Source organism: Salmo salar, chromosome 04, assembly GCF_965601325.2.
Source record: "Salmo salar chromosome 04, fSalSal1, whole genome shotgun sequence".
Taxonomy (NCBI): domain Eukaryota; kingdom Metazoa; phylum Chordata; class Actinopteri; order Salmoniformes; family Salmonidae; genus Salmo; species Salmo salar.
The window spans coordinates 88942880-89014968 of record NC_138294.1 but is presented as its reverse complement, the minus strand read 5'-3'; the positions used below and the strand labels follow the sequence as shown (position 1 = coordinate 89014968).

General features: G+C 44.6%; 1 protein-coding gene across 11 annotated transcripts; it reads right to left on the bottom strand.

Moving 5' to 3' along the window:
- Positions 1-27886: 27886 nt before the first annotated feature.
- On the bottom strand, positions 27887-50049 carry macroh2a1 (macroH2A.1 histone). Of its 11 annotated transcripts, none has more exons than XR_014392225.1 (10): positions 49792-50049; positions 47846-48040; positions 46536-46642; positions 46067-46261; positions 43228-43338; positions 35674-35773; positions 35134-35224; positions 33573-33662; positions 29363-29537; positions 28718-28861 (listed from the first exon to the last, which is right to left on the bottom strand). XR_014392225.1 is itself a non-coding variant. In XM_014198265.3 (9 exons), the coding sequence occupies exons 2-9, from the start codon at positions 48015-48017 to the stop codon at positions 28696-28698; spliced, it is 1116 nt and encodes a 371-aa protein (XP_014053740.1). In that variant the 5' UTR covers positions 48018-48040; positions 49792-50048; the 3' UTR covers positions 27887-28695. The 11 variants fall into 11 exon arrangements, 7 of the variants coding, with proteins under 7 accessions (XP_014053740.1, XP_082830912.1, XP_082830911.1 ...); XR_001328551.3 differs by lacking the exon at positions 49792-50049 and adding an exon at positions 48603-48771 and having other exon boundaries at positions 43228-43335; XM_014198265.3 differs by lacking the exon at positions 35134-35224 and having other exon boundaries at positions 27887-28861; positions 49792-50048.
- Between the last annotated feature and the right edge of the window lie 22040 nt (positions 50050-72089).

Below are 72089 nucleotides of genomic sequence, written 5' to 3'. Positions count from 1 at the left end.
CTAGACTACCTACCCCCCCTACACTCTAACCACTAGACTACCTACCACCCCTACACTCTAACCACTAGACTACCTACCCCCCTACACTCTAACCACTAGACTACCTACCCCCCTACACTCTAACCACTAGGCTACCTACCCCCCCCATACACTCTAACCACTAGACTACCTACCCCCCCTACACTCTAACCACTAGACTACCTACCCCCCCTACACTCTAACCACTAGGCTACCTGCCCCCCCTACACTCTAACCACTAGACTAGCCCCCCCCTACACTCTAACCACTAGGCTACCTGCCCCCCCACCCTCTAACCACTAGACTACCTACCCCCCCTACACTCTAACCACTAGGCTACCTACCCCCCCTACACTCTAACCACTAGGCTACCTACCCCCCCTACACTCTAACCACTAGACTACCTGCCCCCCCCTACACTCTAACCACTAGGCTACCTACCACCCCTACACTCTAACCCTACACTGTAACCACTAGGCTACCTACCACCCCTACACTCTAACCCTACACTGTAACCACTAGACTACCTACCCCCCCTACACTCTAACCACTAGACTACCTACCCCCCCAACGCTCTAACCACTAGGCTACCACCCCCCTACACTCTAACCACTAGGCTACCTACCCCCCCCCCCCTACACTCTAACCACTAGACTACCTACCCCCCTACACTCTAACCACTAGGCTACCTACCCCCCCTACACTCTAACCACTAGGCTACCTACCCCTCCTACACTCTAACCACTAGACTACCTGCCCCCCCTACACTCTAACCACTAGACTACCCCCCCCCCTACACTCTAACCACTAGGCTACCTACCCCCCCCCCCCCATACACTCTAACCACTAGACTACCTACCCCCCCTACACTCTAACCACTAGGCTACCTACCCCCCCTACACTCTAACCACTAGGCTACCTACCCCCCCTACACTCTAACCACTAGACTACCTGCCCCCCCTACACTCTAACCACTAGACTACCCCCCCCTACACTCTAACCACTAGGCTACCTGCCCCCCCACCCTCTAACCACTAGACTACCTGCCCCCCCTACACTCTAACCACTAGGCTACCTACCCCCTACACTCTAACCACTAGACTATCTACACTCTAACCACTAGACTACCTACCCCCCTACACTCTAACCACTAGGCTACCTACCCCCCCCCCCCCCCTACACTCTAACCACTAGACTACCTACCCCCCCTACACTCTAACCACTCGGCTACCTACCCCCCCTACACTCTAACCACTAGGCTACCTACCCCCCCTACACTCTAACCACTAGACTACCTGCCCCCCCCCCACCCTCTAACCACTAGACTACCTGCCCCCCCTACACTCTAACCACTAGGCTACCTGCCCCCCCTACACTCTAACCACTAGACTACCCCCCCTACACTCTAACCACTAGGCTACCTGCCCCCCCACCCTCTAACCACTAGACTACCTACCCCCCCTACACTCTAACCACTAGGCTATCTACCCCCCCTACACTCTAACCACTAGGCTACCTACCCCCCCTACACTCTAACCACTAGACTACCTGCCCCCCCCCTACACTCTAACCACTAGGCTACCTACCACCCCTACACTCTAACCCTACACTGTAACCACTAGACTACCTACCCCCCCTACACTCTAACCACTAGGCTACCTACCCCCCCCCCCCCTACACTCTAACCACTAGACTACCTACCCCCCCTACACTCTAACCACTCGGCTACCTACCCCCCCTACACTCTAACCACTAGGCTACCTACCCCCCTACACTCTAACCACTAGACTACCTGCCCCCCCCCACCCTCTAACCACTAGACTACCTGCCCCCCCTACACTCTAACCACTAGGCTACCTGCCCCCCCTACACTCTAACCACTAGACTACCCCCCCTACACTCTAACCACTAGGCTACCTGCCCCCCCCACCCTCTAACCACTAGACTACCTACCCCCCCTACACTCTAACCACTAGGCTACCTACCCCCCCTACACTCTAACCACTAGGCTACCTACCCCCCCTACACTCTAACCACTAGACTACCTGCCCCCCCCTACACTCTAACCACTAGGCTACCTACCACCCCTACACTCTAACCCTACACTGTAACCACTAGACTACCTACCCCCCCTACACTCTAACCACTAGACTACCTACCCCCCCCCCCCTACACTCTAACCACTGGACTAGCTGACCCCCCCTACACTCTAACCACTAGACTAGCTACCCCCCCTACACTCTAACCACTAGACTACCTACCCCCCCCCCCCCTACACTCTAACCACTAGACTTCCTGCCCCCCCCTACACTCTAACCACTAGGCTACCTACCCCCCCTACACTCTAACCACTAGACTACCTACCCCCCCCCCCCTACACTCTAACCACTAGACTTCCTGCCCCCCCCTACACTCTAACCACTAGGCTACCTACCACCCCTACACTCTAACCACTAGGCTACCAACCCCCCCCCCCACCCTACACTCTAACCACTAGACTACCTGCCCCCCCCTACACTCTAACCACTAGACTACCTACCCCCCTACACTCTAACCACTAGACTACCTGCCCCCCCCCCCTACACTCTAACCACTAGGCTACCTACCACCCCTACACTCTAACCCTACACTGTAACCACTAGACTACCTACCCCCCCTACACTCTAACCACTAGACTACCTACCCCCCCTACACTCTAACCACTAGACTAGCTACCCCCCCTACACTCTAACCACTAGACTAGCTACCCCCCCTACACTCTAACCACTAGACTACCTACCCCCCCCCCCCCCCTACACTCTAACCACTAGACTTCCTTCCCCCCCCTACACTCTAACCACTAGGCTACCTACCCCCCCTACACTCTAACCACTAGACTACCTACCCCCCCCCCCTACACTCTAACCACTAGACTTCCTGCCCCCCCCTACACTCTAACCACTAGGCTACCTACCACCCCTACACTCTAACCACTAGGCTACCAACCCCCCCCCCCCCCTACACTCTAACCACTAGACTACCTGCCCCCCCCTACACTCTAACCACTAGACTACCTACCCCCCTACACTCTAACCACTAGACTACCTGCCCCCCCCCCCTACACTCTAACCACTAGGCTACCTACCACCCCTACACTCTAACCACTAGACTACCTACCCCCCTACACTCTAACCACTAGGCTACCTACCCCCCCCCCTACACTCTAACCACTAGGCTACCTACCCCCCCCCCCCCCCACACTGTAACCACTAGACTACCTACCACCTCTACACTCTAACCACTAGACTACCTACCACCTCTACACTCTAACCACTAGACTACCTACCACCTCTACACTCTAACCACTACGCTACCTACCCCCCCCCCCCCCCCCCTGCACTCTAACCACTAGGCTACCTACCCCCCCCCCCCCCCCCTACACTCTAACCACTAGACTACCTACCGCCCCAAAATAAGGACATCATCTAATGTCCTTACAACAAGACCACCTATCACCAAAACCAATTACACTAATGGAGGGAAAGCCTTGCCCTCATCCCAACACTTCCATATATTTCCCTACTTTTCCTTTACCCGAACTGAAATCCCCAACATGTCTTCAGAGGAGTCTTCAGTCAGACAAGATCCATCAGCCCTGTGACAGGCCAGAATCCCCCTAAGCTCCTAATTGCTGTTCATTGTTCTGGTGGACTTTGAACTGTGTTGTAATAAATGACAGCCCTGGCCTGGAGTCTGGGGCCAAGCAGAGAAGCCACCGGGAACTGAGTCTCTGTGGCAACCGGAGAAAAGCCCCAGTTCCTTTTGAAGAAAAGCCCCAGTCCCTTTGTCAGGACTCGTCAGAAAAGGCCCTGGGACCCTTATCCACAGCCCTAACCTACCCTAACGTACCCTTTGATTCAGCCCTACCTCTAACCCCCCCCCCCCCCCCCCCCCCCCCCCCCCCCAGCCCAGCCCAGCCCAGCCCAGCCCAGCCCAGCCCAGCCCAGCCTGGCTCAAGATCAACAGGTTTGATGCACCAGTCTGTCTGTTTGTTCCTCTTTCTGTCTGTGTCTGTCTGTCCGTTTGTTCCTCTGTCTGTCTGTCTGTCTGTCTGCCCTGTCTGTGAAGACAGACCCAGACATAATCTATCTTTTCAGCCCAACGCAGCACTGGCAGCATTTAAGCTATATGATGTCTATCAGATCAGCCTGCACCACACGTCTGTAATCATGGGCGTCAGAACAGACATTTACTGTATGACATGTGTCTGTGTTAAAGGATCAATGGCCCTGTCTTCACCAGGCTTACTTGACAATACATGACTTAAGTGCCATGCAACGTAAAGCCAAGAGACGTGGTTGCTTTATAAAAGGGACTTGGGAGGTACATTTGCTGCTGGGCTTGTGCAGACACAAGCCCTGTTGTTTGTGTGTGTGTGTGTGTGTGTGTGTGTGTGTGTGTGTGTGTGTGTGTGTGTGTGTGTGTGTGTGTGTGTGTGTGTGTGTGTGTGTGTGTGTGTGTGTGTGTGTGTGTGTGTGTGTGTGTGTGTGTGTGTGTGTGTGTGTGCGGTTGCTCAGCACAGTTTATCCCGCTGTACCATGAGGGGGTATGTGTGTAATAAATAAACACTATGATGTAAGAACAGTTCACCCATTATAGGCAGACATGTAAGCAAAATGTGTGCGTTTGCTTGGCTGGACCCTCAGATCACACACATGTTTTATTGAACCTTTATTTAACCAGGCAAGTCCGTTAAGAACAAATTCTTATTTACAATGACGACCTACCCCCGCGTGCCAAACCCGGACAATGCTGGGCCAATTCAAATCAAATCAAAGTTTATTTGTCACAGTGCGTCGAATACAACAGGTGTAGGTAGACCTTGCAGTGAAATGCTTACTTACAGGCTCTAACCAATAGTGCAAAAAAGGTGTTAGGTGAACAATAGGTAAGTAAAGAAATAAAAAAACAGTAAAAAGACAGTGAAAAACAGTAGCGAGGTTATATACAGTAGCGGGACTATATACAGTAGAGAGGCTATATACAGGAGTGAGGCTATAACAGTAGCGAGGCTATAACAGTAGCGAGGCTATATACAGTAGAGAGGCTATAACAGTAGAGATGCTATATACAGTAGTGAGGCTATAACAGTAGCGAGGCTATATACAGTAGAGAGGCTATAACAGTAGAGATGCTATATACAGTAGTGAGGCTATAACAGTAGCGAGGCTATATACAGTAGAGAGGCTATAACATTAGAGAGGCTATATACAGTAGTGAGGCTATAACAGTAGCGAGGCTATATACAGTAGAGAGGCTATAACAGTAGAGATGCTATATACAGTAGTGAGGCTATAACAGTAGAGAGGCTATAACAGTAGAGAGGATATATATACAGGAGAGGCTATATACAGTAGAGAGGCTATAACAGTAGAGAGGCTATAACAGTAGCGAGGCTATAACAGTAGCGAGGCTATAACAGTAGAGAGGCTACATACAGTAGAGAGGCTATAACAGTAGAGAGGCTATATACAGTAGAGAGGCTATATACAGTAGAGAGGCTATAACAGTAGAGAGGATATATACAGGAGAGGCTATAACAGTAGAGAGGATATATACAGGAGAGGCTATATACAGTAGAGAGGCTATAACAGTAGAGAGGCTATAACAGTAGCGAGGCTATAACAGTAGAGAGGCTACATACAGTAGAGAGGCTACATACAGTAGAGAGGCTATAACAGTAGAGAGGCTATATACAGTAGAGAGGCTTTATACAGTAGAGAGGCTATAACAGTAGCGAGGCTATATACAGTAGAGAGGCTATATACAGTAGAGAGGCTATATACAGTAGAGAGGCTATATACAGTAGCGAGGCTACATACAGTAGAGAGGCTACATACAGTAGCGAGGCTATATACAGTAGAGAGGCTATATACAGTAGCGAGGCTACATACAGTAGCGAGGCTACATACAGTAGAGAGGCTATAACAGTAGCGAGGCTATATACAGTAGAGAGGCTATATACAGTAGAGAGGCTATATACAGTAGAGAGGCTATAACAGTAGCGAGGCTATAACAGTAGAGAGGCTACATACAGTAGAGAGGCTATATACAGTAGAGAGGCTATATACAGTAGAGAGGCTATAACAGTAGAGAGGCTATATACAGTAGAGAGGCTATAACAGTAGCGAGGCTATAACAGTAGCGAGGCTATAACAGTAGCGAGGCTATAACAGTAGAGAGGCTACATACAGTAGAGAGGCTATAACAGTAGAGAGGCTATATACAGTAGAGAGGCTATATACAGTAGAGAGGCTATAACAGTAGAGAGGCTATAACAGTAGCGAGGCTATAACAGTAGCGAGGCTACTATACAGTAGCGAGGCTATAACAGTAGACGAGGACTATAACAGTAGCAGAGAGCTACATACAGTAGAGAGGCTATAACAGTAGCGAGGCTATAACAGTAGCGAGTACTACTATACAGTAGAGAGGATATATACAGTAGAGAGGATATATACAGTAGAGAGCAATACAGTAGAGGCTATATACAGTAGAGAGACTATATACAGTAGAGAGGATATATACAGTAGTGAGGCTACATACAGTAGAGAGGCTATAACAGTAGAGAGGCTATAATAGTAGTGAGTCTTTATACAGTAGAGAGGCTATATACAGTAGAGAGGATATATACAGTAGAGAGGCTATATACAGTAGAGAGGCTATATACAGTAGAGAGGCTATAATAGTAGTGAGACTTTATACAGTAGAGAGGCTATATACAGTAGAGAGGATATATACAGTAGTGAGGCTACATACAGTAGAGAGGCTATAACAGTAGAGAGGCTATATACAGTAGAGAGGCTATATACAGTAGAGAGGCTATAACAGTAGCGAGGCTATAACAGTAGAGAGGCTATAACAGTAGCGAGGATATATACAGTAGAGAGGCTACATACAGTAGAGAGGCTATATACAGTAGAGAGGCTATATACAGTAGAGAGGCTATAAACAGTAGAGAGGCTATATGACAGTAGAGAGGCTATAAACAGTAGAGAGGCTATATACAGTAGAGAGGCTATATACAGTAGCGAGGCTATAACAGTAGCGAGGCTACATACAGTAGAGAGGCTATAACAGTAGCGAGGCTATATACAGTAGCGAGGCTACATACAGTAGAGGCTATAACAGTAGCGAGGCTACATACAGTAGCGAGGCTATATACAGTAGCGAGGCTATATACAGTAGCGGGACTATATACAGTAGCGAGGCTATAACAGTAGCGAGGCTATAACAGTAGAGGCTATAACAGTAGCGAGGCTACATACAGTAGCGAGGCTATAACAGTAGAGGCTATAACAGTAGCGAGGCTACATACAGTAGCGAGGCTATATACAATAGCGAGGCTCTAACAGTAGCGAGGCTATATACAGTAGCGAGGCTATAACAGTAGCGAGGCTATATACAATAGCGAGGCTATAAAAAGTAGCGAGGCTACATACAGTAGCGAGGCTATATACAGTAGTGAGGATATAACAGTAGGGAGGCTATATACAGACACCGGTTAGTCAGGCTGATTGAGGTAGTATGTACATGTAGATATGGTTAAAGTGACTATGCATATATGATAAACAGAGAGTAGCAGTAGCGTAAAAGAGGGGTTGGCGGGTGGTGGGCGGCAGGACACAAAGCAGATAGCCGGGTTAGCCAATGTGCGGGAGCACTGGTTGGTCGTGCCAATTGAGGTAGTATGTACATGAATGTATAGTTAAAGTGACTGTGCATATATGATAAACAGAGAGTAGCAGCAGCGTAAAAGAGGGGTTGGGTGGGGGGGCATATAATGCAAATAGTCCGGGTAGCCATTTGATTACCTGTTCAGGAGGCTTATGGCTTTGGGGTAAGAAATGTTGAGAAGCCTTTTTATCCTAGACTTGGCACTCCAGTACCGCTCTTGGCACTCTGTGCCTCGCACAATGGGACTCCCAATCACGGCCGGATGTGATACAGCCTGGATTCAAACCAGGAACTGTAGTGACGCCTCTTGCACTGAGATGCAGTGCCTTAGACCACTGCGCCACTCTGGAGCCCAATATCCCTTAGATAGTACTGTATGGATGTTGTGAATCAAACATCTCCCGTGTGATTCTCAGTCTGATCTCTGGTTCATTCTGAAGGCACAGTTCACCATTGATCCACTGTGTCAAATATATATATAAATATATATATTTTTTTAAAGAAAGGCAGGATTGAGACCACTGTTGATTTAAGATTTAATTTGCCCACTGCGTCACCGAGTCAATCTTTCAACAAATATCCTCAGCATCCTTTTTGGAATCCCTTCATATTGGCTGTGGGTGTATGAGAAGATTGGCTCTGGATAAGCCTCTGAGAATGTTAACTCTTTGCAGGTGCTCCTGTTTCATGAAGTACGTAGTACAGGTCCTATGGGACGTGGTCAAAGTACTGCACTATAATAGAATAAAGTATCATTTGTGATGCGGTTTTCTCATCATCCAGATGGTTCTCCTTACGTTGATACCGGACTCCCATCCATGGATGTTGTATGGAACTTAGTGATGTTGTATGGAGTGTGGTGATGTTGTATGGAGTGTAGTGATGTTGTATGGAGTGTAGTGATGTTGTATGGAACTTAGTGATGTTGTATGGAACTTAGTGATGTTGTATGGAGTGTAGTGATGTTGTATGGAGTGTAGTGATGTTGTATGGAACTTAGTGATGTTGTATGGAACTTAGTGATGTTGTTTGGAGTGTAGTGATGTTGTATGGAACTTAGTGATGTTGTATAGAACTTAGTGATGTTGTATGGAGTGTAGTGATGTTGTATGGAACTTAGTGATGTTGTATGGAGTGTAGTGATGTTGTATGGAGTGTAGTGATGTTGTATGGAGTGTAGTGATGTTGTATGGAGTGTAGTGATGTTGTATGGAACTTAGTGATGTTGTATGGAGTGTGGTGATGTTGTATGGAGTGTAGTGATGTTGTATGGAGTGTAGTGATGTTGTATGGAACTTAGTGATGTTGTATAGAACTTAGTGATGTTGTATGGAGTGTAGTGATGTTGTATGGAACTTAGTGATGTTGTATGGAACTTAGTGATGTTGTATGGAACTTAGTGATGTTGTATGGAGTGTAGTGATGTTGTATGGAGTGTAGTGATGTTGTATGGAACTTAGTGATGTTGTATGGAACTTAGTGATGTTGTATGGAGTGTGGTGATGTTGTATGGAGTGTAGTGATGTTGTATGGAGTGTAGTGATGTTGTATGGAGTGTAGTGATGTTGTATGGAACTTAGTGATGTTGTATGGAACTTAGTGATGTTGTATGGAGTGTAGTGATGTTGTATGGAGTGTAGTGATGTTGTATGGAGTGTAGTGATGTTGTATGGAACTTAGTGATGTTGTATGGAACTTAGTGATGTTGTATGGAACTTAGTGATGTTGTATGGAACTTAGTGATGTTGTATGGAGTGTAGTGATGTTGTATGGAGTGTAGTGATGTTGTATGGAACTTAGTGATGTTGTATGGAACTTAGTGATGTTGTTTGGAGTGTAGTGATGTTGTATGGAACTTAGTGATGTTGTATAGAACTTAGTGATGTTGTATGGAGTGTAGTGATGTTGTATGGAGTGTAGTGATGTTGTATGGAACTTAGTGATGTTGTATGGAACTTAGTGATGTTGTATGGAACTTAGTGATGTTGTATGGAGTGTAGTGATGTTGTATGGAACTTAGTGATGTTGTATAGAACTTAGTGATGTTGTATGGAGTGTAGTGATGTTGTATGGAACTTAGTGATGTTGTATGGAGTGTAGTGATGTTGTATGGAGTGTAGTGATGTTGTATGGAGTGTAGTGATGTTGTATGGAGTGTAGTGATGTTGTATGGAACTTAGTGATGTTGTATGGAGTGTAGTGATGTTGTATGGAGTGTAGTGATGTTGTATGGAGTGTAGTGATGTTGTATGGAGTGTAGTGATGTTGTATGGAACTTAGTGATGTTGTATGGAGTGTAGTGATGTTGTATGGAGTGTAGTGATGTTGTATGGAACTTAGTGATGTTGTATGGAGTGTAGTGATGTTATATGGAGTGTAGTGATGTTGTATGGAGTGTAGTGATGTTGTATAGAACTTAGTGATGTTGTATGGAGTGTAGTGATGTATGGAGTGTAGTGATGTTGTATGGAGTGTAGTGATGTTATATGGAGTGTAGTGATGTTGTATGGAACTTAGTGATGTTGTATGGAACTTAGTGATGTTGTATGGAACTTAGTGATGTTGTATGGAGTGTAGTGATGTTGTATGGAACTTAGTGATGTTGTATGGAACTTAGTGATGTTGTATGGAGTGTATTGATGTTGTATGGAGTGTAGTGATGTTGTATGGAACTTAGTGATGTTGTATGGAGTGTAGTGATGTTGTATGGAGTGTAGTGATGTTGTATGGAGTGTAGTGATGTTGTATGGAACTTAGTGATGTTGTATGGAGTGTAGTGATGTTGTATGGAACTTAGTGATGTTGTATGGAGTGTAGTGATGTTGTATGGAGTGTAGTGATGTTGTATGGAGTGTAGTGATGTTGTATGGAGTGTAGTGATGTTGTATGGAGTGTAGTGACGTTGTATGGAGTGTAGTGATGTTGTATGGAGTGTAGTGATGTTGTATGAAGTGTAGTGATGTTGTATGGAGTGTAGTGATGTTGTATGGAACTTAGTGATGTTGTATGTAGTGTAGTGATGTTGTATGGAGTGTAGTGATGTTGTATGGAGTGTATTGATGTTGTATGGAACTTAGTGATGTTGTATGGAACTTAGTGATGTTGTATGGAGTGTATTGATGTTGTATGGAGTGTAGTGATGTTGTATGGAACTTAGTGATGTTGTATGGAGTGTAGTGATGTTGTATGGAGTGTAGTGATGTTGTATGGAGTGTAGTGATGTTGTATGGAACTTAGTGATGTTGTATGGAGTGTAGTGATGTTGTATGGAACTTAGTGATGTTGTATGGAGTGTAGTGATGTTGTATGGAGTGTAGTGATGTTGTATGGAGTGTAGTGATGTTGTATGGAGTGTAGTGATGTTGTATGGAGTGTAGTGACGTTGTATGGAGTGTAGTGATGTTGTATGGAGTGTAGTGATGTTGTATGAAGTGTAGTGATGTTGTATGGAGTGTAGTGATGTTGTATGGAACTTAGTGATGTTGTATGTAGTGTAGTGATGTTGTATGGAGTGTAGTGATGTTGTATGGAGTGTATTGATGTTGTATGGAACTTAGTGATGTTGTATGGAGTGTAGTGATGTTGTATGGAGTGTAGTGATGTTGTATGGAACTTAGTGATGTTGTATGGAGTGTAGTGATGTTGTATGGAACTTAGTGATGTTGTATGGAGTGTAGTGATGTTGTATAGAACTTAGTGATGTTGTATGGAACTTAGTGATGTTGTATGGAACTTAGTGATGTTGTATGGAGTGTAGTGATGTATGGAGTGTAGTGATGTTGTATGGAGTGTAGTGATGTTATATGGAGTGTAGTGATGTTGTATGGAGTGTAGTGATGTATGGAGTGTAGTGATGTTATATGGAGTGTAGTGATGTTGTATGGAACTTAGTGATGTTGTATGGAGTGTAGTGATGTATGGAGTGTAGTGACGTTGTATGGTGTGTAGTGATGTATGGAGTGTAGTGATGTTGTATGGAGTGTAGTGATGTTGTATGGAACTTAGTGATGTTGTATAGAACTTAGTGATGTTGTATGGAGTGTAGTGATGTTGTATGGAGTGTAGTGATGTTGTATAGAACTTAGTGATGTTGTATGGACTGTATTGATGTTGTATAGAACTTAGTGATGTTGTATGGAGTGTAGTGATGTTGTATGGAGTGTAGTGATGTTGTATAGAACTTAGTGATGTTGTATGGAGTGTAGTGATGTTGTATAGAACTTAGTGATGTTGTATGGAACTTAGTGATGTTGTATGGAGTGTATTGATGTTGTATAGAACTTAGTGATGTTGTATGGAACTTAGTGATGTTGTATAGAACTTAGTGATGTTGTATAGAGCTTAGTGATGTTGTATGGAGTGTAGTGATGTTGTATGGAGTGTAGTGATGTTGTATGGAACTTAGTGATGTTGTATGGAGTGTAGTGATGTTGTATGGAACTTGGTGATGTTGTATGGAGTGTAGTGATGTTGTATGGAACTTAGTGATGTTGTATGGAACTTAGTGATGTTGTATAGAACTTAGTGATGTTGTATAGAAATTAGTGATGTTGTATGGAGTGTAGTGATGTTGTATGGAGTGTAGTGATGTTGTATAGAACTTAGTGATGTTGTATAGAACTTAGTGATGTTGTATGGAACTTAGTGATGTTGTATGGAGTGTATTGATGTTGTATAGAACTTAGTGATGTTGTATAGAACTTAGTGATGTTGTATGGAGTGTAGTGATGTTGTATAGAACTTAGTGATGTTGTATGGAGTGTAGTGATGTTGTATGGAGTGTAGTGATGTTGTATGGAACTTAGTGATGTTGTATGGAGTGTATTGATGTTGTATAGAACTTAGTGATGTTGTATGGAACTTAGTGATGTTGTATGGAGTGTAGTGTTGTTGTATGGAGACCCCCCTACTAGCGTTTAGGTTGTGTGTAGTGCGTAGGCGGTGGCTGACTCCTCTAAGGAAAGGTGAGCTCACAATTAACTCAGGGGCATTCTCTCCCCCCTCTCCTCGGTCCCAGCATACACCTTAAACACAGGCACACAGATACACAGGTATCACCACGCATGGAGATAAATAATTTCATTCACTGACAATGATCCAAGAAGTTCAAGGGTGAGTCCCTTTTCAGTGTGTTCAATAGAAACAGCATATTTGCGGCCTACTTGTGTAAAGGGTGTTCAGCTGTCTGCTTCTTTCCCAGCAAGAGGACTGTTTTTTTTCTCTTCATGCCTACCTTCCATGCTTTGATACCCTTCATTTAGCTTGTCAACAACGATGACACGTGCAATTTATCAGTTCCTCCATATATTGTGTGAGGCGAGTTTTCCAAATCGAACAAGAACAAGCAGGTTTGTTTCGCTCATTTAAACATTTGCTGCTCGATAAAGCATAGCCATTCTTCTGCCTACTGAATATGTCAGCCTTTTGACAGTCAAAATATTATTTTTGAATCTACAAAGGTCGGAATAATCATTTGGTAGTCATAAGGCAGCAGTCCAGACCCCTTCCTGTCAGTCAGAGTACTCTTGTTATTTATCAGCCAGAGTACTCTTGTTATTTATCAGTCAGAGTACTCTTGTTATTTATCAGCCAGAGTACTCTTGTTATTTTATCAGCCAGAGTACTCTTGTTATTTATCAGCCAGAGTACTCTTGTTATTTATCAGCTAGAGTACTCTTGTTATTTATCAGTCAGAGTACTCTTGTTATTTATCAGCCAGAGTACTCTTGTTATTTTATCAGCCAGAGTACTCTTGTTATTTATCAGCCAGAGTACTCTTGTTATTTATCAGCCAGAGTACTCTTGTTATTTATCAGCCAGAGTACTCTTGTTATTTATCAGCCAGAGTACTCTTGTTATTTATCAGCCAGAGTACTCTTGTTATTTATCAGCCAGAGTACTCTTGTTATTTATCAGCCAGAGTACTCTTGTTATTTTATCAGCCAGAGTACTCTTGTTATTTATCAGCCAGAGTACTCTTGTTATTTATCAGTCAGAGTACTCTTGTTATTTATCAGCCAGAGTACTCTTGTTATTTATCAGCCAGAGTACTCTTGTTATTTATCAGCCAGAGTACTCTTGTTATTTATCAGCCAGAGTACTCTTGTTATTTATCAGCCAGAGTACTCTTGTTATTTATCAGCCAGAGTACTCTTGTTATTTATCAGCCAGAGTACTCTTGTTATTTATCAGCCAGAGTACTCTTGTTATTTATCAGCCAGGTACTCTTGTTATTTATCAGCCAGAGTACTCGTGTTATTTATCAGCCAGAGTACTCGTGTTATTTTATCAGCCAGAGTACTCTTGTTATTTATCAGCCAGAGTACTCTTGTTATTTATCAGCCAGAGTACTCGTGTTATTTTATCAGCCAGAGTACTCTTGTTATTTATCAGCCAGAGTACTCGTGTTATTTTATCCCCTGGGTCTCCAAGTGGGACTTATTTCTGCGCTGGTGCATAGATCAGCTCCAAAGGGAGTGACAGAATAACTGTGTCTATCTGTAACTCCATCTCTGGGTGAATGACAATGAGGTTGATAGCGACGGTTTGAACAAATCCTCCCTGTCGGCTGTTGGAATCCTCTCTGGCTCCTTTGCTCTGCTACAGCCATATTGCCCCATGAATCACCTTGAGTTTAATCATCTGCAGATACGAGAGAAGAAGAAACCTCAAGGGCTGGAGTTTATCTGTGGTCCTGACCCTTTGATCTGGCCTATAGATTAACCTCAGAGACAAAGACAGGTTGGAGATAGACCGGTGAGGGTGGGGTGGAGGGGGGGGGGGGGGAGAGCTCAGGAACCACAGCCTAACCCCTAAGACCCTGGCAAGTCCAATAAAAGTCCACTGGTAAACAATTTACTACCCAGCAGTGATACATTACTTGACCCGTCGTGATATTCCCATGAGGTTGAGAGAGGTGCCTGGGCTTTTTCTGTTATTTAGTAGCCAGGTACTACTGAGATCTGCTAAAACAAGCAGGGAGAGCTTTACCTTAGTCATAGGGCAAAGCTCACTAAGGCGGCGTGATGATTAAAATAAATCTCTTTTTAACTATCTTGAGAAAACATTTTTATAGCTATATAAGTTAATGGCTTTTCAGTCTTATCTGGAAAGAGATTCAAATAAACTTCAATAGACATTACACTACCTTCATAAAAAGAAACGCTGGATTTTGAGATCAACGAGTTACTGAGACACAACCCTGGTTGGTGAGATCAATACGGTACTGAGACACAACCCTGGACGGTGAGATCAACGAGTTACTGAGACACAACCCTGGACGGTGAGATCAATACGGTACTGAGACACAACCCTGGACGGTGAGATCAACGAGTTACTGAGACACAACCCTGGACGGTGAGATCAACGAGTTACTGAGACACAACCCTGGACGGTGAGATCAATACGGTACTGAGACACAACCCTGGATGGTGAGATCAACGAGTTACTGAGACACAACCCTGGACGGTGAGATCAATACGGTACTGAGACACAACCCTGGACGGTGAGATCAATACGGTACTGAGACACAACCCTGGATGGTGAGATCAACGAGTTACTGAGACACAACCCTGGACGGTGAGATCAACGAGTTACTGAGACACAACCCTGGACGGTGAGATCAACGAGTTACTGAGACACAACCCTGGACGGTGAGATCAACGAGTTACTGAGACACAACCCTGGACGGTGAGATCAATACGGTACTGAGACACAACCCTGGATGGTGAGATCAACGAGTTACTGAGACACAACCCTGGACGGTGAGATCAATACCGTACTGAGACACAACCCTGGACGGTGAGATCAACGAGTTACTGAGACACAACCCTGGACGGTGAGATCAACGAGTTACTGAGACACAACCCTGGACGGTGAGATCAACGAGTTACTGAGACACAACCCTGGACGGTGAGATCAATACGGTACTGAGACAACCCTGGTTGGTGAGATCAATACGGTACTGAGACACAACCCTGGATGGTGAGATCAACGAGTTACTGAGACACAACCCTGGACGGTGAGATCAATACGGTACTGAGACACAACCCTGGACGGTGAGATCAACGAGTTACTGAGACACAACCCTGGACGGTGAGATCAACGAGTTACTGAGACACAACCCTGGACGGTGAGATCAACGAGTTACTGAGACACAACCCTGGACGGTGAGATCAACGAGTTACTGAGACACAACTCTGGACGGTGAGATCAACGAGTTACTGAGACACAACCCTGGATGGTGAGATCAACGAGTTACTGAGACACAACCCTGGATGGTGAGATCAACGAGTTACTGAGACGCAACCCTGGACGGTGAGATCAACGAGTTACTGAGACACAACCCTGGACGGTGAGATCAATACGGTACTGAGACACAACCCTGGACGGTGAGATCAATACGGTACTGAGACACTACCCTGGATGGTGAGATCAACGAGTTACTGAGACACAACCCTGGACGGTGAGATCAACGAGTTACTGAGACACAACCCTGGATGGTGAGATCAATACGGTACTGAGACACAACCCTGGACGGTGAGATCAACGAGTTACTGAGACACAACCCTGGATGGTGAGATCAACGAGTTACTGAGACGCAACCCTGGACGGTGAGATCAACGAGTTACTGAGACACAACCCTGGACGGTGAGATCAATACGAGTTACTGAGACACAACCCTGGACGGTGAGATCAACTACGCTACTGAGACACTACCCTGGATGGTGAGATCAACGAGTTACTGAGACACAACCCTGGACGGTGAGATCAATACGAGTTACTGAGACACAACCCTGGATGGTGAGATCAACGAGTTACTGAGACACAACCCTGGACGGTGAGATCAACGAGTTACTGAGACACAACCCTGGACGGTGAGATCAATACGGTACTGAGACACTACCCTGGCCACTTAAAGTACTGCTTTATAGATATCACACTACCTTTGGAAAAAAACTTTCGAAGGTGACTCTTAATTACAATTCTTTGCAAAAGGTTGTTTGCTTACTTCAACGATTCCTATAAAAGATTCCTGAGACACAACGATGCCAATGGAATCCAACAAAACACACAAACTAAAAACAAGAGGTATATTGCCAGCTCTGCAACTCCAGAAAGACAGACACTAAATGAGGCCTAGTGTCCCTAATAAACTACGCCTGGGTAGCTTTATCTTCTGCAAATGACCAAACCCTGGATGGTGGCGCAGCGTATGGCCCCCCACCTCTGTTCATGCATTATTCACTGAGTGTGCCGTCGAGACAGACAGGGAGACAACAACACTAACAGTACTGTAACAGACAGACAGGGAGACAGCAACACTAACAGTACTGTAACAGACAGACAGGGAGACAGCAACACTAACAGTACTGTAACAGACAGACAGGGAGACAGCAACACTAACAGTACTGTAACAGAGAGCGAGACAGCACCACTAACAGTACTGTAACAGACAGACAGGGAGACAGCAACACTAACAGTACTGTAACAGACAGGGAGACAGCAACACTAACAGTACTGTAACAGACAGACAGGGAGACAGCAACACTAACAGTACTGTAACAGACAGACAGGGAGACAGCAACACTAACAGTACTGTAACAGACAGACAGGGAGACAGCAACACTAACAGTACTGTAACAGACAGACAGGGAGACAGCACCACTAACAGTACTGTAACAGAGAGGGAGACAGCATCACTAACAGTACTGTAACAGACAGACAGGGAGACAGCACCACTAACAGTACTGTAACAGACAGGGAGACAGCAACACTAACAGTACTGTAACAGAGAGGGAGACAGCAACACTAACAGTACTGTAACAGACAGACAGGGAGACAGCAACACTAACAGTACTGTAACAGACAGGGAGACAGCACCACTAACAGTACTGTAACAGACAGACAGGGAGACAGCAACACTAACAGTACTGTAACAGACAGACAGGGAGACAGCAACACTAACAGTACTGTAACAGAGAGGGAGACAGCAACACTAACAGTACTGTAACAGACAGAAAGGGAGACAGCACCACTAACAGTACTGTAACAGAGAGGGAGACAGCATCACTAACAGTACTGTAACAGACAGACAGGGAGACAGCACCACTAACAGTACTGTAACAGAGAGGGAGACAGCACCACTAACAGTACTGTAACAGAGAGGGAGACAGCAACACTAACAGTACTGTAAAAGACAGACAGGGAGACAGCACCACTAACAGTACTGTAACAGACAGGGAGACAGCAACACTAACAGTACTGTAACAGACAGACAGGGAGACAGCACCAACAACAGTACTGTAACAGACAGACAGGGAGACAGCAACACCAACAGTAGTGTAACAGACAGACGGGGAGACAGCACCACTAACAGTACTGTAACAGACAGACGGGGAGACAGCACCACTAGCAGTACTGTAACAGACAGACAGGGAGACAGCAGCACTAACAGTACTGTAACAGAGAGGGAGACAGCACTCTAACAGCACTGTAACAGACAGACAGGGAGACAGCAGCACTAACAGTACTGTAACAGACAGACAGGGAGACAGCAACACTAACAGTACTGTAACAGACAGGGAGACAGCACCACTAGCAGTACTGTAACAGACAGACAGGGAGACAGCAGCACTAACAGTACTGTAACAGAGAGGGAGACAGCACCACTAACAGTGCTGTAACAGACAGACAGGGAGACAGCACCACTAACAGTACTGTAACAGACAGACAGGGAGACAGCACCACTAACAGTACTGTAACAGACAGAGAGGGAGACAGCACCACTAACAGTACTGTAACAGACAGACAGGGAGACAGCACCAACAACAGTACTGTAACAGACAGACAGGGAGACAGCACCACTAACAGTGCTGTAACAGACAGACAGGGAGACAGCACCACTAACAGTACTGTAACAGACAGACAGGGAGACAGCACCACTAACAGTACTGTAACAGACAGAGAGGGAGACAGCACCACTAACAGTACTGTAACAGACAGACAGGGAGACAGCAACACTAACAGTGCTGTAACAGACAGACAGGGAGACAGCAACACTAACAGTACTGTAACAGACAGACGGGGAGACAGCACCACTAACAGTACTGTAACAGACAGGGAGACAGCAACACTAACAGTACTGTAACAGACAGACAGGGAGACAGCAACACTAACAGTGCTGTAACAGAAAGCCGTAAAGCCATAAAGCCGTTAAGCCGTAAACACGGGCACCCTCATCGATATCATCCTAACCAACTTGCCCTCTAAATACACCTCTGCTGTTTTCAACCAAGATCTCAGCGATCACTGCCTCATTGCCTGCATCCGTAATGGGTCAGCGGTCAAACGACCTCCACTCATCACTGTCAAACGCTCCCTGAAACACTTCAGCGAGCAGGCCTTTCTAATCGACCTGGCCCGGGTATCCTGGAAGGACATTGACCTCGTCCCTTCAGTAGAGGATGCCTGTTTTTTTTTTTTAAATGCCTTCCTCACCATCTTAAATAAGCACGCCCCATTCAAGAAATTTAGAACCAGGAACAGATATAGCCCTTGGTTCTCTCCAGACCTGACTGCCCTTAACCAACACAAAAACATCCTGTGGTGTTCTGCATTAGCATCGAACAGCCCCCGTGATATGCAACTTTTCAGGGAAGTTAGAAACCAATATACACAGGCAGTTAGAAAAGCCAAGGCTAGCTTTTTCAAGCAGAAATTTGCTTCCTGCAACACAAACTCAAAAAAGTTTGGGACACTGTAAAGTCCTTGGAGAATAAGAGCACCTCCTCCCAGCTGCCCACTGCACTGAGGATAGGAAACTGTCACCACCGATAAATCCACTATAATTAAGAATTTCAATAAGCTTTTTTCTACGGCTGGCCATGCTTTCCACCTGGCTACTCCTACCCCGGTCAACAGCACTGCACCCCCCACAGCTACTCGCCCAAGCCTTCCCCATTTCTCCTTCTCCCAAATCCAGTCAGCTGATGTTCTGAAAGAGCTGCAAAATCTGGACCCCTACAAATCAGCCGGGATAGACAATCTGGACCCTTTCTTTCTAAAATTATCTGCCGAAATTGTTGCAACCCCTATTACTAGCCTGTTCAACCTCTCTTTCGTGTCGTCTGAGATTCCCAAAGACTGGAAAGCAGCTGCGGTCATCCCCCTCTTCAAAGGGGGGGACACTCTTGACCCAAACTGCTACAGACCTGTATCTATCCTACCCTGCCTCTCTAAAGTCTTAGAAAGCCAAGTCAACAAACAGATTACCACCGCAGCCGTATTCATTGACCTGGCCAAGGCTTTTGACTCTGTCAATCACCACATCCTCATCGGCAGACTCAACAGCCTTGGTTTCTCAAATGATTGCCTCACCTGGTTCACCAACTACTTCTCTGATAGAGTTCAGTGTGTCAAATCGGAGGGCCTGTTGTCCGGGCCTCTGGCAGTCTATGGGGGTGCCACAGGGTTAAATTCTTGGGCCGACTCTTTTCTCTGTTTACATCAATGATGTCACTCTTGCTGCTGGTGAGTCTCTGATCCACCTCTACGCAGACGATACCATTCTGTATACTTCTGGCCCTTCTTTGGACACTGTGTTAACTACCCTCCAGACGAGCTTCAATGCCATACAACTCTCCTTCCGTGGCCTCCAACTGCTCTTAAATACAAGTAAAACTAAATGCATGCTCTTCAACCGATCGCTGCCTGCACCTGCCCGCCCGTCCAGCATCACTACTCTGGACGGTTCTGACTTAGAATATGTGGACAACTACAAATACCTAGGTGTCTGGTTAGACTGTAAACTCTCCTTCCAGACTCACATCAAACATCTCCAATCCAAAGTTAAATATAGAATTGGCTTCCTATTTCGCAACAAAGCATCTTTCACTCATGCTGCCAAACATACCCTCGTAAAACTGACCATCCCACCGATCCTCGACTTCGGCGATGTCATTTACAAAATAGCCTCCAATACCCTACTCAATAAATTGGATGCAGTCTATCACAGTGCCATCCGTTTTGTCACCAAAGCCCCATATACTACCCACCACTGCGACCTGTGCGCTCTCGTTGGCTGGCCCTCGCTTCATACACGTCGCCACTCCCACTGGCTCCAGGTCATCTACAAGACCCTGCTAGGTAAAGTTCCCCCTTATCTCAGCTCGCTGGTCACCATAGCAGCACCCACCTGCAGCACGCGCTCCAGCAGGTATATCTCTCTGGTCATCCCCAAAGCCAATTCCTCCTTCGGCCGCCTCTCCTTCCAGTTCTCTGCTGCCAATGACTGGAACGAACTACAAAAATCTCTAAAACTGGAAACACTTATCTCCCTCACTAGCTTTAAGCACCAGCTGTCAGAGCAGCTCACATATTACTACACCTGTACATAGCCCATCTATAATTTAGCCCAAACAACTACCACTTCCCCAACTGTATTTATTTATTTATTTATTTTGCTCCTTTGCACCCTATTATTTCTATTTCTACTTTGCACTTTCTTCTACTGCAAATCTACCATTCCAGTGTTTTACTTGCTATATTGTATTTATTTCGCCACCATGGCCTTTGTTGCCTTTACCTCCCTTATCTCACCTCATTTGCTCACTTTGTATATAGACTTATTTTTCTACTATATTATTGACTGTATGTTTGTTTTACTCCATGTGTAACTCTGTGTTGTTGTATGTGTCAAACTGCTTGCTTTATCTTGGCCAGGTTGCAATTGTAAATGAGAACTTGTTCTCAACTTGCCTACCTGGTTAAATAAAGGTGAAATAAATACAATTTAATAAAACAGAGAGGGAGACAGCACCACTAACAGTACTGTAACAGAGAGGGAGACAGCAACACTAGCAGTACTGTAACAGAGAGGGAGACAGCAACACTAGCAGTACTGTAACAGACAGACAGGGAGACAGCACCACTAACAGTACTGTAACAGACAGACAGGGAGACAGCACCACTAACAGTACTGTAACAGAGAGGGAGACAGCACCACTAACAGTACTGTAACAGAGAGGGAGACAGCAACACTAGCAGTACTGTAACAGACAGACAGGAAGACAGCAACACTAACAGTACTGTAACAGAGAGGGAGACAGCACCACTAACAGTATTCTCCCCTAGCATTAAACCGGTGCTGTTATTCTCCACCTAGAATTAAACTTGTGCTGTTATTCTCCCCTAGCGGCGATTCCCCCAGCAAGCTGGTGCTGTTATTCTCCACCTAGAATTAAACTGGTGCTGTTATTCTCCACCTAGAATTAAACTTGTGCTGTTATTCTCCCCTAGCATTAGACTGGTGCTGTTACTCTCCCCTAGCATTAAACCAGTGCTGTTATTCTCCCCTAGCATTAAACCGGTGCTGTTATTCTCCACCTAGCATTAAACTGGTGCTGTTATTCTCCACCTAGAATTAAACCGGTGCTGTTATTCTCCCCTAGCATTAAACCGGTGCTGTTATTCTCCCCTAGCATTAAACTGGTGCTGTTATTCTCCACCTAGCATTAAACTGGTGCTGTTATTCTCCCCTAGCATTAGACTGGTGCTGTTATTCTCCACCTAGCATTAAACTGGTGCTGTTATTCTCCCCTAGCATTAGACTGGTGCTGTTATTCTCCCCTAGCATTAAACCGGTGCTGTTATTCTCCCCTAGCATTAAACTGGTGCTGTTATTCTCCCCTAGCATTAGACTGGTGCTGTTATTCTCCCCTAGCATTAAACTGGTGCTGTTATTCTCCACCTAGCATGAAACTGGTGCTGTTATTCTCCCCTTGCATTAAACCGGTGCTGTTATTCTCCCCTAGCATTAAACCGGTGCTGTTATTCTCCACCTAGCATTAAACTTGTGCTGTTATTCTCCCCTAGCATTAAACCGGTGCTGTTATTCTCCACCTAGCATTAAACTGGTGCTGTTATTCTCCACCTAGAATTAAACCGGTGCTGTTATTCTCCCCTAGCATTAAACCGGTGCTGTTATTCTCCCCTAGCATTAGACTGGTGCTGTTATTCTCCACCTAGCATTAAACCGGTGCTGTTATTCTCCCCTAGCATTAAACCGGTGCTGTTATTCTCCCCTAGCATTAAACTGGTGCTGTTATTCTCCACCTAGCATTAAACTGGTGCTGTTATTCTCCCCTAGCATTAGACTGGTGCTGTTATTCTCCCCTAGCATTAAACTGGTGATGTTATTCTCCCCTAGCATTAAACTGGTGCTGTTATTCTCCCCTAGCATTAAACTGGTGATGTTATTCTCCCCTAGCATTAAACTGGTGCTGTTATTCTCCCCTAGCATTAAACTGGTGCTGTTATTCTCCCCTAGCATTAGACTGGTGCTGTTATTCTCCCCTAGCATTAAACTGGTGCTGTTATTCTCCCCTAGCATTAAACTGGTGCTGTTATTCTCCCCTAGCATTAAACCGGTGCTGTTATTCTCCACCTAGCATTAGACAGTTCTGTAACAGTACTGTAACAGACAGACAGGGAGACAGCAACACTAACAGTACTGTAACAGACAGGGAGACAGCATCACTAACAGTACTGTAACAGAGAGGGAGACAGCAACACCAACAGTACTGTAACAGACAGGGAGACAGCACCACTAACAGTACTGTAACAGACAGACAGGGAGACAGCACCACTAACAGTACTGTAACAGACAGACAGGGAGACAGCACCACTAACAGTACTGTAACAGAGAGGGAGACAGCACCACTAACAGTACTGTAACAGAGAGGGAGACAGCAGACACGTAGACAGGGGGGGTACGTGTAACAGACAGGAGCAGCAACACTGATGTGGAGTGGGGAGTGGGGTTCTCTCCAACACAGGGAACCCAAGTGCTTGTTGTTCTGGAGCAGTTTGTTATTCTCCCAACGCCGCTCTAAAAACACACAGGCCGTGGTCAGCAACATACTAAGATATGCAGTCTAAACACATTTTACAGGGCTGTTATTCTCCCCTAGCATTAGACCGGTGCTGTTCTTCTCCCCTAGCATTAAACTGGTGCTGTTCTTCTCCCCTAGCATTAGACCGGTGCTGTTCTTCTCCCCTAGCATTAAACTGGTGCTGTTCTTCTCCCCTAGCATTAGACCGGTGCTGTTCTTCTCCACCTAGCATTAAACCGGTGCTGTTTTTCTCCCCTAGCATATAGACTGGTGCTGTTCTTCTCCCCTAGCATTAAACTGGTGCTGTTCTTCTCCCCTAGCATTAGACCGGTGCTGTTATTCTCCACCTAGCATTAGACCGGTGCTGTTATTCTCCCCTAGCATTAGACTGGTGCTGTTCTTCTCCCCTAGCATTAAACCGGTGCTGTTCTTCTCCCCTAGCATTAAACTGGTGCTGTTCTTCTCCCCTAGCATTAAACCGGTGCTGTTATTCTCCCCTAGCATTAAACTGGTGCTGTTCTTCTCCCCTAGCATTAAACCGGTGCTGTTATTCTCCCCTAGCATTAAACTGGTGCTGTTATTCTCCCCTAGCATTAAACCGGTGCTGTTATTCTCCCCTAGCATTAAACCGGTGCTGTTATTCTCCCCTAGCATTAAACCGGTGCTGTTATTCTCCACCTAGCATTAAACCAGTGCTGTTATTCTCCCCTAGCATTAAACCAGTGCTGTTATTCTCCCCTAGCATTAGACTGGTGCTGTTATTCTCCCCTAGCATTAGACTGGTGCTGTTATTCTCCCCTAGCATTAGACTGGTGCTGTTATTCTCCCCTAGCATTAAACCGGTGCTGTTATTCTCCCCTAGCATTAAACCGGTGCTGTTATTCTCCCCTAGCATTAAACTGGTGCTGTTATTCTCCCCTAGCATTAAACCGGTGCTGTTATTCTCCCCTAGCATTAGACTGGTGCTGTTATTCTCCACCTAGCATTAAACGGGCGCCCCCGCTCGGGCTGTTATTCTCCCCTAGCATTAAACCAGTGCTTTTATTCTCCCCTTGCATTAAACCAGTGCTGTTATTCTCCCCTAGCATTAAACTGGTGCTGTTATTCTCCACCTAGCATTAAACCGGTGCTGTTATTCTCCCCTAGCATTAAACTGGTGCTGTTATTCTCCCCTTGCATTAAACCGGTGCTGTTATTCTCCCCTAGCATTAAACCGGTGGCTCTCTCTGGGCCTTTTGCACGGTTTAACCAGATTAGGGCTGCATATTCCCAATCTCCTTTTGGTTGGCTGTGGGGTCAGCGTGGGGGAGAGGTTGGCTTTAAACTCCCCAGATGAAGAAAATAAAGCAGTATGCCCCTCCATTGCAGCTGAGGCCTAGCTGGGATTGCATTTAATTTATTCTTGTAAGCCAGGGAATCAGGCCATCAAAACGAACAAAACTATCAGGTTTCCTGTGCTAACGGGTCCACAGTGCGACGTGGCGAAGACTTTGGATCCGCCTTAACCCTTTGCTGGTACTTGGAGACGGGCGGCAACACCCTGGCTTTTCCTTCTAATTCATAGACTGACGCTCAGAGACCGCAGGCCCAGAAACACAAGCAAAACACAGGCAGGCATGGCAGAGTGACAGTTGCTAAGAAGTGCCACTCCCTCCTTCACTGCTTTCGTGTAACTTTCGCTTCGGCCCATCGTATTGGCTGTGGATGGAACTGGAGTTCCCAGTTCCGTGAGTTCCATTGAAGCTTAGTAAAGTCAGTTATGTTCTCAACAGTAGTGAAAGAAGGTACTGTATCTATGTAAGTAGGGCGGCCATATTGGATAGGAAAACTAGTACCACTGCTACTTAGCCACTGACTGTTCTACTTAGCACTACCACTAAAAGGTAGGAATTCCTTTTCAATACATTCATGTGATTGAAGAGTCAGGAAGAACTGGTTCTCCATTCATATTGCCATTTGGCACAGAACAACTCCAAGTCCTTACATGACAGACCACAGGAGACTAAGTCATGACATAGGATCAACTCAGACTTTGCTGCCAGGCGACACAACCTTCGCCGCATTCACTGAATATTCAGCTCTTTTCAAATGACTGACGCTTACATACATTGACAGAAAACAAACCAGTGGAACCCAAACACTTTAGCAGGACGATGAGTAATTAAGATAATCACCAGTGGTTTGAACGGGGCTGGTGTATGCATCTGAGAGAACTACTACATTCCTTTCATGATGAACACTGGCAAGATCATTGATGAACAACTTCTTACCGTCCTTGATCTGCAAGGGACTCTGGGAACACGGCCCTGATCACAGTGTGGAGGACTGGCCCTGTCCTTGATCTTCGCCAGTGTTTGTTTTACTTTATTTCGTTTTTTCCCCTCTCTCTCTCTCTGTGTAATTTTATTCCTCGCAAAGAATACAATTTCATCTGCAAGGGACTCTGGGAACGAGGCCCTGTACAGTGGAGAAGGACTGGCCCCGGCCTTGTACAGATGCTTTGAATTTACGGAGCTTTCCCTGCGAGAGGAGGGGGGGACCTGCGTGTATTTCCTGGGGATTAGTCGTCAGATGGGCGCCCTTCGAGGAGGTCCTGGGTCTCTGCCTCCCTCTCTCGCGCTGGGAAAGTGACCCCCATCTGACTCCTGGTCCTCAGAGCGCCCTGCCAACATAGCCCCAGGATGAGACAGAGGGTCTCTGCACCCACCACCTACACACTACCTAAAATGTTAGTAGGCTACAACAACTATCCCTCCATGTTCGCTCAGTCACAGACAGGTAGACACACACACAGACAGGTAGACACACACACAGACAGGTAGACACACACACAGACAGGTAGACACACACACAGACAGGTAGACACACACACACACACACACACACACTTTCTGATATGATTACATTAGTTACTAGAGAGTATAAACATGTTTTCAATATACTTTATTGGATAGTCCTGTATTCTCATGTTTAGCAATATTAAGAAGGCTTTTCTTCTTCAAGTCATCATTAGAAAGATATGGAAAACTCCAAAACACAGTGCTTACAGCAATTAGTTAGTGCAACGTCCATTCTGATCCACCCATTGTATCAGACACTTCATTTTAGACATCTTAATGAAAAAGAGGTCTTTCCAGCACAAAATGGCTCAGTGAAAGACCTCACTCCTGACGATAGGGAGCCATCTACTGGTGAGAGAGGACTAATTACCTGTGAGCAGAGGGGGGACTAATTGCCTGTGAGCAGAGGGGGGACTAATTGCCTGTGAGCAGAGAGAGGACTAATTGCCTGTGAGCAGACGGGGGACTAATTGCCTGTGAGCAGAGAGAGGACTAATTACCTGTGAGCAGAGAGGGGACTAATTGCCTGTGAGCAGAGAGGGGACTAATTGCCTGTAAGCAGAGGGGGGACTAATTGCCTGTGAGCAGAGAGGGGACTAATTGCCTGTGAGCAGAGAGGGGACTAATTGCCTGTGAGCAGAGAGGGGACTAATTGCCTGTGAGCAGAGAGGGGACTAATTGCCTGTGAGCAGAGCTAATTGCCTGTGAGCAGAGCTAATTGCCTGTGAGCAGAGGGGGGACTAATTGCCTGTGAGCAGAGAGGGGACTAATTGCCTGTGAGCAGAGGGGGGACTAATTGCCTGTGAGCAGAGAGGGGACTAATTGCCTGTGAGCAGAGGGGGGACTAATTGCCTGTGAGCAGAGGGGGGACTAATTGCCTGTGAGCAGAGAGGGGACTAATTGCCTGTGAGCAGAGAGGGGACTAATTGCCTGTGAGCAGAGAGGGGACTAATTGCCTGTGAGCAGAGGGGGGACTAATTGCCTGTGAGCAGAGGGGGGACTAATTGCCTGTGAGCAGAGGGGGGACTAATTGCCTGTGAGCAGAGGGGGGACTAATTGCCTGTGAGCAGAGGGGGGACTAATTGCCTGTGAGCAGAGGGGACTAATTGCCTGTGAGCAGAGAGGGGACTAATTGCCTGTGAGCAGAGAGGGGACTAATTGCCTGTGAGCAGAGAGGGGACTAATTGCCTGTGAGCAGAGAGGGGACTAATTGCATGTGAGCAGAGAGGGGACTAATTGCCTGTAAGCAGAGAGGGGACTAATTGCCTGTGAGCAGAGAGGGGACTAATTACCTGTGAGCAGAGAGGGGACTAATTGCCTGTGAGCAGAGAGGGGACTAATTGCCTGTGAGCAGAGAGGGGACTAATTGCCTGTAAGCAGAGAGGGGACTAATTGCCTGTGAACAAAAGCCTGTACAACTTCTTTCAACTCCTCAAAACAAAAAATGCTACACACTGTCAATAGCTTTATAAGTGAATAAAAACACAAATCACTTTTCTTTTCAAATACGTTTCTTTTAGAGTTGGCAAAGTGAAAATCAGAATAAAAACAAAACATTAAAAAAAAAATAAGGAAAAACCTTGTCACGGTCTAATATTTTACTAAAACATTTCACTCCATCTAGTATATACCACTGATAATACACCATCAACATAAAAAGGTTCTGTTCTCATAAAAAAAAAGACAAATTGAGACAGATCTCACAAAGACCACAGTACTGCAACACTTGGAATGCAACCCTTTCAGTTTTAGCACACAGAACTTAAGAAATAATTACCACATTGAACTTCAGTTTTAGCACAAGGAACTTAAGTACCACCATCCTGATGGACCAGGGCCTTGCTCAGCGGGGTGCAACATTAAGGAAACATTCAACCAGGGCCTTGCTCAGTGGAAACACAACAGAACAGACTGTGTCATGTACAATTAGGGAATCATGTCAGAGAGAAGAAGACAACATTCAGAACGTTTCGGCCCTTCTGAGCGGGACCCCAGGTCTGACGCCACCAGGGACACATTACGATCTGAACTCTCAACTTCAACGATTCATCTCAACAAATAAAACATAACGTAAAACAATTCCTCTCAATATTTCTTTTTTTTTGTGTGTTTTTTTTTTATATATATATTTTTTTACAAAATCACTGGTAAACATCTTTCATTTTTTCTCTCTAAATAAAATTCTAAACAAGCCTGTAGTAATGCAATGGGTGAGGGGGGCCGGGGGCTTAGTTTGTGTCAAGCTTGGCCATTTCCTGCACATAGATCCCTATGCTCTCGCTGTCGAACAGCACGAAGTAGACCGTCTTGATGGAAGAAGACATGGTGTCAACAAAGTAGCTGGATATGGCTTTCAAAATGAGCTGGGCAGCCGTCTGCTTCGGGAAGCCATTCCTGAGGGAACAAATAATAATAATAATTTAATTCACTTTTATAGCGCTTTTCATTACATAAAGAATATCAAAGCACTTTAAAAATCAAGGGAGGGGGGGGAAAGAGACAAGCCATTTTGAAAGATCAGGATAAAACATTTAAAAAAAGGTTAAAAAACTGATTATGATGACAGAAACACGGTGAGAATGTCAGTTGTAAAGATTTTTTTCCCCTCAAGTGAACAAGAGGAATAGGACTGTTAGGACTCGTGGTTAGACATCAGAGCGATACAGTCATTTTCAATACATCACAGCACGCTATATTACATACTACTACGCTAACTTATGCATCATATCTTAATGTGACAACCGTTACTTCCAGCAAAAACAAATTATGTAGCATGCTTTTCCTCCACAAGAAAAGCACCATGGTGATAACCATGTGGATGGATACCACGGGAGACACAAAGGCCTTGGGAGCGTGATGAGGCTTGTTGCTAGGGGACGGGAGGTTGTATAGTACCTTCCACTACCAATCGAAGGGAAGGCCACAGACTTGAGCTTCTTCTCGTCAGCCAGGGCCAGGCAGTTCTTCACGGTCTTATCCAGCAGCTCCTCACACTTGTCCGAACCCCAGCCTGGACTGTTGCAGTGGATCACAAACTTGGCAGGAAGCCCATAGCCAGAAGACAGCACCGCTAACAGTGGAAAGCAGAGAGGCAGAAGAGAGAGAAGAGCGAAAGTGAGACAGAAATTAGCATTAGAGACTTTCTTCCGCATGTGTTGAATCTTCCCCTAAGTGTGAAGACAACTGACAAGACTAATCCAATAATTCCAAAATACTGACATACTGCAAATTCACACTCGTGATACACAAATACATGAGCACAACATTCATGTCAAACGAAAATAGAAGGGGAATGCTCCAATAATTTAACGCTGTTGATAACAGGGAATTAGACGAGAAGGGTTGGAGAAATCACTTCTCCAGAGAGACTGAGCTCTTGGAAGCCACATGAAAGGTGGGCCGCCAGAGAGAGACTCCCCCCCCCCCCCCCCTTAGGGCTGGAGGTAATTGAGTGACTGTTCATCTCTGGAGCACATAGCATCAGGCAAGCCCCCCCCCACACACACACACACACACACAGTAACTCAGCTAAAAGCATGCTGTGAAGTGAAATACACTCCAGTTGGACTTCATTAGGCCTCTCTCTCTGTGAGTGTGTGACTGGCTTAAGACTCAAAGTGAACCCAAAACGTTGATCTCCAGATGAAGGCAGAGAACCAGAGACATGAATTACTGACTGACTGTATAGAGGGGGAGTGAATTACTGACTGACTGTATAGAGGGGGAGTGAATTACTGACTGACTGTATAGACGGGGGAGTGAATGACTGACTGACTGTATAGAGGGGGGAGTGAATTACTGACTGACTGTATAGAGGGGGAGTGAATGACTGACTGACTGTATAGAGGGGGGAGTGAATTACTGACTGACTGTATAGAGGGGGAGTGAATGACTGACTGACTGACTGTATAGAGGGGGAGTGAATTACTGACTGACTGTATAGAGGGGCGAGTGAATTACTGACTGACTGTATAGACGGGGGAGTGAATGACTGACTGACTGTATAGACGGGGGAGTGAATGACTGACTGACTGTATAGACGGGGGAGTGAATGACTGACTGACTGTATAGACGGGGAGTGAATGACTGACTGTATAGAGGGGGAGTGAATTACTGACTGTATAGGTTAATGACTGACTGTATAGAGGGAGAGTGAATGACTGACTGACTGTATAGAGGGGGAGTGAATGACTGACTGACTGTATAGACGGGGGAGTGAATTACTGACTGACTGTATAGACGGGGGAGTGAATTACTGACAGAGACTGTATAGATGGGGGAGTGAATTACTGACAGAGACTGTATAGATGGGGGAGTGAATGACTGACTGACTGTATAGAGGGGGAGTGAATGACTGACTGACTGTATAGAGGGGGAGTGAATTACTGACTGACTGTATAGACGGGGAGTGAATTACTGACTGTATAGACGGGGGAGTGAATTACTGACAGAGACTGTATAGACGGGGAGTGAATTACTGACAGAGACTGTATAGACGGGGAGTGAATTACTGACAGAGACTGTATAGAGGGGGAGTGAATTACTGACAGAGACTGTATAGACGGGGGAGTGAATTACTGACAGAGACTGTATAGACGGGGACTGACTGACTGTATAGAGGGGGAGTGAATGACTGACTGACTGTATAGAGGGAGAGTGAATGACTGACTGACTGTATAGAGGGAGAGTGAATGACTGACTGACTGTATAGAGGGGGAGTGAATGACTGACTGACTGTATAGAGGGGGAGTGAATTACTGACTGACTGTATAGAGGGGGAGTGAATGACTGACTGACTGTATAGAGGGGGAGTGAATGAGTGACTGACTGTATAGAGGGAGAGTGAATGACTGACTGACTGTATAGAGGGAGAGTGAATGACTGACTGACTGTATAGAGGGGGAGTGAATGACTGACTGACTGTATAGAGGGGGAGTGAATTACTGACTGACTGTATAGAGGGGGAGTGAATTGCTGATAGAGACTGTATAGAGGGGGAGTGAATGATGACAGAGACTGTATAGATGGGGGAGTGAATGACTGACTGTATAGAGGGGGAGTGAATGACTGACTGTATAGAGGGGGAGTGAATGACTGACTGTATAGAGGGGGAGTGACTGACTGACTGTATAGAGGGGGAGTGAATGACTGACTGACTGACTGTATAGAGGGGGAGTGAATGACTGACTGACTGTATAGAGGGGGAGTGAATGACTGACTGACTGTATAGAGGGGGAGTGAATGACTGACTGACTGTATAGAGGGGGAGTGAATGACTGACTGACTGTATAGAGGGGGAGTGAATGACTGACTGACTGTATAGAGGGGGAGTGAATGACTGACTGACTGTATAGAGGGGGAGTGAATGACTGACTGACTGTATAGAGGGGGAGTGAATGACTGACTGACTGTATAGAGGGGGAGTGAATGACTGACTGACTGTATAGAGGGGGAGTGAATTACTGACTGACTGTATAGAGGGGGAGTGAATGATGACAGAGACTGTATAGACGGGGGAGTGAATTACTGACTGACTGTATAGAGGGGGAGTGAATTACTGACAGAGACTGTATAGAGGGGGAGTGAATTACTGATAGAGACTGTATAGAGGGGGAGTGAATTACTGACTGACTGTATAGAGGGGGAGTGAATGATGACAGACAGACTGCACCGGGGATTAAAGGGATAATTCACCCAATTCCCAAAATGCCATTGGTTTCCTTACCCTGTAAAGAATCTGTGGACAACAAAGAAAACAGAGGTTTTGAAGTCATTAAAGGGATGTTATGATCACAAAGCTAGATCTTACCTAAACCACAGGCTATTGGGTCAAATGTCTCGACGAATAAGATGCTCATCGGGTTGGTGCAACGTTGATTACAAAATCAGACCATAAAATCTTCATGTAATTAGGTTGTGACGTAGTAACCCTACAGGAGTTTAAGAACATCCCATGCCGTGCAGGTCCAGCCTCGCCTGTTAGCCATCACATGTTCATGGTTTGAGTTGAAACTTCTACCTGTGCTAATCCCATCACTGGACAGTGGACACATGGACAATCATTTCTGAAAGTTTTATAACAAGTGTTTGTCGATTAATCCTGGTAAAGGAAAATACCTACAATAATGATCGTTAGCCACGCACTAGATCACCTGCTGGGTGTCCACGAACGGTTGTGTTTCAACATGTTTAATTGTTGGCGAAATTAAAAGAAAATGAGGGTTGATGTCAGAGGAGATCAAAGCAGAGGGTAGCCATCCTAAGTGTTGGTCTTGCTTTCTCCCTGGGGAGGCAGGTAGCCTAGTGGTTAGAGCGTTGGGTTGCTAGATCGAATCCCCGAGCTGACAAGGTAAAAATCTGTCATTATGCCCCTGAACAAGGCAGTTAACCCACTGTTCCTAGGCCATCATTGAAAATAAGAAAGTGTTCTTAACTGAGTTGCCTAGTTAAATAAATAAAAAATAAATAAAAACCTCCAGGGGTTTTTGCTTTCTCCCTACCTCCAGCCACCTCCAGGGGGCTGGTATCGCTTTGTCCCTACCTCCAGCCACCTCCAGGGGGCTGGTATTGCCTTCTCCCTACCTCCAGCCACCTCCAGGGGACTGGTATTGCTTTCTCCCTACCTCCAGCCACCTCCAGGGGGCTGGTATAGCTTTCTCCCTACCTCCAGCCACCTCCAGGGGGCTGGTATCGCTTTCTCCCTACCTCCAGGGGGCTGGTATCGCTTTCTCCCTACCTCCAGCCACCCCCAGGGGGCTGGTATTGCTTTCTCCCTACCTCCAGCCACCTCCAGGGGGCTGGTATAGCTTTCTCCCTACCTCCAGCCACCCCCAGGGGGATGGTATTGCCTTCTCCCTACCTCCAGCCACCTCCAGGGGTCTGGTATTGCTTTCTCCCTACCTCCAGCCACCTCCAGGGGTCTGGTATTGCTTTCTCCCTACCTCCAGCCACCTCCAGGGGGCTGGTATTGCTTTCTCCCTACCTCCAGCCACCCCCAGGGGGCTGGTATAGCTTTCTCCCTACCTCCAGCCACCCCCAGGGGGCTGGTATTGCTTTCTCCCTACCTCCAGCCACCTCCAGGGGGCTGGTATTGCTTTCTCCCTACCTCCAGCCACCTCCAGGGGACCGTTCTTCTTCCGTAACTCCAACATGGCATCCACAAACTCCTCCCCTCCCTTCTTCTCCAGAGCACCACCTGTAGGGAAACAGTCTGGGGTTTTTATTGTCCTGTTGTTGTTGCTGTGGTGAGTGCAGACAGACAGACATACTGAGGGAGAGGGACGGACAAGCGGACAGACAGCAGACATGCATCTGGGTCTGAGCTGAGTGAGAGCTGTGTGAGAGAGAGGCAAGACTGTTCTTTCATTTGACCTCTCTGAATCTCTTTGCCCACTCACTGTACACCACAGTTCCCGTGTACACTGAGTGGACAAAACATTAAGAACTCGTTCCATGACAGACTGACCAAGTGAAGCCAGGTGGAAGCCATGATCCTTTATTGATGTCCCTTGTTAAATCGAATTCAAAAATCAGTGTAGATGAAGTGGAAGAGACGGGTTAAATAATCATTTTTAAGCCTTGAGACAATTGATTCATGGATTGTGTATGTGTGCTATTCAGAGAGTTAAAAATGGGGCAAGACAAAAGATTGAAGTGCCTTTGAACAGGGGTATGCTAGTGGCTTCCAGGCATATGTGTCAAGAACTGCAATGCTGTTGGGTATCAAGAATGGTCCACCACCTTGACACAACTGTGGGAAGTATTGGAGTCAACATGGGCCAGCATCCCTGTGGAACGCTTTCAACACCTTGTAGTCCATTCCCTGACGAATTGAGGCTGTTATGAGGGCAAAAAGGGGGGATTCACTATTAGGAAGGTGTTCTTAATGTTTTGTACTCTGTGTATAAAGCAACTAAATATTACTACTAGTTATTAAAATAGTCCTTATCTAGCTACTACTACTGTAGTAGGCCTTTCCTTTCCACTTGATCAAATGGTGACATTTTAGACACTTCCTAGGTGTTAAATTTCAGATTTAGCCTTGATTCCATTCTGGTCAGTCCTTAGAGTGGGAAGCGATGCAGGCAGATAAATCAGAGAGGAGAGGAAGTGTAATGTAAGAGTGTTCACAAAAAAACATCCACACAAAACAAATACAGGGAAATACAGGCAGATGTAAGAAAATCCATTTTTGTTGTAAAAGAAAGAAAAAAAAAGAGGAATTGAGGCGTTTTAGAGGTTATGAAAACACAAAGCATTGGTGCATGTTCTTCCAACTTCTCATACAATAGGTGACAACAGAGCCTCTACCAAAAAACACTGACAACATGAAGTTTGCTCTTTTTAAAAGTTATTAGTTACACAGTAATTGGTGGTTCAATAAAAAGGTTTACTTTCATAAAACATAGTATGGTTAAGCAACCAAACTTCAGATCCAGAAACATAAAAACAGACAGACAATCTCTCATATGTTGACGTCAATCTCTTATTGATCAATGCATGTTTTAACACAGGAAAAAGTCTGAATTACATCTAAAAAGTTAGAGAAATTTTGTTCTCAGGGTGAAATTCTAAGAGGAGGAAGAAGATGCATTATGGGATGCTTTGCTACAGGTGTCGGCATGGTAACACGTTGTACCCATGGTGATGAGGGAGGGTTCTATTACCTACTTCACCACCAGTGTAGAGGGTGGAATTGGTCGGGTGAACAACAGCCTCGCTGTCAATGGTGGAAATGTCGGCTTGCACAACTTGCAACTACAAACAATGACAACAGGCAATCAACATGGGAGGTAAAACACAGTGAGTGGGGAAGGGGGATGGGGGGAAAATGAGGAACATAAAAACATAAAGAAAGGGATCGGGGGAGAAAGAACGAGAGGTGAGAGTGCTGTGCTCCTTATTTCAGGAACACAGGAGACTGACTGACTGACCAATCCAGAGAGACAGACACAACAAGAACATCCATGACAGGCAGAGAGGAGGGGGAGGACAACTGCTCTGCAGAGATTTGACAAAATCCTAGAATTTCAACTGAGGGGATAAGCCTGAGATCCAATGTGTGTATTAATTTTTCCAGGAAAAAAAAAAAATATATATATATATAAACACATTTGTTTCTAATAAACTAGTTAATTTGGGGATGGTGTCCCATTTAAGTTCAGCATTCAAGGATCTTTCAAACCGCAGAGTGAAAGGGAGCTCACCTAGATCATCTTTAAGGTCAATGTCTGCATTGGTGGGGTTGATGACCCCCTCCACGTCAAAGCCAGCCAAGTTACTGACCTCGCTGTGAACCAGGTTTAGCTGGGGGGGGAGAGCACGCCGCCAGCAAGCGGGGGGGGGGGGGGGGGCAAAGCCGTTAGATCGATCAAACCACACCTTAGCGCAGGACTGATTTGGTACAAGCAGAACTTAGAAGAGTGCAGGATTCAGAAAGCAAGCATCACAGAAAGGAACATGAAATGGTTATCCTGTTTGAGACACTGAAGAAGAAAAAAGATAAGAGCTTCTAGAAAAACATTGAGATTACATTGTTACTGAGTATTGAGCCAGGTGATCAGATTTTAGGCAACTGGCAGCGAGGTACATAAAATTGCCCATATTATTTGGAAGCAGAAAAAGATAGAACAAACTGTTTCAGTCAAAAACAATCCCAAACCAGAATGACACCATCAGAGAGTAGATATCAAACTAATTAATAAATGTTTACAATAGCCCAGAAAATGACTTGATATGCATGAATGAATACATGCTGGTTCATTTCTACTGTGAAATCTCCAAAAAGACAAAACTATTTTTAAAAAGAAGGAAGAGATAATAAACTAAATAATTCCATAAACTAAATGATTTAGGCTACGTCCCAAATGGCACCCTGTACGTCAAAGTACCATTTTTTTAATTTCACCTTTATTTAACCAGGTAGTTGTCATTTACAACTGCGACCTGACCAAGATAAAGCAAAGCAGTAAGACAAACACAGAGTTACACGTGGGATAAACAAACGTACCGTCAATAACACAATAGAAAGAACTGTATACAGTGTGTGCAAATGAAGTAAGGCAATAAATAGGCCAATAGTATGTATGTAGGGATGCAGACTTATAGTCAAGTCTCTTCCCGCAAACATTGTGTCTGACAACACAGAGCCAGGAAACGATCAAAGTGAGATGACTTGTACATACAGTTGAAGGGGGAAGTTTACATACACTTTAGCCAAATACATTAAAACTCAGTTTTTCACAATTCCTGACATTTAATCCTTGTAAAAATCCCCTGTCTTAGGTCAGTTAGGATCACCACTTTATTTTAAGAATGACATTTACACAGAATAATAGTAGAGAGAATGATTTATTTCAGCTTTTATTTCTTTTATCACATTTCCAGTGGGTCAGAAGTTTACATACACTCAATTAGTATTTGGTATCATTGCCTTTAAAGTTGTTTAACTTGGGTCAAACGTTCCGGGTAGCCTTCCACAAGCTTCCCACAATAAGTTGGGTGAATTCTGACCCATTCCTCCTGACAGAGCTGGTGTAACTGAGTCAAGTTTGTAGGCCTCCTTGCTCGCACACGCTTTTTCAGTTTTGCCCACTAATTTACTATAGGATTGAGGTCAGGGATTTGCACTTGTCGTACCAAAGTACGTTCATCTCTAGGAGACAGAACGCGTCTCCTTCCTGAGCGGTATGACGGCTGCGTGGTCCCATGGTGTTTATACTTGCGTACTATTGTTTGTACAGATGAATGTGGTACCTTCAGGTGTTTGGAAATTGCTACCAAGGATGAACCAGACTTGTGGAGGTCTACAATTTATTTTCTGAGGTCTTGGCTGATTTATTTAGATTTTCCCATGATGTCAAGCAGAGGCACTGAGTTTGAAGGCAGGCCTTGAAATACATCCCACAGGTACACCTCCAATTGACTCAAATGAAGTCAATTAGCCTATCAGAAGCTTGTAAAGCCATGACAATTTTCTGGAATTTTCTAAGCTGTTTAAAGGCACAGTCAACTTAGTGTATGTAAACTTCTGACCCACGGGAATTGTGATACAGTGAATTATAAGTTAAATAATCTGTCTATAAACAATTGTTGGAAAAATTACTTGTGTCATGCACAAAGTAGATATCCTAGCCGACTTGCCAAAACTATAGTCTGTTAACAAGAAATTTGTGGAGTGGTTGAAAAACGAGTTTTAATGATTCCAACCTAATTTTATGTAAACTTCGACTGTATATCTGAATGGATAAAGTCTGCTTTCAGTCAGAAGAACCCACCACCAGTGAATGGTAAATTAGGTTAATGATATTCATTATTACATTTTCCATTGATTTCAATGAAATGCAGCAATCTGTGATTAGCTCCTTCATCAACTGCACTACCCCTAACAGTAGAACATCTACAGTGGGGGAAAAAAGTATTTGATCCCCTGCTGATTTTGTACGTTTGCCCACTGATAAAGAAAGGATCAGTCTATAATTTTAATGGTAGGTTTATTTGAACAGTGAGAGACAGAATAACAACAAAAATATCCAGAAAAACATATGTCAAAAATGTTTTAAATTGATTTGCATTTTAATGAGGGAAATAAGTACACTGCTCAAAAAAATAAAGGGAACACTAAAATAACACATCCTAGATCTGAATGAATGAAATAATCTTATTAAATACTTTTCTTTACATTGTTGAATGTGCTGACGACAAAAATCACACAAAAATAATCAATGGAAATCCAATTTATCAACCCATGGAGGTCTGGATTTGGAGTCACACTCAAAATTAAAGTGGAAAACCACACTACAGGCTGATCCAACTTTGATGTAATGTCCTTAAAACAAGTCAAAATGAGGCTCAGTAGTGTGTGTGGCCTCCACGTGCCTGTATGACCTCCCTACAACGCCTGGGCATGCTCCTGATGAGGTGGCGGATGGTCTCCTGAGGGATCTCCTCCCAGACCTGGACTAAAGCATCCGCCAACTCCTGGACAGTCTGTGGTGCAACGTGGCGTTGGTGGATGGAGCGAGACATGATGTCCCAGATGTGCTCAATTGGATTCAGGTCTGGGGAACGGGCGGGCCAGTCCATAGCATCAATGCCTTCCTCTTGCAGGAACTGCTGACACACTTCAGCCACATGAGGTCTAGCATTGTCTTGCATTAGGAGGAACCCAGGGCCAACCGCACCAGCATATGGTCTCACAAGGGGTCTGAGGATCTCATCTCGGTACCTAATGGTAGTTAGGCTACCTCTGGTGAGCACATGGAGGGCTGTGCGGCCCCCCAAAGAAATGACTGACCCACCGCCAAACCGGTCATGCTGGAGGATGTTGCAAGCAGCAGAACGTTCTCCACGGCGTCTCCAGACTCTGTCACGTCTGTCACATGTGCTCAGTGTGAACCTGCTTTCATCTGTGAAGAGCACAGGGCGCCAGTGGCGAATTTGCCAATCTTGGTGTTCTCTGGCTAATGCCAAACGTCCTGAACGGTGTTGGGCTGTAAGCACAACCCCCACCTGTGGACGTCGGGCCCTCATACCACCCTCATGGAGTCTGTTTCTGACCGTTTGAGCAGACACATGCACATTTGTGGCCTGCTGGAGGTCATTTTGCATGGCTCTGGCAGTCCTCCTGCTTCTCCTTGCACAAAGGCGGAGGTAGCGGTCCTGCTGCTGGGTTGTTGCCCTCCTACGGCCTCCTCCACGTCTCCTGATGTACTGGCCTGTCTCCTGGTAGCGCCTCCATGCTCTGGACACTACGCTGACAGACACAGCAAACCTTCTTGCCACAGCTCGCATTGATGTGCCATCCTGGATGAGCTGCACTACCTGAGCCACTTGTGTGGGTTGTAGACTCCGTCTCATGCTACCACTAGAGTGAAAGCACCGCCAGCATTCAAAAGTGACCAAAACATCAACCAGGAAGCATAGGAACTGAGAAGTGGTCTGTGGTCACCACCTGCAGAACCACTCCTTTATTGGGGGTGTCTTGCTAATTGCCTATAATTTCCACCTGTTGTCTATTCCATTTGCACAACAGCATGTGAAATGTATTGTCAATCAGTGTTGCTTCCTAAGTGGACAGTTGGATTTCACAGAAGTGTGATTGACTTGGAGTTACATTGTGTTGTTTAAGTGTTCCCTTTATTTTTTTGAGCAGTGTATTTGACCCCCCTCTCAATCAGAAAGATTTCTGGCTCCCAGGTGTCTTTTATACAGGTAACGAGCTGAGATTAGGAGCACAATGTTAAAGGAAATGCTCCTAACCACAGCTTGTTACCTGTAAAAAAGATACCTGTCCACAGAAGCAATCAATCAGATTCCAAACTCTCCACCATGGCCAAGACCAAAGAGCTCTCCAAGGATGTTAGGGACAAGATTGTAGACCTACACAAGGCTGGAATGGGCTACAAGACCATCGCCAAGCAGCTTGGTGACAAGGTGACAACATTTGGTGCGATTATTCGTAAATGGAAGACACACAAAAGAACTGTCAATATCCCTCAGCCTGGGGCTCCATGCAAGATCTCACCTCGTGGGGTTGCAATGATCATGAGAACGGTGAGGAATCAGCCCAGAACTACACAGGAGGATCTTGTCAATGATCTCAAGGCAGCTGGGACCATAGTCACCAAGAAAACAATTGGTAACACACTACGCCGTGAAGGACTGAAATCCTGCAGCGCCCGCAAGGTCTCCCTGCTCAAGAATACATATACATGCCCGTCTGACGTTTGCCAATGAACATCTGAATGATTCAGAGGACAACTGGTGAAAGTGTTGTGGTCAGATGAGACAAAAATTTTGCTCTTTGGCATCAACTCAACGTGTTTGGAGGAGGAGGAATGCTGCCTGTGACCACAAGAACACCATATCCACCGTCAAACATGGAGGTGGAAACATTATGGTTTGGGGGTGTTTTTCTGCTAAGGGGACAGGACAACTTCACCGCATCAAAGGGCCGGTGGACGGGGCCATGTACCGTGAAATCTTGGGTGAGAACATCCTTCCCTCAGCCAGGGCATTGAAAATGGGTCGTGGATGGGTATTCCAGCATGACAATGACCCAAAACACACGGCCAAGGCAAAAAAGGAGTGGCTCAGGAAGAAGCACATTAAGGTCCTGGAGTGGCCTAGTCAGTCTCCAGACCTTAATCCCATAGAAAATCTGTGGAGGGAGCTGAAGGTTCGAGTTGCCAAACGTCAGCCTCGAAACCTTAATGACTTGGAGAAGATCTACAAAGAGGAGTGGGACAAAATCCCTCCTGAGATGTGTGCAAACCTGGTGGCCAACTACAAGAAACGTCTGACCTCTGTAATTGCCCACAAGGGTTTTGCCACCAAGTACTAAGTCATGTTTTGCAGAGGGGTCAAATACTTATTTCCCCTCATTAAAATGCAAATCCTTTTATAATATTTTTGACATGTGTTTTTCTGGATATTTTTGTTGTTATTCTGTCTCTCACTGTTCAAATAAACCTACCATTAAAATTATAGACTGATCATTTCTTTGTAAGTGGGCAAACGTACAAAATCAGCAGGGGATCAAATACTTTTTTCCCCCAACTGTAACTGCCAACCACATACTCAAGCTAAATGACTTGAATTCCATTGATTTAAATGTAGATTTCTTTCCATAAAATCTAACTAAAACATATTTTAAAAAAAGGTCATAAATGTTTTATAGAATTGGGCATAAAAATCATTGGACAGAAAACACAGAAATCGACTAATGATGTTTTCCAAAAACGTTCTTTCAACAAGGGGCACTTCACTGCAAAAATAGTCTCAACGAGCAAATTGACGTTGAGCCTGATGAACCACAAACCACAAACACCTTCTCACTCACACCACCCTAGCTGCCAGCTATGGCAGCACCCACTCTACAGCAGATAAACTGGTTAGTTTAGTGCGGCAGCCTGGTTTGTTAGCGAGGCCAAAGTACGAGGTGACATCAGTAAGTGAACAAAGAAAATAAAGCACTCGATTGTCTTCATAGCAGGGGAGCAGCAGCCGAGGAGGGAGGAGGGGGAACACTTTTCCGATACACAGTAACCAATCATGTAGCAGTAACCAATCACGTGTCTGAAATGGCACCATAGTCCCTATATAGTGCACTACATTTGACCACAACCCTATGTGCCTTGGTCAAAAGTAATGCACTGTAGAGGCAATAGGGTGCCCTTTTTGGGCAATAGGGTGCCATAAGTTGCCATTTGGAACGTAGCCCATGGGATTCACTGGGTGTTACTGGTCTAGCAGTCTACACTGGAAGGATATCCTTTTACAAATGCCTTGAGAAAGCATCACTTCTTCCACATTTTGTTGCGTTACAGCCGGAATTTAAAATGAATTACATTGATATTTTTGCATCACTGGCCTACACAAAATACCCCATAATATCAAAGTGGAGTCATGTTTTTAGAAATGTTTACAAATTATTATTTTATTTAAATTGAAAGATGAAATGTCTCGAGTCAATAAGCAAAGAAGGTCACCCATTGGCAGATGGGTAAAAGTTTTTTTTAAAGCAGACAATGAATATCCCTTTGAGCATGGTGAGGTTATTAAATACACTTTGGATGGTGTATCAATATACTCAGCCACTACAAAGACACAGGCATCCTTCCTAACTCAGTTGCTGGAAAGGAAGGAAACCACTCAGGGAGTTCACCATGAGGCCAATGGTGACTTTAAAACAGTTAAGAGTTTAATGGCTGTGATAGGAGAAAACTGAGGATGAATCAACACCTTTGTAGTTACACCACAATACTAACCTAACTGGCAGAGGGAAAAGAAGGAAGCCTGTACAGAATAAAAAAATATTCCAAAACGTGCATCCTGTTGGCAATAAGGCACTAAATAAAACTGCAAAAAAATGTGGCAAAGGAATTAACTTTGCTTTGCTATGGTTTTGCTGTGTGTCCAACCAACACATCACAGAGTACCACTCTTCATATTTTTAAGCATGGTGGTGGCTGCATCATGTTATGGGTATGCTTGTCATCGGCAAGTACTAGGGAGTTTTTTTAGGATAAAAAGAAACGGAAGAGCTACGTAAGCACAGGCAAAATCCTAGAGCAAACCCTGGTTGTCTGCTTTCCAACAGACACATTCACCTTTCAGCAGGACAGGCTCTTAGAGACTTAACCAGAAAGACTCACAGCTGTAATCACTGCCAAAGGTGATTTCAACATGTATTGACTCAGAAGTGTGAATATATTTCTGTATTTCATTTTTCAATACATTTGCAAAAATGTCTAAAAACATGTCTTCACTTTGTCATTATGGGGTATTGTGTGTGGATGGGTGAAAAAAATTAAAGTTTTATACATTTTTGAATTCAGGCTCTAACACAACAAAATATGGAATAAGTCAAGAGGTATGAATACTTTATGAAGATTTCCCTACAGGAAACTCATGCCGGTTGACCATGGAGAAACATACTTTTATGCGAAAGGTTGATCCGTAAAAAACTGTTATACATTTTGCTCCCATAGTCAAAGACTCAGAACAATTCATCTATATACAAACAACAACAAAAAAGGAATGTTTAGGAAATGAGAAAACAATGTTAAGTAAAGCAGTTAATGTCTTGGTTCCTGTGAGTGCGCATATGAATATCCTGTCATATTTCCCCCTCAATATACACCATCTATTATCAGCAACGTCACTCTGAATGCATGGAACCCTTCGTTTATCTCAATGAGGAAAAGCTGCGAGGCCTCTATGGGAAGTGACGTGGCAGTAGTGGCGGACGAACCTACCTTCTGACCCAGGAAAAGACTCTTGGTGGAGAGGACAGTGAATGCATCCGTAGGTGTTCCTTCTGTGGTGCTGTCTGCCGAGGCAGCTTTGCTCACCTCTCCCTGTTTCTGCTGGGCCAGAGAGACACATATGAGAAACATCAGGTGATATTATGTAGGCCTAGATAACACTGTCCAAAACATTCAGTGACATTAGGACATTTGAGTAAGGGAGTTTACCATAATAAAAGTTGAGGTGCGCTGAGATGGGACAACCTCAATTGTATTATCATGTTGATATTTATGAGATCTTGTATTTAAAGTCTCCACCTGAACCAACTTGCCTGTATAACATATTGTATACCTTAGCCTTAAGTTATATTATAAACTGGATGGTTCAAGGCCAGAATGCAGATGGTCTGAAAGCCGTGGTATATCAGACCGTATACCACGGGTATGACATTTTTTATTAAGCCGTTTATAATAGCAATAAGGCACCTTAGCCATTTGGCATGGCTAAGGGCTGGATACAGGCATTTGTCAGGGCTAAGGGCTGGATGCAGGCATTTGGCAGGGCTAAGGGCTGGATCCAGGCATTTGGCATGGCTAAGGGCTGGATCCAGGCATTTGGCATGGCTAAGGGCTGGATCCAGGCATTTGGCATGGCTAAGGGCTGTATCCAGGCATTTGGCATGGCTAAGGGCTGTATCCAGGCATTTGGCATGGCTAAGGGCTGTATCCAGGCATTTGGCATGGCTAAGGGCTGTATCCAGGCATTTGGCATGGCTAAGGGCTGTATCCAGGCATTTGGCAGGGCTAAGGGCTGTATCCAGGCATTTGGCAGGGCTAAGGGCTGTATCCAGGCATTTGGCAGGGCTAAGGGCTGTATCCAGGCATTTGGCAGGGCTAAGGGCTGTATCCAGGCATTTGGCAGGGCTAAGGGCTGTATCCAGGCATTTGGCATGGCTAAGGGCTGTATCCAGGCATTTGGCATGGCTAAGGGCTGTATCCAGGCATTTGGCAGGGCTAAGGGCTGTATCCAGGCATTTGGCATGGCTAAGGGCTGTATCCAGGCATTTGGCAGGGCTAAGGGCTGTATCCAGGCATTTGGCATGGCTAAGGGCTGTATCCAGGCATTTGGCATGGCTAAGGGCTGTATCCAGGCATTTGGCATGGCTAAGGGCTGTATCCAGGCATTAGTTTGGTAATAACAGTAGGGTAAATACACATGTCGGTAGAGCCCATTCTAATTTTTTCTCCTTTTCTTTTAAGAGCTTTGTCCAAACGGACCAGTCAGTCAATACTCACAAGTACATAGTGAGAAATAATCGGTAGACTTAATATTACATGATTAAATCTGTGAAATTATTTCCCTCATCAAGCGGTTTACAGAAATGTAACACCATTCTGCATTTTTGTCATCTATTTTCCCAACTTAATCATTTAAATCACTTTTTCTTATGTTTTCATTCAGTTACAAAATCAATAGTCCTGGCTGAGCCCCATATGCGAGCGCCATGGCCGCTTCGGCGGTTACAATGTAGCCTAGCTGGGTCTGTATGCACCAAATGAAAAAGCACAGGATATTTATGATAAAACAGCTCAGGGGCCAAAAAGGGGACTTAGCCCCTGAGTTGAAACTTGTGCAGCCTCAGTTTTAGTTTAATGTCCCTATATAAAAATAGCTAAAAAGTTTGAATGATTGAGTGACAGGTTGGAGAGAAATCTGTACTGTATCGGAGCGCGTTGTGGAGTGTTTGTGTTTGTGTGTAGGGGGCTATGTGAAGACACAGGTGGTTAGGTATGACTCCTCTGGGTTTCCATAACAAGTGGTAGGCTACGGGGTTAAGTTTACAGTTAAAGCTGCTTCACGCAACTCTGCCTCACACCCCACCACTACAGAGTTAAGTTAGCTTCTTAGCTAGCTGTAAAAGACGTTAGTGTTATAAGCCTATTTTAGCTCTAACCAGCTAATCTGCCACGGATGATATCATAAATCAAACCGCCGAGGCCGAACCCTGCAGCGATGATGCTTCTGATCTCTAGCTGGCTCTGACCCTGATGATCTCAGAACGGCAGAGAAAGCCCAGGTTAGCCTAGAATCCTACCCTAGTGGGCCTGGCTCCCAAGTGGGTAGACCTACACCCTCCCAGGCCCAACCAATGGCTGCACCCCTGTCCAGACGTGTGAAATCCATAGATTAGGGCCTAATGAATTTCTATCAATTGACTGATTTCCTTCTGTGAACTGTAACTCAGTAAAATCATTGAAATTGTCGCATTTATATTTTTGTTCAGTATATTTACATAACCAACGTCTCTAGTAATACTAGTCCCGTCCAATAGGGCTCTAGCAATACTAGTCCCGTCCAATAGGGCTCTAGCAATACTAGTCCCGTCCAATAGGGCTCTAGCAATACTAGTCCCGTCCAATAGGGCTCTAGCAATACTAGTCCCGTCCAATAGGGCTCTAGCAATACTAGTCCCGTCCAATAGGACTATAACACGGCAAAGAATAGTGCGCTGCATCATCAGACGGGATCGGTCAAGGCGGTGCACAGCGGATATATCACCGAAATATTCTAGTCCCTAAACATCACCTTCTACACTCAAACAACATAGGCCTTTTATAGGCTAAATTGATGAGCAAATGCAAAGCTTCATGCGCGTCCTTTCTGGTATGCAATAGTAGTCTCCCTAGTAGGATTCTGCCGTAATGAGGTGGTGTGTACATAGCCGTTTCAGCGTGTTTTGGGAGTCGAGCTCCAACTACAAAAACATTATTATTATTTAATCACAGGATCCTGGAGTCGTTCACCCCTACACAGAATGTTTGCATTTATCCCTCACATATTGTATACCTTAGCTTTGGCCCTTTTCCCTGCAGCTGCCTTTTTGGCTGATTTCTTAGTGGCGGACATCTTGGATTTCTTGATGGCGGGAGGAGGCGTGATGACAGCCTCCAGCTTGCCCTTTGACCCTCTCTTCTTAGCTAGCAGCTCAGGGTGGATGTTAGGTAAGACTCCGCCCGCTGCGATGGTCACACCTTTCAGCAGCTGCAGCGAGACAGTGGGTGAAATCATGTGGTCTGCAGTGGACTGCACCCCTCTCGAACCAACGGATGACCTCACAAAGATGGGGCATGTATTTAAACTAAGGTTGCAAAATGCTGGTAACTTCCCCAAACTACCAAGGTTTATACAGAAATCCCGGTTCGGAGGATTCCCAGATTTCCTGTTTATTCCCCTCCGGATTCCAGGAATCTTCCAACCAGTATTTCTGGAAAACCTGGGAATATTTTGGGGGAAAGTTACCAGAATAACAGCTGACCTGGTTGAGCTCCTCATCGTTGGCGATGGCTAGAAGGATGTGTCGTGGTGTGACACGTCCTTTCTTATTGTCCCTGGCTGCATTGCCCGCCAGCTCCAGGATTTCAGCTAGAACACAAGAATAGAGATAGTTCCTTTAGTTAACACAGCTTGACCTGGTGCAGAGGTCTGACAATGTAACTCAAAAGCATCCGCTGGGCAGAGGACAAATAAACCCAAGACCAGCAGCATTGGAGATAAGTCAGAATTAAGCTGCTTTCAGAAGTGGAAGAACAGTGTAGGGCACTGGGAATGCAGGTCCACAGGAGGGATTAAGAATAAATCGATATCTTTAAGGAGCAGCGCAGTTAAAAACAGGATTTTCCTGTTTTTTTTTTAAAATGGCACTTCCACACTATGAGGTCAAAATAACAATGATTGTGAAAATTATAATGCCCTTTTTGTGTAAGAGCTGTTTTAAAAAAAATGCCTGGCTCCAGCAGATACCTTCTCACGCAACAGACGCTGTGAGACACAAAATGAGACAGGATGTCGAATGGTGCCAGAGGATGGCGCGTTACTGCCACCAACAGCACGGGTGGTGAAATTACATTTAGAATTATAAACTAGGTACAAGCTAGTGTACTAGATAGCCAGCTAGCGTGTACTAGCCAGCTGCACAAGCAACAGGGGTTAACATAACGCCCTGGACATGTGCTAGTGCGCCGACTGGTATGTGCGTAGCACACTGACGCCCTGGACCAGAGCTACTGACTGACACCAAACTGACTGGAGATCAACAAATGTCACCAGGTTGCACGCCCACATACCGTTTGAGATGCAAAAATACCATCTGAGATGCAAGCGCATACGCTTTGCAGACCACACGGCGTCAGGGGGAGAAAAAAAAAAAAAACTCTTTTTTTTGTTATTTTCATTAAATAAAACAGTGATGTATCAGACAAAGTGATGTTTAAAAAATATATATTATTACAAAGACTGCATGGGGCTTTAACATATCTTCTCACTGATCAGTTAATCTCCCAACACGGTAGGGTTGAGCAGCAAACTTTATTTTGCTGAATAACCAACGTGAACAGTTTGACTGATTTAAAAGTTAACTACTGTACTGTACAACACTGCACTGTTGCGCTCTCACCAGTGAGATAATTGTTCTGGAGTATGACCAAAAACATTCAAAAGCATTTGGATGTATCCCAAATAACACCCTTTCCCCCCCCCCTATATAGTATACTACTTCTGACCAGGGCCCAAAAGGGGGTAATTTGGGATAGATCCGCTGTCTTCATATTATTTGTTTTGCTTCCTCACCAGTGAGGTACTCCAGAACAGCGGCCATGTAGACTGGAGCGCCCACACCGACCCTGTACTTGGGCAGACCCTTCTTGATGTAGCGCAGCATTCGCCCCACAGGGAAGATGACTCCGGCCTTCGTCGACCTGGACATCTTGGTGGTCTTCTTTTTTCCTCCTCGGCTGGACATGGTGTCGCTACCCGTGTGAGGTTCTGCTTTTACAGGACAGATTCATATCCGTTTTAATCACAATCGAGTTGTTGTGAGAAGTATACCAATCAAACAAAATCAAACAAAGGCCTATAAAATACTGTGTTAGAAAAGTACCCGATTTTCTATAATGTGTAATACATCAAGTCACACTACCAGAATATAAATATGATTTTTTTTATTTTATTAGGTCATTATTTGCAGAGGAAATGCCTAAATTCCAAATTAACATGTTTTTTCAAGACACTCAAAATCTTGAGACAATATGTTTCTCTTTTTGTGAACGATACATTTATATTATATCAATTATATTATTATTTTAAAGAATGATGTGAGAGTTGTAAGTGTATTACAACTACCTAGGGAATGCCAAGTTGGCAATTCATCAGCACTGGGCTATTATTCATGAAAACATATAATTTCCCGTCACAGGCCTAGTACAGGCTAGCTACAGATGGTTACACACCAGATAAAGGGATTTAACCAAAGATTGTTGATTAAATCCCATTACTTGGAGTAACAAGTTTGTCTATAGAAAACGTTGCCAGAGATTTTTCAACTAACCTGGTATTGGCGATGCTATTTTCGTTCTCGATTTGGCCAAACATGTATCTTGTAAAATGTTTGTGTCCAGTTGTAGGTGGTGCGTTAGAAGTAAAAAAAAAAAAAGATCTCCATTACTAAAATAAATAGAAATGTGTAAGCCGCCATCTTGTACATTTCAAATCTTCTGTCATTGGTTGAACAGGTGGGTCCACCAGAACGTGCCGCATGTCATGATGACACTCACCTGTCTTGATCAATGACAGAAGATTTGAAATATACAAGATGGCGGCTTACACATTGTTGGATTACTTCATGGAGGAAAAATGTTTTTTGTTTGTTATTGAAATAATGGATCATTTTCTAACATACCACCTGTAACTGGACAAAAGACATTTTAGAAGATACATGTTTGGCTGAATCGAGAACGAAGATCGTATCGCCAATACCAGGGTCAAATCTCTGGCGACGTTTTGTATAGGCAAACCTGTAACTCCCAGTACTATTATAGATACTAAAAATCTTTGTTTAAAATCACATTATCTGATGTAACACATCTTTGGTTAAATCACATTCTGGTGTAACAATCTGTAGCTAAGAACAGGCCTACTTTCTATAAAGTAGCCTACCTACTTCAAGCTCAGTTATACGCAATAAAGGATACATTGATACGTTATAATACAATGGGCCTAAAACAAATAAATATCATGCCGCTACAAAAAGGGTAAAGATTTATTTCTGAAGAATAAACATATATACAAATTTGTCAGGACCAGATTGAGACGTAAATGCACTCCAATTGACTGAGAAATGAACACAGCGACATCTGTCAGAAAGTCAGAGTCATCCGGGTGCACAAGACAGCTATTTAAGAGTTATTTTTGTTGTTGTTGTCGCGGGGTCTGTCAAGAGACCGATTTCCCGGTGTAAACGGTCCATTTGATCTGGTCCACAGGAAGGCCTACAGAGTGTTTACAAAACGGAATTGAATTAAATGGCACATTCGCTTGTTCACGTCGCGGGTTTGAGTTGCAAATCCTAACGTCACATTTCCAGTTAGCCCTCATAGCTTTAAAATAGCCTACAATTTCGCCTTTACTTCCAAGATAAAGACAAAATAGCAACTGTGAAGGATAACTGTGACATATCCGGAAGCATCTGACTCAACGATGTAAATGTTATTGTTAACCAAAAGAGGTTTATTACTTACAGAAATGTGTCTTCTGTCAACACCCGGTAGCCTACAACAAGCTTGGACAGTGTCCTCAACTCCCAGAATCCACAGCGACAGAATATATTGAACTGGGCCAGCGCTGTATCCTGTTCTGGAATGAATAGATTTTACACTGCAAGAAACTCCACTCTCCGTATGCGCGCTGTGAACTTTAACCTACCCTGTACGCTATGCCCACTATTGACAACCCCTTATTCCTAAGCACATGATTGGTAATACATATATAAATATCCCTAAACACAATGACTGTTCTAGCTTGTATGGCTCCCTGGGTGACCCCCCCCCCCCCCTAAAAAAAAACACCATTCTGCACTAACTCATTTTTTATTCAGACATTTGGAACAACACAAATAAATAATAATGTACATTTAAAACTATAAATATATATATAAAAATAAGACTAGATCCATGTCAAAAAGAAGACAAATGTTGATTTGGCACTCGAGCATTAATACATTACCCATGCCCCAACACTGTCAACCAAGAATCCAGACTAAACCAATTCACCTTGGTGGTGTGCAGACTGATTTTATATTATTCTTAACAATTTCGCACAAACCGGAAAAACAATGCAACAATATGTCTGTGAAATTATATATTCCCAGTATTATGAATGAATTGTGGTTTATTTGGTAGCGTTTCGTAGCGTGACTGATTTTACTAATTGCATTAGTACTGTACAAAGTTAGAGGTGCGCTATTTGATAGATTCCCCCGCTCCCCCTACCTCGGGCTTCCAGTGGGGAGACCTGAGGTCAACCTACCCCCGCTCCCCTTCCCATCTCATACTTCTGAGTGGGAGACCTTCTCAGGCAGTAGCCTACCTAGCTCACAATCTAGAACCAGGGCGTCCACTCCGACAAGGTTAATTGACCCACAGTCCCACACGGTGACATGATATCATTGATGTGACGTGAAAATGAATGATAGAAAACCGATTGTGCAAATGTCACCATTCCAAAAAAAATTGCGGGCGCCCCATGCCGCCCCCCTGCAAGATGCCCGTCCCGGGCGGCTGTCCATGTCGCTTATACCTAAATCCGCCACTGTCTGAATATCACACTAAAAGTCAAACATTTCACATAACACCAGTCAAACAGACGTGTGCTGAATTCCACACCGGCTTATTAACATTTTAAAAAAATAATGGAATGCGAGAACATTTTGTTCCAGGCTTGAATAAATAATGTCAATCATGTGGATATCAGTGACTGGGTTAGTGCTTTTTTAAAACACCACACTGATCATGTCGCTTTCTTAGATCAGTACTCATGAAACCCATCTCCAATGGGGATATGATATTGTCATTCATAAAATCATGTTATTCACTTTCGATATAATTGAAGTGATTTGATTCATGCATGTCTGAGTATATGGAACTCAGTAACTCATACGTAAGCAGACTGTGCTAATTATGTTTGTTTTTTTACGCAGCATTCAATTAGTATCCTATCAAGCACTTTTTAATATCAAAGATCTTGACAGAGATTGAATGTTATGTCTATGTGTAAAGCAGTGGAGGCTGCTGAGGGGAGGACGGCTACTAATAATGGCTGGAATGGAATCAACGGAATGGAGTCAATGGAGTGGAATCAACCACATGGAAACCAGGTGTTTGGTGTGTTTTATACCATTCCATTAACTCCATTCCAGCCATTATTATGAGATGTCCGTCCTTCAGCAGCTTCCACTGGTATAAAGAACTTCAGGCTGGCTGCCTTGCGAGTACCGCTTTCTCCTGATTCAGCTCATACCTCGAACCCAGGACCTATGCCTCGCAAACACACGTGACGGCCTTCCTGAAGAGTCTTACCCATTTGCACCATAGATATTTGCCAGTGGAAGTGGAGACACATTGGGCTGAATGAGTTTCACAGATACCCATCTGCTACATATGAACATGTGTAGTGAGGCTGTTACCACACTAGAGGTCATGAGAGAGAGAGAGAGAGAGAGAGAGAGAGAGAGAGAGAGAGAGAGAGAGAGACTACCAGAACCCACTGGATTATCCAATTGCCTAGAATGAACTACAGGGCAAAATAAAAACCCTTCAACCCAAAAAGGCCTGTGGTGTTGATGGTATCCTCAATGAAATTATAAAATATACAGAAAACAAATTCCAATTGGCTATACATAAACTCTTTAACATCATCCTTAGCTCTGGCATCTTCCCCAATATTTGGAACCAAGGACTTATCACCCCAATCCACAAAAGTGGAGACAAATTTGACCTCATTAGCTACCGTGGTATATGCGTCAACAGCAACCTTCGGAAAATCCTCTGCACTATCATTAACAGCAGACTCATACATTTTCTAAGTGAAAACAATGTACTGAGCAAATGTCAAATTGGCTCTTTACCAAATGATCGTATGACTTCCGGTGCCGACAAAGATGGCCGCCTTGCTTCGCGTTCCTAGGAAACTATGCAGTATTTTGCTTTTTTATGTGTTATTTCTTACATTGTTACCCCAGGTAATCTTAGGTTTTACTACATACAGTCGGGAGGAACTATTGGATATAAGGGCAACATCAACTCACCAACATTACGACCAGGAATACGACTTTCCCGAAGCAGATCCTCTGTTTGGTCCACCACCCAGGACAATGGATCAGATCCCATGCAAGGGGTAGCATTCCAGAGAGACATCTGAGACTGTAACGTTCTTTGTTTCACGGAAACATGGCTCACTCGAGACACGCTATCTGAGTCGGTACAGCCACCTGGTTTCTTTTCGCATCGCGCAGACAGAAACAAACATCTCTCTGGTAAGAAGAAGGGTGGGGGTGTATGCCTTATGATTAACGAGACGTGGTGTGATCATAACAACATACAGGAACTCAAGTCCTTTTGTTCACCTGGCTTAGAATTCCTCACTATCAAATGCCGACCGCATTATCTACCAAGAGAATTAGTTGTGATTATAATCACAGCCGTGTATATCCCCCCCAAGCAGACACATCGACGGCCCTGAAAGAACTACATTTGACTCTATGTAAACTGGAAACCACATATCCTGAGGCTGCATTTATTGTAGCCGGGGATTTTAACAAGGCTAATCTGAAAACAAGGCTCCCCAAATTTTATCAGCATATCAAATGCGTGACCTGGGCTGGCAAAACCCTAGACCAATGTTATTCTAACTTCCGCGACGTAAATAAGGCCCTCCCCCGCCCTCCCTTTGGAAAAGCTGACTACGACTCCATTTTGTTGCTCCCAGCCTATAGACAGAAGCTAAAACAGGAAGCTCCCGCCCTCAGGTCTGTTCAACGCTGGTCCAATCAATCGGATTCCACGCTTCAAGATTGCTTGGACTGGGATATGTTCCGCATTGCTGCGAACAACAACATTGACGAATACGCTGACTCGGTGTGCGAGTTCATTAACAAGTGCATTGGTGATGTAGTACCAACAGCGTCTATTAAAACATTCCCCAACCAGAAACCGTGGATTGATGGCAGCATTTGCGCAAAACTGAACGCGCGAACCACTGCTTTTAATCAGGGCAAAGTGACCGGAAACATGACCGAATATAAAGAGTGTAGCTATTCCCTCCGCAAGGCAATCAAACAAGCTAAGCGTCAGTACAGAGACAAAGTGGAGTCGCAATTCAACGGCTCAGACACGAGAGGTATGTGGCAGGGTCTACAGTCAATCACGGACTACAAAAGAAAAATTAGCCCCGTCGCGGATCACGATGCCTTGCTCCTAGACAAACTAAACAAGTTTTTTGCTCGCTTTGAGGACAATACAGTGCCACTGACACGGCCCGCTACCAAAACCTGCGGGCTCTCCTTCACTGCAGCCAACGTGAGTAAAACATTTAAACGTGTTAACCCTCGCAAGGCTGCAGGCCCAGACGGCATCCCCAGCCGCGTCCTCAGAGCATGCGCAGCCCAGCTGGCTGGTGTGTTTACAGACATGTTCAATCCATCCTTATCCCAGTCTGTTGTCCCCACATGCTTCAAGAGGGCCACCATTGTTCCTGTTCCCAAGAAAGCTAAGGTAACTGAGCTAAATAACTACCACCCTGTAGCACTCACTTCCATCATCATGAAGTGCTTTGAGAGACTAGTCAAGGACCATATCACCTCCACCCTACCTGACACCCTAGACCCACTCCAATTTGCTTACCGACCCAATAGGTCCACAGACGACGCAATCGCCATCACACTGCACATTGCCCTAACCCATCTGGACAAGAGGAATTGCTATGTAAGAATGCTGTTCATCGATTACAGCTCAGCATTTAACACCATAGTACCCTCCAAACTCGTCATTAAGCTCGGGACCCTGGGTCTCGACCCCGCCCTGTGCAACTGGGTCCTGGACTTCCTGACCGGCCACCCCCAGGTGGTGAGGGTAGGTAACAACATCTCCACCCCGCTGATCCTCAACACTGGGGCCCCACAAGGGTGTGTTCTCAGCCCTCTCCTGTACTCCCTGTTCACCCACGACTGCGTGGCCATGCATGCATCCAACTCAATCATCAAGTTTGCAGACGACACTACAGTGGTAGGCTTGATTACCAACAACGACGAGACGGTCTACAGGGAGGAGGTGAGGGCCCTCGGAGTGTGGTGTCAGAAAAATAACCTCGCACTCAATGTCAACAAAACAAAAGAGATGATCGTGGACTTCAGGAAGCAGCAGAGGGAGCAGCCCCTCTATACATTGACGGGACAGTAGTGGAGAGGGTGGAGAGTTTTAAGCTCCTCGGCGTACACATCACGGACAAACTGAAATGGTCCACCCACACAGACAGCGTGGTGAAGAAGGCGCAGCAGCACCTCTTCAACCTCAGGAGGCTGAAGAAATTTGGCTTGTCACCAAAAACACTCACAAACTTTTACAGATGCACAATCGAGAGCATCCTGTCGGGCTGTATCACCGCCTGGTACGGCAGCTGCTCCGCCCATAACCGGAAGGCTCTCCAGAGGGTAATGAGGTCTGCACAACGCATCACCGGGTGCAAACTACATGCCCTCCAGGACACCTACACCACCCGATGTCACAGGAGGCCAAAAAGATCATCAAGGACAGCAACCACCCGAGCCACTGCCTGTTCACCCCGCTATCATCCAGAAGGCAAGGTCAGTACAGGTGCATCAAAGCTGGGACCGAGAGACTGAAAAACAGCTTCTATCTCAAGGCCATCAGACTGTTAAACAGCCATCACTAACATTGAGTGGCTGCTGCCAACATACTGACCCAACTCAAGCCACTTTAATAATGGGAAAATTGATGTAATCAATTTATCACTTGCCACTTTATATTATTTATATTAGATCATGTTTACATAACCTACATTATTCATCTCATATTTATATACTGTACGCCATACCATCTACTGCATCTTGCCATCTTGATGTAATTAGATGTATCACTAGCCACTTTAAACAATGCCACTTTATATGTTTTCATACCCTACAATACTCATCTCATATGTATATAATGTACTCCATACCATCTATTACATCTTGCCTATGCCGTTCGGCCATCACTCATTTATATATTTTTATGTACATATTCGTATTCATTCCTTTACACTTGTGTGTACAAGGTAGTTTACTTGTTCGATATTACTGCATGGTCGGAACTAGAAGCACAAGCATTTCGCTACACTTGCATTAACACCTGCTAACCATGTGTATGTGACAAATACATTTGATTTGATTTGTATTCACCCTGCACACCCTAATTGACAAACAAACAAACCAAAACAAAGGCAAAGTCTTCTCATGCTTTGCTGATTTCAAAAAAGCCTTTGACTCAATTTGAAATGAGGGTCGGCTTTACAAATTGATGGAAAGTGGGGTTGGGGGAAAAACATATGACATTATGAAATCCATGTACACAAACAAGTGTGAGGTTAAAATTGGCAAAAAACACACATTTCTATTCAAGGGCCGTGGGGTGAGACAGGGATGCAGCTTAAGCCCCACCCTCTTTAACATATATATCCACAAATTGGCGAGGGCACTAGAACAGTCTGCATCACCCGGCCTCACCCTACTAGAATCTAAAGTCAAATGTCTACTGTTTGCTGATGATCTGGTGCTTCTGTCACCAACCAAGGAGGGCCTACAGCAGCACCTAGATCTTCTGCACAGATTCTGCCAGACCTGGCGTAGGCTACCTGTATTAGAAGCAGTTGGCTTCTCAAATAATTACCTGCTAATAATCGGTATTTTACGCCTCCATTAGGACCTCCATTAGGACCTCTATTAGGACCTCCATTAGGGCCTCCATTAGGGCTCCATTAGGACATCCATTAGGGCCTCCATTAGGACCTCAAATTAGGGCTTCTATTAGGGCCTCCATTAGGATCTCTATTAGGGCCTCTATTAGGGCCTCTATTAGGACCTCCATTAGGGCCTCCATTAGGGCCTCCATTAGGACCTCCATTAGGACCTCAAATTAGGGCCTCTATTAGGGTCTCTATTAGGGCCTCTATTAGGGCCTCCATTAGGGGTTCCATTAGGGCCTCAATTAGGACCTTCATTAGGACCTCCATTAGGGCCTCCATTAGGACATCCATTAGGATCTCTATTAGGACCTCTATTAGGGGCCTTCATTAGGACCTCCATTAGGGTCTCCATTAGGATCTCTATTAGGACATCCATTAGGGCCTTCATTAGGACCTCAAATTAGGGCCTCTATTAGGACATCCTTTAGGTCCTCTATTAGGACATCCATTAGTCTCCATTAGGACCTCTATTAGGATCTCCATTAGGGCCTCTATTAGGACATCCATTAGGGGCTCTATTAGGGCCTCTATTAGGACCTCTATTAGAACATCCATTAGGATCTCCATTAGCACCTCTATTAGGACCTCCATTAGGACCTCCATTAGGGCCTCTATTAGGACCTCTATTAGGACCTCCATTATGACCTCCATTAGGGCCTCCATTAGGACCTCCATTAGGGCCTCTATTAGGGCCTCTATTAGGACCTCCATTATGACTTCCATTAGGGCCTCCATTAGGGCCTCTATTACGGCCTCTATTAGGGCAAGGCAAGAGTGCATGAAACTGTAGTATAGAATGGCATTTGATTTCACACTGGAAGCAAACAGGGTAAGCAACAACTTCAACAACAAAAAGTATTAAAGTGTTTTGTTTTCCATTGGCTCATTTTCACAGTGGTTTCAGAGTCCCACAATGTGAGCTACTCCGCTTTGATTTGTGTAATCTCTTCACAGTTGTGTTCTGTGTCACTGAGTAGACTGATACCCCACTTCATTGATCCACAACCCATAATTAAGTCTGTATAGTAAAATATAAGTGTTCCCACAATGCAATTCTGAAGTCTAATACACCCACAGTGCGATTTCAACTCATTTGTACTTTTAAAAAAAATCAAATTAACTAATTATTGTCTTTTGTTGAATTTATCTAACAACATTCCAACCTTGTTTAGCATGATCTAGTCCAAATACGACCACTGTTTGGACCCATTTCCGGCATTTTCAATGGGGGACTTTTATTTCGAAGGCAATCCGCACATTCCACTATTGTTGCTAATCCTTATTGTGGCTAGCTGCACATAGGTCGATTTACCTATGTTTAAAATAATAGGCTGTACCGACTGGAATCTCGCAGATGGTGATTGACCAAGGAAACTACAGCAGTAAGGAACGGCTATTGCTCTCATCACCTTCTGTTCTACACTGTATTCTACACTCCATTCTACACTGTATTCTACACTCCATTCTACACTCCATTCTACACTGTATTTTACACTCCATTCTACACTGTATTCTACACTCCATTCTACACTGTATTCTACACTCCATTCTACACTGTATTCTACACTCCATTCTACACTCCATTCTACACTGTATTCTACACTCCATTCTACACTGTATTCTACACTCCATTCTACACTGTATTCTACACTCCATTCTACACTCCATTCTACACTGTATTCTACACTGTATTCTACACTCTATTCTACACTCTATTCTACACTGTATTCTACACTCCATTCTACACTGTATTCTACACTGTATTCTACACTCTATTCTACACTGTATTCTACACTCCATTCTACACTGTATTCTACACTCCATTCTACACTGTATTCTACACTCCATTCTACACTGTATTCTACACTCTATTCTACACTGTATTCTACACTCCATTCTACACTGTATTCTACACTGTATTCTACACTCCATTCTACACTGTATATCCATTTCACTGAGCCTTATGCATTCTGTAAAAATAATAGTTTTCTGTCAAGTAGGGCAGGGTTTTTCCACCTCAAAAAGCACAAGACATCCATCATCATAGATTGTTCTGAAATCGTTTATGTTGTTAGAAACAGATAAGATTAGCATTCCTGCAATATAATTGTTTTGAAATATAATTTGATCTCTGACAATCTTAGCTAATTGATTGCATCCAAATTGGACATTTTCATTTATAGGATTCATATAATATTCAATATATATATAGTACGATATCCAAACCTTTTTTTTTCTTCCAACAATGAGTTACACACGAGGAATCATGATAAATGGTCTTTCTAACTTACTGGGACCATTCCAGAACAGCCTGAGATGACAGTCGTCATGGCTTGATGAAATGACATGGAACGACCCGTTCACTGCAAGCTTCTGTTAAAGAGCACGTTGTCTTTTAAGAAAGCAGAGACGTTGGCAGACAGTTTGCTTTACAGGTCAGCTGTTTAGGCAGTGCGCCGATTGCTTTGAATTTGATGTTGTCATTTGAACTCGGCTTTGTAAGCCTCGCCTGGCTAGCTGGTTTATTCACTAGTTGCTTTCACATTGCTGTCGGCATAAGCGGCACATCCAATAAGGGATGGATTGAAATTTACATTATGGGTACCTAGACATGTTCTCTGCTATCCACTTTATGTTTTAATTAATTACTATGTTGCTTATAGGGGAGAGTCACTTGTTTTTTTTAAAATTATTTTATTGTTTTTTTTTTTATTCTGGGAGGGTTTAGGTAAAAAATATATTTTCTGAAGGAAGGGCCATCCACTCCCTAAGCTAGAGGAAGATAAACTTCCCCTAAAATAAATTGAATTAAATTTGGCAAAATTTGCTATATAATTACTCAGGCCTATAAATAAATACATCAAATTATTCGAAATACTACACCAGAGAACATGATTTGACCACAGAGATCCCATTAGCTACTTAAAAAAAAAATTGCTATATAATTACTCGTGCCTATAAATAAATAAATCCAATTATTCGAAATACTACACCAGAGAACATGATTTGACCACAGAGATCCCATTAGCTACTTTAAAAAAAAATTGCTATATAATTACTCGTGCCTATAAATAAATACATCCAATTATTCGAAATACTACACCAGAGAACATGATTTGACCACAGAGATCCCATTAGCTACTTTAAAAAAAAATTGCTATATAATTACTCGTGCCTATAAATAAATACATCCAATTATTCGAAATACTACACCAGAGAACATGATTTGACCACAGAGATCCCATTAGCTACTTTAAAAAAAAATTGCTATATAATTACTCGTGCCTATAAATAAATACATCAAATTATTCGAAATACTACACCAGAGAACATGATTTGACCACAGAGATCCCATTAGCTACTTTTAAAAAAATGAGCGGTGGAATGCGGAAGACACATTTCAGTTAAAGACATTCATTTGTACGACTGAGTAGGTATCTCCCCTTTCCCGAAGAAGACGTTAAACTTCTTCTTCGGGATCAGTGTCCCTTCCACGGGACGATTGAGCTAACGTAGGCTAATGCGATTAGCATGAGGTTATAAGTAACAAGAAAATTTCCCAGGACAAACGTTGATTATTGTGCACTGTCCCTGTAAAAATAAAATAAACTCGAAACTCAAACTCAAACATAGACATATCTGATATTGGCAGAAAGCTTAAATTCTTGTTAATCTAACTGCATTGTCCAATTTACATTAGATATTACAGTGAAATAATACCATGCTATTGTTTGAGGAGAATGCACAATTTTGAACATAAAAAGTTATTAATAAACAAATTAGGCATATTTGGGCAGTCTTGGTACAACATTTTGAACAGAAATGCAATGGTTCATCCCTAACAGCAGACGTCTGAGATTACGTTCTCTCCTGTTCCATCTGTGCATGGGCAAAGAGCCCTTGCCAACTACCTACCGGTAAGCTCAAGCCTTTACCTACACCACACAGACCATGGTCTCACATCGCCATGGATTTCCTCACGGATCTGCCGGACTCTTCGGGCTTCACGACTATTTTAGTTGTAGTGGACCGGTTCTCCAAGCTGTGCCGACTAATCCCCCTTCCGCATCTACCTAATGCCATGGAAATGGCCAAGTGCATGTTCCAACAGGTGTTTCGTCTGTATGGGATCCCGGAAGACATCGTTTCGGATCTGGGACCCTAGTTCGTCTCCAGGCTGTGGCAAGCCTTCTACGACCGACTGGGGGTCTCCATCAGCCTATCCTCTGGAAACCATCAAACTGAATGTCTGAATCAGGAAATAGGGAAGTATATTCGCCAACACTGCACCCACCAACCACACGAGTGGAGTCGCTTTCTAGCCTGGGCCGACTACGGACAGAACTCCCTGGTGCATTCCTCACCACATCTCACTCCTTTTCAGTGTGTTCCCGTGGGAGACAGAGCCCGGAACTGTGCCTGCCGTCGGAGTGGTTTTGATGGAGCGACTGGGGGAGGCCCCCTGCTCAGCTTCTTAGGCCATCAAGAGCTGCCTGTGGAGGGGGGGGTACTGTAACGTCTGCATTCAACTCACACTCCCAAACACTTAGATCCCCGGAACACAGCCCACTTCCCAGCTCACTCTCCAGGTCCCAGTCACCAGAATTCTAATCACCTGTTCACACACCTGCATGTCATCATCCCACATTATTTAGTTCAGTTCCTTGCACCCCATCACTGTGAGGTATTGTTTATTTTTGAGACACACTTATTCGGAGCTCTGTTTTTTTCCCGTCCATGATAGTTTTTGCCTGCCTCACAACGCTATTTTGCCTATTCCCTGCCTGTACTGTTGCCATATTTGACCTACCTTCTATGACCTTCTGCCTGCCCCTGGACCCAGCGACCTGCCTTCTCCTATGGTCCCTTTCATTAAACACTCTGTCTCCCTCGTGTTCATTACATTAGGTGTAACGACCCACATACTGAACATTTTAATACTTGTGAGTGAGAGGTCAGGGACGAGAGGTCAGGGACGAGAGTTCAGGGACGAGAGGTCAGGGACGAGAGTTCAGGGACGAGAGGTCAGGGACGAGAGGTCAGGGAATAAGGATTATTGCAGAAGATGACTGGTCCTTGATTAGGTCAATGAGACAACTTGTTCTCGCCTGTGTTTTTGTGGTACCTTCATAAGGGGAAAAAAAGCCTGCAGGAGAGATAGCGAGAGATGGAGTGAAAGAGAGACAAAGTTGGATTGAAAATGTATGCAATGGACAACGTCACACTGAAAACATTTTGTTCAGCTGGTCGATGGTGGGCACTGTTAACATATTTAAGGAGGCTTTGAAAAACCAAGATTAAAGAGTGGCAGGAAGCAAATTGTCAAATTTGGTATTTTATTAGGATGCCCATTAGCTGTTGCAAAAGCCGCAGCTACTCTATCTGGGGTCTACATAACAGAACATTAATAGAGAAGAACAGCTCAAGGATGGAACTACATACATTTAAAAACGGAACTCAGAGCCTACATATCTATTCTACCACGCCCAGAAATCTATTCCTTTTATTCTCTGTTCCCAACTCACTAGACGACCAGTTCTTATAGCCTTTAACCGTGCCCTTATCCTACTCCTCCTCTGGTGATGTAGAGGTTAATCCAGGCCCTGTAGCCCCCAGCACCACACCTATTCCCCAGGCGCTCTCATTTGTTGACTTCTGTAACTGCATGTTAACATCAGAAGCCTTCCTAAATTTGTTTTATTCACTGCTTTAGCACACTCCGCCAACCCTGATGTCCTAGCCCTGTCTGAATCTTGACTTAGGAAGGCCACCAAAAATTCTGAAATTTCCATCCCCAACTATAACATTTTCTGACAAGATAGAACTGCCAAAGGGGGCGGAATTAGCCTGCAGAGTTCTGTCATACTATCCAGGTCTATGCCCAAACAATTCGAGCTTCTAATTTTAAAAATTCACCTTTCCAGAAATAAATCTCTCACCGTTGCCTCTTGTTTATAGACCCCCCTCAGCTCCCAGCTGTGCCCTGGACACCATATGTGAATTGATTGCCCGCACCCCATCTACCTTCAGACTTCGTATTGTTAGGTGACATAAACTGGGATATGCTTAACACCCTGGCCATCCTATAATCTCCGCTAGATGCCCTCAATCTCACACAAATGATCAAGGACCCTAATAGGTACAACCCTAAATCCGTAACCATGGGCACCCTCATAGATATCATCCTGACCAACTTGCCCTCTAAATACACCTCTGCTGTCTTCAACCAGTGATCAGCGATCACTGCCTCATTTCCTGCGTCTGTAATGGGTCCGCGGTCAAACGACCACGCCCTCATCACTGTCAAACGCTCCCTAAAACACTTCTGTGAGCTGGCCTTTCTAATCAACCTGGCCCGGGTATCCTGGAAGGATATTGACCTCATTCCGTCAGTAGAGGATGCCTGGTTGTTCTTTAAAAGTGCTTTCCTCACCATCTTAAATAAGCATGCCCCATTCAAAAAATGTAGAACTAAGAACAGATATAGCCCGTGGTTCACCCCAGACTTGGATGCCCTTGACCAGCAAAAAAACATCATGAGGCGTACTGCATTAGCATCGAATATCCCCCGCGATATGCAACTTTTCAGGGAAGTCAGGAACCAGTATACACAGTCAGTTAGGGAGGCTAAGGCTAGCTTCTTTAAACAGAAATGTGCATCCTGTGTAGCACTAATTCCAAAATATTTTGGACACTGTAAAGTCCATGGAGAATAAGAGCACCTCCTCCCAGCTGCCCACTGCACTGAGCCTAGGAAACACTGCCACCACCGATAAATTTATGATAATCGATCATTTCAATAAGCATTTTTCTATGGCTGGCCATGCTTTCCACCTCGCTACCCCTACCCCGGCCAAAAGCTCTGCACCCCCCGCAGCAACTTGCCCAAGCCCCCCCCCCCGATCTGAAAGAGCAGCAAAATCTGGATCCCTTCAAATCAGCAGGGCTAGACAATCTGGACCCTCTCTTTCTAAAATGATCAGCCGAAATTGTTGCAACCCCTATTACTAACCTGTTCAACCTCTCTTTTGAATCGTTTGAGATCCCCAAAGATTGGAAAGCTGCCGCGGTCGTCCCCCTCTTCAAAGGGGGAGACACTCTAGACCCAAACTGTTATAGACCTATATCCATCCTGTCCTGCCTTTCTAAAATCTTCGCAAGCCAAGTTAACAAACAGATCACCGACCATTTCGAATCCCACCGTACCTTCTCCACAATGCAATCTGGTTTCCGAGCTGTCATGGGTGCACCTCAGCCACGATCAAGGTCCTAAACGATATCATAACCGCCATCGATAAAAGACAGTACTGTGCAGCCGTCTTCATCGACCTGGCCAAGGCTTTCGACTCTGTCAATCACCACATTCTTATCGGCAGTCTCAACAGCCTTGGTTTCTCACCTCGCCTGGTTCACCAACTACTTCTCAGAGTTCAGTGTGTCAAATCGGAGGGCCTGTTGTCCAGACCTCTGGCATTCTCTATGGGGGTGCCACAGGGTTCAATTCTCAGGCCGACTCTTTTCTCTGTATATATCAATGATGTCGCTCTTGCTGCTGGTGATTCTCTGATCCACCTCTACGCAGACAACACCATTCTATATACATCTGGCCCTTCTTTGGACGCTGTGCTAACTAACCTCCAAATGAGTTTCAATGCCATACAACACTCCTTCCGTGGCCTCCAACTGCTCTTAAATGCAAGTAAAATGAAATGCATGGTCTTCAACCGATCGCTGCCCGCACCCTCCCGCCCGCCCGACTAGCATCACTACTCTGGACTGTTCTGACTTAGAATATGTGGACAACTACAAACACCTAGGTGTCTGGTTAGACTGTAAACTCTCCTTCCAGACTCACATTAAGCATCTCCAATTCAAAATTAAGTCTAGAATCGGCTTCCTATTTCGCAACAAGCTTCCTTCACTCATGCTGCCAAATATACCCTCATAAAACTGACTATCCTACCGATCCTCGACTTCGGCGATGTCATTTACAAAATAGCCTCCAACACTCTACTCAGCAAATTAGATGCAGTCTATCACAGTGCCATCTTTTTTGTCACCAAAGCCCCTTATACCACTCACCACTGTTCCCCAGATGGCAGTTAACCCACTGTTCCCGGATGGCAGTTAACCCACTGTTCCCCTGATGGCAGTTAACCCACTGTTCCCCGGATGGCAGTTAACCCACTGTTCCCCGGATGGCAGTTAACCCACTGTTCCCCGGATGGCAGTTAACCCACTGTTCCCCGGATGGCAGTTAACCCACTGTTCCCCGGATGGCAGTTAACCCACTGTTCCCCGGATGGCAGTTAACCCACTGTTCCCCGGATGGCAGTTAACCCACTGTTCCCCTGATGGCAGTTAAGCCACTGTTCCCCGGATGGCAGTTAACCCACTGTTCCCCGGATGGCAGTTAACCCACTGTTCCCCTGATGGCAGTTAATCCACTGTTCCCCGGATGGCAGTTAACCCACTGTTCCCCGGATGGCAGTTAACCCACTGTTCCCTGATGGCAGTTAACCCACTGTTCCCACTGTTCCCCGGATGCTGTGGATGTTGATTACGCCAGCCCTCCCTGACACATTTCTAGGTATCTCCATATCTGGTGAGGCCACCATTTTGCCACATGCAGCGTGACACATCTCCTTCACATAGAGTTGATCAGGCTGTTGATTGTAGCCTTTGGAATGTTGTCCCGCTCCTCTTCAATGGCTGTCCGAAGTTGCTGGATATTGGCAGGAACTGGAACATGCTGTCGTGCACGTCGTTCCAGAGCATCCCAAACAAGCTCAATGGGTGACGTCTGGTGAGTATGCAGGCCATGGAAGAACATTTTCAGCTTCCAGGAATTGTGTGCAGATCATTGCGACATGCAGCCGTGCATTATCATGCTGGAACCTGAGATGATGGAGACAGATTAATGGCAGGACAATGAGCCTCAGGATCTCATCACCGGTTTCTCTGTGCATTCAAATTGCCATCGGTAAAATGCAATTGTGTTTGTTGTCCGTAGCTTATGCCGACCCATACCATAACCCCACCGCCACCATGGGGCACTCTGTTCACAACGTTGAAATCAGCAAACCGCCATACACGTGGTCTGTGGTTGTGAGGCCGGTTGGAAGTACTGCCAAATTCTCTAAAACGATGTTGGAGGCAGCTTATGGTAGAGAAATGAACATTCAATTCTCTGACAAAAGCTCTGGTGGAGATTCCTGCAGTCAGCATGCTAACTGCACACTCCCTCAACACTTGAGACATCTGTGGCTTTGTGTTGTGTGACAAAATTGCACATTTTAGAGTGGCCTTTTAATGTCCCCAGCGCCTCCAACACTCCTCAAACACTCTACTCAGCAAATTGGATGCAGTCTATCACAGTGCCATGCGTTTTATCACCAAAGCCCCATATACTTCCCACCACTGCGACCTGTACGCTCTCGTTGGCTGGCCCTCGCTTCATATTCATCGCCAAACCCACTGGCTCCAGGTCATCTATAAGTCTTTGCTCGGTAAAGCCCCACCTTATCTCAGCTCACTGGTCACGATAGCAACACCCACCCATAGCACGCGCTCCAGCAGGTATATTTCTCTGGTCATCCCCAAAGCCAACACCTCTTTTGGCCGCCTTTCCTTCCAGTTCTCTGCTGCCAATGACTGGAACGAATTGCAAAAATCACTGAAGCTGGAGACTTATATTTCCCTCTCTAACTTTAAGCATCAGCTGACAGAGCAGCTTACCGATCACTGTACCTATACACAGCCCATCTTTAAATAGCCCACCCAACTACCTCATACCCATATTGTTTTTCTGCTCTTTTGCACCCCAGTATCTCTACTTGCACATCATCATCGGCACATCTATCACTCCAGTGTTAATGCTAAATTGTAATTATTTTGCCTCTATGGCCTATTTATTGCCTTACCTCCCTAATCTTACTACATTTGCACGCACTGTACATAGATTTTTCTATTGTGTTATTGATTGTACGTTTCTTTATTCCATGTGTAACTCTGTTGTTTTTTTGTCACACTGCTTTGCTTTATCTCGGCCAAGTGGCAGTTGTAAATGAGAACTTGTTCTCAACTGGCCTACCTGGTTAAATAAAGGTGAAAAAAAAATCAATACATACATACAAACTATCTAGGTCAAATAGGGGAGAGGCATTGTGCCATGAGGTGTTGCTTTGCCCATGAGGTGTTGCTTTGCCATGAGGTGTTGCTTTGCCACGAGGTGTTGCTTTGCCATGAGGTGTTGCTTTGCATGAGGTGTTGCTTTGCCATGAGGTGTTGCTTTGCCATGAGGTGTTGCTTTGCCATGAGGTGTTGCTTTGCCATGAGGTGTTGCTTTGCCATGAGGTGTTGCTTTGCCATGAGGTGTTGCTTTGCCATGAGGTGTTGCTTGATATATATTTTTTAAAACAGGTTTGCTGTTCATTTTAACAATATAAGATGGAAGTGAGTTCCATGTAATAATGGCTCTATCTAATACTAATAAATATCTAATAAATTAGATATTTATGTAATAAATTCAAGCTTTCTTGAATTTGAGGACTGTGAAAAGACCCCTGGTGGAATGTCTGCTGGGGTAAGTGAGCTGTGTATAAGTTGACTATGCAAACAATTTAGAATGTTAAAAACATTCATGTTTCTTAAAAAAGAAGTGATGCAGTCAGTCTCTCCTCAACTTTTAGCCAAGAGAGACTGGCATGCATAGTATTTATATTAGTCCTCTGATTTACAATGAAGAAAATGTGCCACTCTGTTCTGGGCCAGCTGCAGCTTAACTAGGTCTTTCTTAGCAGCACTTGACAACTTGGCTGGACAATAATCAAGATAAGACAAAAGTAGAGCCTGCAGGACTTGCCTTGTTAAGTTAGCAGAACATCACTTTATCACAGACAGACCTCTCCACATCTTTACAACCATTGAATCTATATATTTTTTGACCATGACAGTTTAAAATCTAAGGTAACACCAAGTAATTTAGTCTCCTCAACTTGTTCAACAGCCACACCATTCATTACCAGATTCAGCTGAGGTCTAGAGCTTAGGGAAGGATTTGTACCAAATACAATCCTCTTAGTTTTACAGATGTTCAGGACCAGTTTATTACTGACCACCCATTCCAAAACAGACTGCAACTCTTTGTTAAGCGTTTCAGTGACTTCATTAGCTGTGGTTGCTGATGCGTATATGGTTGAATCATCAGCATACATGGATGCGCAGGCTTTGTTTAATGCCAGTGGCAGGTCATTTGACAGTGACGTCAATACTCCTCGAGTTGTCATCCCCACAGGACACAGGTCTTGAGTGGCTCTGGCTCTCTGGCAAATTGGCCTCCAGTGTCCAAACCTTTGATACAATGTTTTAACCAAATGTTTAAAGGCGTTCAGAACAGAGCGAGAGGGAGAGTGAAAGAGAGAGAGCAGAGTTGGAAGAGGAAGAGAGACACTCGCTCTCCTTTTTCTGGTTCATTAACAGTCAATGAACTAAGCAGACCAGACCTAGCTGCTAATGCATTGCTGCCTATGGGAGAGCCACCCCTTAAGCAGATCGGATCTGTGACCATTTTTTCCCAATGAGACATGGCCTGAGTGGCGCATCTTCATTTATCCAACATCTTTGTAGAGAGTATTGCTTTCTGGCCTGCAGCTTAGAGCTCAAACTGACCCCATGACCTCAAATCAGGCTACAGCTTGGCCCTGATTACAACACTGCTTAAAGCAACACACACACACACACACACGAACCCCCCACGATTGCTTACTCTTTAACTGGGCAGAGAGCACAGTCCAACAACCTGACCCAAACACTCTTTCTTCTAAACCTAGCTACCCCTCCACCGTGTTAGATGAGTTATTATTCCAAGAAAAGAAGGAGGGAACGTGAGGTCAAAGGTGAGAACGAGCAGACGAAGCCCTGAGCTCTAGGGTGGTAATACTCCCCTGTGATTGGTCAGGATCAGGGTTAGCAGGTCATAAAAGGTATAAACAATAGTGACGGGGAAAATAATCGATACAGTTACACATCACAATATTATTTTGGATGATTTTTGGATGATATTTTACTCCAATTTGTAAACAATTAAAAATAAATAAAAATGTATTTTTTAATTTTTTTTGCTAGGTAGTGTTAGCTAGTGCTAGTTGGCAGTACCAGCGCCAAAATGCCAGTATTTTTCATCCTATAGCTTGTTCTCCAATAAAAGTCCATTCAGAACTTTTATTTCCATGACTGATCAAAACAAATGTTCTCAAGCTCTCTCTCTTGTCCCTCTGCAGCAGACATATAGTGAGCAATATGTTTGGAACATCAAATCGCAATAAAATCACAGTATCGAATCGCAATACATATACACTGAGCAGAAATATAAAACGCAACGTGTGAAGCATTGGTCCCATGAGCTGAAATACAAGATCCCAGAAATGTTCTATATGCACAAAAAGCTTATTTCTCAAAAATGTTGTGCACAAATGTGTTTACATCCTTGTTAGTGAGCGTTTCTCCTTTGCCAAGATGATCCATCCACCTGACAGGTGTGTCATATCAAGAAGCTTATTAAAAGGAATGATCATTACACAGTCGCACCTTGTCAAATTAAATCGTATTGGTCACATACACGTGATTAGCAGATGTTATTGCGAGTGTAGCGAAATACTTGTGCTTCTGGTTCCGACAGTGCAGTAGTATCTAACATGTAATCTAACAATTTCACAACAGCTACCTAATACACACAAATCTAAGTAAAGGAATGGAATAAGAATATATACATATAAATATATGGATGAGTAATGACAGAGCGACATAGGCTAAGATGCAGTAGATGGTATAAAATACAGTATATACATATGAGATGGGTGATGCAAGATATGTAAACATTATTAAAGTGGCATTATTAAAGTGACTAGTGATCCATTTATTAAATGTGCTGGGGACAATAAAAGGCCACTCTAAAATATGTCGTTTTGTAACACAACACAATGCCACAGATGTCTCAGACAGACTCTGTGATGAAAGCAGTCATCGTCATTGGATACGGCCTCTTTGTCTCGGCAGCGTTCCTAACTTGTTAATGACGACAAGACCTTTACACAGCATCTAGGGATGATTTCAGAAGAAACATAAACCAATGTTATATTTACGTGAATGATATTAATTAGTTACATACAGTAATAAGCACAATATTTACTAGTTTTTGCGCTCCTCCCCGAAAAAATCTGTAGCTTTCTCCCTGTTCATCCCAGGCATCTGCAGAGGTTTTGGGGAGCATCAGGAGACTTCTGGCAGAACCAGTGGAGGTCCATAGGTGGGAGGGACATCAGACAGCCTTGTTCTATAAATGGTAAGAGACAATAGAGAAAACAAAGAGATCTTCTGTTGAATCTGACAATTAATCTGGATGGTTGTACAGTCGTCTCAAATAAAACTGTGAAGGACCTCGGCGTTACTCTGGACCCTGATCTCTCTTTTGATGAACATATCAAGACTGTTTCAAGGACAGCTTTTTTTCCATTTACGTAACATTGCAAAAATCTGACATTTTCTGTCCAAAAAGGATGCAGAAAAATGTATTAGACTACTGCAATGCTCTACTTTCCGGCTACCCGGATAAAGCACTAAATAAACTTCAGTTAGTGCTAAACACTGCTGCTAGAATCTTGACTAGAACCCCAAAAATGTGATCATAGTACTCCAGTGCTAGCCTCTCTACACTGGCTTCCTGTTAAGGCAAGGGCTGATTTCAAGGTTTTACTGCTAACCTACAAAGCATTACATGGGCTTGCTCCTACCTATCTTTCCGATTTGGTCCTGCCGTACATACCTACACGTACGCTACGGTCACAAGACGCAGGCCTCCTAATTGTCCCTACAATTTCTAAGCAAACAGCTGGAGGCAGGGCTTTCTCCTATAGAGCTCCATTTTCATGGAATGGTCTGCCTACCCATGTGAGAGACGCAGACTCGGTCTCAACCTTTAAGTCTTTATTGAAGACTCATCTCTTCAGTAGGTCCTATGATTGAGAATAGTCTGGCCCAAGAGTGTGAAGGTGAACGGAAAGGCACTGGAGCAACGAACAGCCCTTGCTGTCTCTGCCTGGCCGGTTCCCCTCTCTCCACTGGGATTCTCTGCCTCTAACCCTATTACAGGGGCTGAGTCACTGGCTTACTGGTGCTCTTCCATGCCATCCCTAGGAAGGGTGCGTCACTTGAGTGGGTTGAGTCACTGACGTGGTCTTCCTGTCTGGGTTGGCGCCCCCCCTTGGGTTGTGCCGTGGTGGAGATCTTTGTGGGCTATACTCGGCCTTGTCTCAGGATGGTAAGTTGCTGGTTGAAGATATCCCTCTAGTGGTGTGGGGGCTGTGCTTTGGCAAAGTAGGTGGGGTTATATCCTGCCTGTTTAACACTGTCCGGGGGTATCATCGGATGGGGCCACAGTGTCTCCTGACCCCTCCTGTCTCAGCCGCCAGTATTTATGCTGCAGTAGTTTATGTGTCGGGGGGCTAGGGTCAGTCTGTTATATCTGGAGTATTTCTCCAGTCTTATCCGGTGTCCTGTGTGAATTTAAGTATGCTCTCTCTAATTCTCTCTTTCTCTCTCTCGGAGAACCTGAGCCCTAGGACCATGCTTCAGGACTACCTGGCATGATGACTCCTTGTTGTCCCCAGTCCACCTGGCCGTGCTGCTGCTCCAGTTTCAACTGTTCTGCCTGTGGCTATGGAACCATGACCTGTTCACTGTGATTACTATTATTTGACCATGCTGGTCATTTATGAACATTTGAACATCTTGGCCATGTTCTGTTATAATCTGCACCCGGCACAGCCAGAAGAGGACTGGCCACCCCTCCTAGCCTCGTTCCTCTCTAGGTTTCTTCCTAGGTTTTGGACTTTCTAGGGAGTTTTTCCTAGCCACCGTGCTTCTACACCTGCATTGCTTGCTGTTTAGGGTTTTAGGCTGGGTTTCTGTACAGCACTTTGATATATCAGCTGATGTAAGAAGGGCTATATAAATACATTTGATTTGATATAATTGGTGGGATCTGAACCCTGGTCTCCCACTGGCCACCACTTGGGAAACAAAATTCTTAACCATTAGACCATGAACTATTTCCCACCTGATAGTGATTATATGTTGCACGCAAGGCTACCTCATCACGACAGGATGAGTACAACAGAAAAACATTTCCTCATACAGATTTATAACAGGTGTGACATACATGACAGGCTGGAAATATTCATCTGACATAAACTAAGGGAAGCATTCTGGGATGCACAAAGGAACCGGAAGGAATTGACTGTGGCGAACAGCCCAGTAGAACTCTCCTGGAATTCTGATGTTCCACTGCTCTGAAATCTGTGTGACAGAGGCCTAATACGTACAAAACAAGTAAACAGTAAAGGCTTATTTTTTTTATTCTCCCCAGAATTCAGTTGTGAAATCCATTTCTGTTCCAACACACTAGGGTCTTTTAAATAGAAACCTGTCTGACAGGGAACTTCAGGAGCAATTTGGCTTGTTATTAGGCCACATGGTCAGTATGTAATATTGCCTTAGGATATGGGAGGTAAGTAATTAAGTCACCAGCTCTGGTATTGCTTTTAAATATATATATTTTTATTTAACCAAGCAAGTCAGTTAAGAACAAATTCTTACTTACAATGACAGATCACCGGAGAACAGTGGGTTAACTGCCTCATTCAGGGGCAAAATAACTGATTTTTACCTTGTCATGCTCAGGGATTTGATCCAGCAACCTTTCGGTTATTGGCCCGACGCTCTAACCATTAGGCTACCTGCCACCCCAAGTAGCCTTGTGGTTATATCACTTTTATGAGATGTGAATGTACTGGACTGAGTGAAACACACTGAGCTGTTCTATGACAGTGTTATGACATGATGCTGTATCTTGAATTGAACCATGTGTACGTGATGTGGTCGTTGTTTTGTATTGGACGTTAATGTATTGATTTGTGTTGTCTTGAACATGGGGCCCTTTGTGGATTCCCGGGGCTCCAATCTTCCG

Excerpts from the sequence above, each read along its gene's own strand:
- macroh2a1 (XM_014198265.3), bottom strand. The coding sequence starts at position 48,017 with ATGTCCAGCCGAGGAGGAAAAAAGAAGACCACCAAGATGTCCAGGTCG. Across the intron at positions 33,663-35,673 it reads TGACCTTAAAGATGATCTAG|GTGGTGCTCTGGAGAAGAAG; the intron begins GTGAGCTCCCTT and ends GTTTCCCTACAG. Across the intron at positions 28,862-29,362 it reads CCTTCGATTGGTAGTGGAAG|GAATGGCTTCCCGAAGCAGA; the intron begins GTACTATACAAC and ends TTGTTCCCTCAG.